Source organism: Prionailurus bengalensis, chromosome B3, assembly GCF_016509475.1.
Source record: "Prionailurus bengalensis isolate Pbe53 chromosome B3, Fcat_Pben_1.1_paternal_pri, whole genome shotgun sequence".
Classification (NCBI taxonomy): Eukaryota; Metazoa; Chordata; class Mammalia; order Carnivora; family Felidae; genus Prionailurus; species Prionailurus bengalensis.
In genome coordinates, this window is record NC_057355.1 from 130,238,539 (window position 1) to 130,310,627 (window position 72,089).

General features: G+C 39.1%; 1 protein-coding gene across 1 annotated transcript; it reads left to right on the forward strand.

The window, feature by feature from the left end:
- Positions 1 to 19,332: 19,332 nt before the first annotated feature.
- FLRT2 (fibronectin leucine rich transmembrane protein 2) lies at positions 19,333 to 32,726 on the forward strand. Its single transcript, XM_043556782.1, has one exon. The coding sequence runs from the start codon at positions 19,681 to 19,683 to the stop codon at positions 21,661 to 21,663; it is 1,983 nt and encodes a 660-aa protein (XP_043412717.1). The 5' UTR covers positions 19,333 to 19,680; the 3' UTR covers positions 21,664 to 32,726.
- Positions 32,727 to 72,089: the final 39,363 nt, after the last annotated feature.

Consider the following 72,089-nt stretch of genomic DNA (forward strand, 5'->3'; position numbering starts at 1 on the left):
ATTGGCATGCCTGTATTTTTTTTTAATGTTTATTTATTTGTGTGAGAGAGAGAGAGCAGGGGAGAGGCAGAGACAGAGGAAAACACAGATTCCAAAGAAGGAGGCTCCAGGCTCTGAGCTGTCAGCACAGAGCCTGACGCGGGCCCGGACTCATGAACTGGGACATCATGACCTGAGCCTAAGTTGGATGCTTAATCGACGGAGCCACCTAGGCGCCCAACTGACATGCCTGTATTATCAGAACATTCGGGAGTAAAATCAGGATCTCAAAAATCTTACCCAAGTCTTCCTTCAGTTATACTTTATTTCACGTTTTCCACCCTGTTCCTCTGTGGCCTGGTAATCTTCTCTAATGTGAATATTTATTTACCCAGCTAAATTTTAAACTTTTCAAGGACTTGGGTCACATCTTTGACTTCTTTTCACCTTGTACAACCAAGCCTGCACTTTTGAACATTATTATTCACATGAGGTCACACTTCAAGGATTAATGATGGCTGTGGGCAGTATTTGTTTGTACAAATTGCTGTGGATGAAGAAATTGAGAGTTGGAAACCTCCACCAAAGGAAAAAAAAAATCAGCAGCAAGATAAATAAGCCTATGGATTGTCTTTAAAACTGAGGACCATTTCTTTTTTGTTCTTATTGTTTTTTTAAAGTGGACTAATGGCAGAGGAAATAAAAAGATGCAGATAAACTAAATCGTTCTAAACTGCTGCAGTTCAGCACACTGCTAGAGAAATACCTTCAAAGAGGGCTTAGAAAATGGGAAAGAAATTAGTCTTTCCTGCTGCCTGTGTGCGCAGAGGGGCGGCCCACGGGGATTAGGAAAGAAAATGGGAAGACCACAGTGGCCCTCCCAGCCTCATCTGGCTGTCAGGGCCCATTAGTGAAGACGGGACGCTTTGACACGGAGGGTTCAGAATCATCACAGGTCACAAAGACACCACTAAGAATTCATAACCCTTTTGGAGCCTAACTGCAGTGCACCTGATAAATAATTCAGGGAGTCAGAAGTGCCTGGGTGCGGAAGACTCTAAGTGTGCTTTTTCATCTTCTTTAATAACATCCAAGACTTTCCATCTATTTGATTAAATTTTCACTCCCTCTTTCTCTCATCTCCCTTCCTCCTTCCCTCCTCTTTCTTTCTTTCTTTCTTTCTTTCTTTCTTTCTTTCTTTCTTTCTTTCTTTCTCTTTCTTTCTTTCTTCCTTTCACCTCCCTCCTCCCTCCTTCCTTCCCTTTCTTCCTTCTTTTCTTTCATCCTTCCTTCCTTCCTTCCTTCCATTCTCTCCCCCCCCATATATGTCTCTCTCTCTCTCTCTCTCTCTCTCTCTCTTTTTATGTCAAGAAATGTCATTTAGGGAGCCTAGTGGTTTCTTTTCTCTTAGCTATAGGTGGAAATAGGGAGCATTATTTCTTTCGGTAATGGTAGCTGTCTCCGTTGGATGGTGCTCCTCAGTTTTGCTTAAGTTTTTGCCTCAGTAAAATAGGTTACGGGTTTCTAGGTATTAGGGCCGATAGAACTGCGAGACACATTTGAAAATGGACATAGTATACAAGTTGTCTATATCAAGTACACTAGGGGAAGTTTAATTAAGTTTAATTAAGAAAGCATTAAAATATTTAATAATAACTTATAGACACACACACACACACACACACAAACATTTAAATGAACAATAATTTGCCAGTCTTTTCATGTAGGGCCCAGGGTTCCATCTGCTTATGGAACTTACTGGATTCCTGTTTTCTTCCCCAAATGCAGCAACTCTGATTTCCAGTTTGCTTTCTTATAGTGCACTTAAAACATTCAGGCACGAGGAGAGTAATCGGAGTGCAAAATCATCACAGAATTTTAAGATTCTGCTCTCTCCATATTTGTCTTCCCTAATGTGCCAGCAACTTTAACTGACTTGCTATTGAATTAAAAAAAAAGCCTGTTTTCATATTCAACCATGTTTTCATATGAGTAACTCCCTTTTTGTACTTCTGTTTTATTGCTTTATAGAATCTTTATTCTCGTGTAACTACAGTACAAAAGCACCCGTAGCATAACATGGTTGGGAACTCTTGGTAGGCATAGAGCTCGAGAGTCAAGAGTGTGTGTATAGATGCTAGACGAACACTGAGCCGCCACTAACATCCCCTGTGCCACTGTCGCAGTCAGTGAGGGTACAAATCATCTTCGGGTATGTTGATAAAATCTCATATTGGTAAGGAACTTTCTGCTACACGTATCCCAGCTACTATATATCTAAGATGCGTAACACTCAGAAAATTAAACGTTTAACGTCTCAATACCTACATCGCTAGAATGGCAATATAATAATAATAGTTATCACATAGGGTTGCCGCGAGAATTAAATGAGTTGACGGATCTCACAGTATGCACTTCACAGTTTTACAAGGCTCTCAGCACATGCTAGCTATTATTATTCTTATTTCCATGCTTGGTATTCTTACTTCCAATCTATGGAAGTATTTCTCAAACTTTTTTTTTTTATTGCCCTCCCCTGAAAAGTTGCCTAGATTTTTTCTTTTCCTGAAGACCCCCTTCCCCCCTGACATTTTAATACTGCAGACATTCAGTATGTCTGTTCGTGTAGTGTGGCCACTGGAAAGCCCATAAACTATCATAATATCTAAGGATTTCTTCTCCTTTTTTCTGAGAACCAGTGTGTACTTGCCTTGGGGATGCTGTCCCCCTTGTCAAGAACGCATGACCTATTGTGTTTCAGGTGATTGTACTCCCCCTCTACCCAAGGCAGTGGGGCGCTGTGTTAGAGTGGGCATGGCTCAGGACATGGCTGAGCAAGTTGACCTGAGAGTCATGCTCACTTCCCCGCTGGATGTTCCCCTCCCTGAGACAGACACTTAGATTTGGGAACTGTTGATACAGACAACCCTGTAAGGAATTGAAGCACATCAATGATTTTTAGAGTCTGAGAGAGCAATTATAGTTAGACAATATACTTTTCTTAATGACCTCTTAGTAGCTTTCATTTTTTTTATTAATGTATTATCATCAAAGGTATGAAGTTGTTATTCATTTGCCTGAAAAGTAGGGGGGTGGATGGATTCTTGAAACTGCTGGGGCTATGACCATGGCACTTGAGAAAAGGTTTTCAGCTCCAACAGTGAGAAATGCTTAAGGCCTAGAAGCTGAGATTAGGTTCAGAAGGAGGTCCAGAGTGGAGGTCCAGAAGGAAGACTTTCCAGCGGTACGCAAACTCAAATCGCTTTGCAGTCCTGCTCTGAGAGTGAGACGTAAGTGAGCTCTTTCTTTCTTTCTTTCTGCTTTCTTTCTTTTCTTTTTTAAACATTTATTTATTTTTGAAAGACAGAGACAGAGTGTGGGGGCGGGGTGCGGAGAGACAGAGAGGGAGACAAAGAATCCAAAGCAGGCTCTAGGCTCCAAGCTTTCATAACAGAGGCCGACTCAAGGCTCAAACTTACAGACCGCGAGATCATGACCTGAGCAGAAGTTGGACGCTTAACTGACTGAGCCACCCAGGCACCCCTAGCGCGCTGTTTCTTAATCACCTCAGTTTACAATAGACTCTGGCATATCTTTCTTTTCTGCTGTGTGGTGAACTACTGTTGTAAGGTATCTCTCTGTTAGTCTACTGGAGCTGCCATAACAAAGTTCCACACACTGGGTGGCTGAAACCGTAGAAATTTCTTTTCTCACAATCCTGGAGGCTGGAGGTCTGAAATCAAGATGTCAGCAGGATTCTAAAGCCCCTCTCTTCAGCTTGTAGGTGGTCATTTTCTCTCTGTGTTCTCACATGGTTCTTCTGTGTGTATCTGTGTCCTGATCGCCTCTTCTTATAAAGACACCAGTCATAAGGGATTAGGGCCACGCTAATGACCTAATTTTAACGTAGGTATATCTTTGGAGTCTCTGTTTCCAGAGGTGGTCACATTCTGTGGTTCATGGGGCTATGACTTTAACACATGAGTTTTGTGGGACACAACTGAGTTCATGATAATCCACTACCTGTCGTATGTGGACATTCAGCAGTGAATTAATGAATGAACGGATGGATGAATGAATGAATGAGTTAATGAATGAATTTTTATTTTATTTTTGGCCATGTTTGAATTAGCAATTCTGTCCGTTCTTGTGAGTTATTAGTAAGTTTCTTAAAATGTTTATATTTTTATCTCTTCCACCCTGAAAGAGATAAAATTCCACGGCGGTGTTTCTGTTTTTTCAGTAGCTGTGCATAGTTGCTCTCTCCATGGTGACATTTCCTCTTGTCACCTGAAGGGCCACTGTCACCAGCAGCACTGCCCTAGACATTTGTGGGGCCCTGTGCAAGAGTTGGAGAGGGAGGCCCACCTCAGATTTAATCCCTTGAAAGTTATAAATATTATTAACAAATTGTTTAAAAAGTGTATACAGTTCTCCTAGGTGACTGGTCTGTCTTTTAGAGTGGCCTGGAAGGCCAGCCAGGTTTGACTTTAGAATTCTCACACTCCACCACATTCTGCATGGAAAATGGAGGTGCAGAGAAAACTGGTAGCAACCCTTTTCTCTTCCCTCAGGGGCTGTATCCTGAGCCCCAAGGGGCCTTGGGCACACACACCAGCTCTGCATTTCCCCCACCGAGACAAATCGGCCTGGAGGTGCCATAACCCTGGGAAGACAGATGCAGCTGAGAAGCCCATCAAGGTTCTGGGAGAAGGTTTCTGCAACCTGGGTACTCAGAGCATAGCCTAGAAAGGGCTATATAGGCTCTGGACGGTCATGGCCTGTAGCCCTGTGCACACCGTGCCCCTAGTGGGAGGGTGCAGGGTGCACGTCTTGAGGGTGATGCTGTGGTCAGTGGTCAGTCTCAGTTCTTTGAGGAACTCGCCTTGGTTTTGAAATTATTGCCATGTTCTGACTTCCCTGAAGAGGGAGCAAGAGAGGGGACAAAACAGTCTGAGGAAACATTAAGGTCAGGGCTTAGCCACATCCAAAGGAGGCTAATGGAGGGGGGTTGTTGCACCTGAGAATCAATCCCTCCATTAAGTCCTGATCATAAATCTCCAGCTTCTGGCCTCACAAGTCCCACGAAAGACGGACTCATTCTTTGTAAAGAGATTTGGGTCTAGAAAGTGTGAGCAGATTTCCAGTGGAAGCTGACAATGCCTGGGTTCCTGCACCCTCACCCTGAGTGGGGTCCACCCTTGCCTGAGGGGAGCAAAGCAGCAACCCCAGCACCCCCTTCAGGTGAGACAGAACAGCCTCCATGGAATGATGCAGCCCCGCCTCACCCTGGACAGCACTGGCAACTTTTTTGTCACTAGGGTCACTAAAAGCCACTTTTTCAAATTATCTAGGGTTATTTGCCTGGCTGTGCTCCTAGCTTCAGAAAACCAAATAAATAAATAAATAAAAAGCCAGTGTTTTTCCTCACCACACAGAATAATTTATAGTAGGGACCAATTTACTTGCTAGGGAACAGCAGGTAGTCTGTGCCTTTCCCAGTGAAGGGGACATTATGCTAAGCAGGGTGGCTGGCTTCAGTGCTGAGGAGAGAAGGGGAGAGACCCTTCTAATTAATTATGTGGCTGTCTTTCCCCAGCATGGGTACCTCACTTTGTCTTTTAAGTTCTTGTTTAGTCAAAGCTGTATTTCTTTTATTTATTTATTATTTATACTTCATCTATTTCCAAAGAGAATTTGAGACAACTGAAAAATGGTGGAGGGGGGGTGGTGGATTTGTCCTGAAGCAGGGCATTTAAAGAGAAACTTCTGACAGAAGAAGTACGGAGTTTACTTTGCCTCACTGAGCCCCTCTTCTCCATCGCATTTTCTGTTCTACTTTATCCCTTCCCCCCAAACTTCTTTCAGCTTTTTGCTGTAGAGATTCAGGTTGTCTCTTTTGATCCTTACCTTCTCTCACTGTACCCTCTCTGTTTTAGTCTATTTAATTGTAGGCTTCCCATTGCCCTGAGAATAAAATCCAAAAGGCTTGCTAAAGCCATGAGACTTTGTGTGACCAGGATCATCAGTGGCCCTCTGTTCACTCCACTCCTCACCAAATGCCAGCCACATTGGTCTTGTAGTTCTGGGAAGAGGTCAGGCTCTTCCTCCATTGATCTTTGCTCCTGCCCTTACTATGCCCAGAGTGTTGTTAGCCTCTCTCTTCTCATGGACTGTCCTCCATTTTCCCAGATGCCCCATTCATTACAACTCTTCATTCTTTGGGAATCCCATTCTGCAAAATGTCATCCATGACCTCCATATCTAAACCTACACCTATCACCCACACTGATATTCTCTGTCACCCTTCTTTCTTTCCTTCATGACATTGCTCACTATCTTAGCATTTATAGTCTCATGTTTATAGTATTTTTTTCTTTTCTTCTTCCTGACCGTATTTTTCATCTTTGTATCACAAAGATCCCACACTGTGCCAGGCACATAGTATGTAACCGCTCAACAATCGTTTGATGAATGAATGAGTGACAAACACTAGCTCTAGGAAAAGGTCAGATATCCTTTACTTGATTTAGAATGTTTGCCAAGAATGTTTGGATTTCTAGAGAGAGTATATTCTAATCCAAAGGAATTGGTTTATATTTATAAAATTTTAAGCATTAGGGACCTGGTGAGGAAAGGTTTTTGAGGAAACCACATCACGTTAAGTGGCTGCCCACTCAAAGAGTGTTTTTCTTTGACCTATTTCTTGAATGTTTTGTCTCAGAGAGCAGACCTGCCATTTAAGATGTAATACTTTAGAAGATAAGCCTTGTTAGAACAATCATAGTATTCCCAAGGGTCTGAGGGGGCATATTTTAGTCAAGAATGAGAGTGTAACTAAGGAAGCAATGAGTAATCTGATCTAATTCCATACATATGATGTGTTGAGACTCATCAGACTCAATGTTTTAAATTTGCTTTATCATCCCAAACATCCTGTTACTCTCTAATACTTGAGTTTGTAATTTTACTTAGAAGTGAAGATTGGAACTCTTTCTTGTACAACTATCAAGTAACTGAGACAAAGATGAAAAAACAGCCCAAACTGTCTTCTCACATGATGTGTGGGTTAGAGTTACTGGGACCATCGTTTAGCTGTGTTGCTTCCCTCTGGTGGCAGCTTTGTGTACGTGGGCTTGGTGGGCAAGCACTGAGTCAGACTGTAGTTTGCTTTTCCTAAAGGAAGGAAGGAAGGAAGGAAGGAAGGAAGGAAGGAAGGAAGGAAGGAAAAGGAAAGGAAAGGAAAGGAAAGGAAGAAATCATCATGTTCTCCTGGTGTCTGTGTGTGTGTGTGTGTGTGTTTGCGGTGGGGAAGGCACTGTTTTTAAACAGAATTAAGTGATTGAAAATGATTGACAGCATGTGATTAAGAAAAGACAAACTTTTCTGCACTTTGGATAAAGTTTGAAGTCTGCAGTGCTCACAAATGAAAGCAGTGCTCTGACTGTGTATAATAAACCTGTAAAAGATCTGCTCATATGTTTTAATTCCCCTTTGTTTGGAAAACATATCTTAAGATTCATTCAAATGAGAAAAGCTGCCAGTGTCGATTTTTTAAAGATAGCTTTTAAAATCTGCTGTGCATTTTTAATATTTTCCTTTGAATTATTCCTTTTCTGCAGTGTGAAACTCACACTGGACACAGTACCAATGGTTCTCATCTGGGGTTTAATTTTAAGTCTTGGAAATCACTTGATTTTATCCCATATCTGATCATGCTGCAGGGGTCGGGGAGGATGCCCTTGAGAAAAGGAGACGGTCAAGGAAAGGAAATAATCATTCTTCTTTTGTTGCTTTTCCCCTCTCATCGCTCAAATCGAGAAATACCCCCCTGAACATAGCCTGACACTTCAGCGTGACAGGTGTTCTGAAGATGAGAAGGTGCAACGTAAAAACTATTTATTCAGTGAGGAAGTTTTGCACCATTTACATTCAGAGCCATCCCTATGATACCGAAATAGGCTTGTGCAATGAATTTTTCATTTTTTAAACTCAAAACCAGATAACTCACCTGCAAATACACACTATGTAATTTCATTTCATGTGCCTAATCAATATCACTGACGGAAATCTGTATTCTCCTTGTGAAGGAGACAAGGTTTTCTGTTTCATTATGCATATTACATATGTGGTGCAATATTTCGGTGGGAAAATGGGTCATGTTTACATTTTTGGATTCAGTTTATTTTTTCATGAGCTTTTTTATAGCTCTCAAAGTTCCCGGCCTATTTTGTATGGATTGTAACTATGAGGAATGGTAAAGGGGTAAGCAATTAAAGCACAGTTGAACTGTCACACTGAAATTTGTGTAAACATTTATAAGCTGTTGGCATTATTTGAGCACAAACATGTATTTTTTTATTTTATTTTATTTTATTTATTTATTTATTTATTTATTTTTTTTTTTTTTGCAGTAGACCATAAGGACTTCCCTGAATTCGGGTCAGAATCATAGAACTTGAAGTATTAGGTATCTAAGGTGATCATCATGCCTTTCATCAAACCAAGTTTGTAATAATGGGCCAGACTGACCCCATTTCAGTTGATAAGAGCACAGAATTTGATATTATGTTACAAAACAAGTATAGTGCTATGATAATTACAGTTACTTTCTAGTTGCATGATTTATGCCTTTTATTAAGGTCGTCTAGTTTCTTTGTATTTGAAGACTATTCATCTGTCTCTCTGTCTGTCCCTCAATCTCTCTGGGTAGGTTAGTATTACTTAAAAACTTTGAAGCCGTTTCTGAAATACTATCTTGGCGATTTCTTATGAGACCTCAGCCTGAAGATGTCAACGAGGTTTTACAGCCTGCCTCTTCAAACAAAGTGATCATCTGAAGGTCGTTCTTTGATTCATCATTTATTCTATAGACCCTTCTTGAATATCTGCCATGTGCTGTTGTAGGTCCTGGGGAAACAAGAGTAAACAAAAGATGTCTGAACTCTGCCTGTGTGAAGCTTACAGGGAGGCAAGACATGGGTTGCTTCTAGCAAGGCTTTGCAACTCATGACTGAGTTCAAACTCTGTCCTTGTCTTCTATCTGCTGATGGGTCTTGGAGAAGCTCCATAACTTGGAGCCCTGTTCCCTCTGTGGGAGTAGTAACAGTACCAAAGTATTGCTTTATTATGAGTCAGTGAATGTAAGTTTCTTAAAAAGTCTGAAATTGCAAATGCTAAGTTAGAAATGCTCTTAAAACACTTAATAGGTAAATCAGGTGGGTGTTTGCTTGTACAGGTCAGGAGCTAAGAAGACAGAAGGTTTTAGACTAGTCTTTTCGATTTACAACCCCAGGGCTGATTGTTGACATCAGTGAGACACGCTTGTGTGAAGGTAGGAGCAGGAAACAGTGTGGAATGTGAAGATGGGTAGGAGGTGAGAAAACAGAGATATCAATTATGGGCTATTCTTTCTAGAGGTTTGGATCAAAGTCAGGAGAGAAATAGGGCAACAGCTGGAGGGAGAATTTGGAGTCAAAGGGATGTTTTTGGTGGAAAATATCAGAAATATGATTGACAGCAGATCCAGTCTGAGACAGAGAGGTTGCATACACAGGGAAGGAGCACATAGAGTTACATTCTAGAGAAGCCTGCAGGGCAAGGGCTCCACAGGAGAGACAGAGTCGTCAACCACTAAGGAAAAGAAAGTGGGTGCAGACACAGATCAGCTCAGATGTTTGGCAACAGAAAGACATGGGAGATCCTGTCTGATGTCTTCTGCTCATCTTCAGATGAAAGTCAGGTTGTCTACTGAAAGGGAGAGAAGTTAGGGAATCTAAAGGAGAGGTGAAGACTGAAGCCTTCTTTGAGAAGAATGAGAGACAAGTTTTCCAGAGAAGTTTAACAGTGTTCCTCGATTTGGTGCAGTCTCACTGTAGGCTGGTGATTTCTTATTTAAGGTAGACCTCATCTGTGCTATTAGGTGACTTTCTCTGGCGAGAACCTGAAACTCGGGCAGGCACAGGGGAGATTGGGCTTGTGATTGGGTGGCTTTGTTTGCTTGATTGGTGCAATGAAAGAACAGAGGGAAAGAGAACTCTGGGTGTTGGCAGAAAGATTTTTGAAGTGCAGATTGTACACCCTAAGCCAATAAGGAGGAGAATATAGTGGGAAGAGCACAAATTTTTTTCTGTTCTTCTTTCTTTCTTTCTTTCTTTCTTTCTTTCTTTCTTTCTTTCTTTCTTTCTTTCTCTCTTTCTTTATCACAGAAACTGAGCTGGGATTCTATGGCTAGGATTTGCTACTATTTGAACTTGAGTAAGCCACAGATTTCTCCAACCTTGTTTCCTCATTTGTAAATTCAGGATAATTATGACTTATTTCTCACCGCTCTGTATTTCACACTACTAGCAGTGGTTAACACTCAGTGGGTATTTGAATAGTTAGCTGAATTTAAACTCAAGTTGGAAATGCACCAAAGCCTAAGACTACATAAAGTGATTATAGTTATTTGCTTATTTCTTCTGTTGAATTACCAGGGACTGTATAAAAACAAGCTCAAATCTCTTGTTCTATCCCAACATAGCTTGCCTCTCAAAAAAAAGGGGGGGGAGGGGAGGAGGGAAGAAAAGAAGATGACTTCTCATTTCCTCCCCCTCCCCCCACTCCAGATGAATGCTGGCAGAGTGCCTTTGGGGATATGACTGGCTGGAAGACAGCTTGGAAAGGGACATAAGTATTCAGAGTGAGCCCTGCATGTTTGGATCATAGGGCAGAAGATACAAGAAATATTTCAAACTTTATTTTTTTAATATATTTTAAGTGTTTATTTATATCTGAGAGAGAGAAATAGAGAGATAGTGCATGAGCAGGGGAGGGGCAGAGAGAGACAGCGACGGAATCTGAAACAGGCTTCAGGCTCTGAGCTGTCAGCGCAGAGCCCAACACAGGGCTCGAACTCATGAGTCCAAGTTGGATGCTTAACCAACTGAGCCACCCAGGCGCCCCAGAAAACTTTCAGAATTTCTGGAGTCAGGTGTTCCAATGGGATTGCTTAGGAACAATCTGTTGCAGGAAAAACAAAAAACAAAAAACAAAAAATGCTGATCTAGCAAGATCTTTCGTAAAATTACTCTATGTTAGATTACTGATCTCACTTTCTACAGATTTTTTTCCCTTAGAATTGAAGGAATTCTTGACACGTATCATCCCGAGTGATTAGTATACATAAGGTGGCCATGTGTTGGGTAGTTAGGGACTAGCTTTATTCCTTCAACAGCTTTTCCCACGGTGGCCCCACATGAAGACCTTTTGAGCTCAAGCTGTAGAATGTGGTGACAGCCAACTTGAGATTCTTTGAGATAAAGTAGGCACGGAAGCTTTGCTGTCTGTTTTGCTACCATCCTATCAGTAGTCATCAAGTCCTTTAGACACCTCCAGTCCTTGGCAACTCGATGCTGCTCATCAGCTGAGCTGCAGCTTGGTTTCCTACTCCTGGAGTCCTGGAGTCACATGGGGAGAACAGACACTGCGTTCCCTGGCATAATTACTCTGTATTTATGCACCAGTCCAGCTTAGAGGTTTCACTCACTTCAGATACCAGGCTACTGATAGCTTTGTATTTTTAAGCAGTGGGAGAGGCTTTAGTTTTTGCACGTTGGCTTTAATACCATCGTAACTAACACCAGTCATCAAATCATACCAGTATCTAGTATTTTCTTATGGAAATTTTATAATACCATCCTCTGTTCATACCATCAATATGGCTTCAACCAAATGACTTCATCTCTGTAGACTTCATTTGAGGTTCATATACATATCTCCTAAGGGTTGTTGTGGGATTACATGAAATGAAACATATTAAAATGCTTTTGGAATTGTAAAGAGCTTCATGCGAAGAGTTATTTGATCTGACATAAACTGATACTCAAACACGGGGCTCTGTCATAGATATATTTCTAGTAACTAGTTCTCTGCCTGGCAGGGAGTGAGGCGCTCCCCACGTGTTTGCTGGGCTGTACTTGGTGCTGATCAGACCACAATGAGTCTTGTCTTCCTTTATGGGCAGCACATACCAAGAAATGGAGGCATCAGCATTGCTAAGATTGTGAAGCAAATGAAAGAAATGAAACATTGACATAGGAAAGATCTGAGAGACCCAGTAAATGTCTCCGCATATTTGCAGTATTGAAACATGGGAAGATGTATGTGTGTATCTCCAAAGGAAAGAACTATGATCAATGAATGAAAAAGGAAAGTGAAATGTCATGGATTCCAAAGAACCAACTCTTTACTCAATTAGGGACAGAAATTCCCAGTTCAGGAGGCTGTGTGTTATGGTTGCTGTTTTCATGTTATTTTATTTTCTTAAGTTTATTTATTTTTGAGAGAGAGGCTGCAGGAGAGGGGCAGAGAGTAGGGGGAGAAAGAATCCCAGGCAGGTTCTGCACCATCAGCATGGAGCCCAACGTGGGACTTAAACCCATGAACTGTGAGGTCATGACCCAAGCCAAAACCAAGAGTCTGACACTTAACTGAATGAGCCACCCCAGCACCTCTATTGCTGTTTTTTAAAGCTAAAAATGAGTGTGTGTTTATATTAGATATTAGATAACACTTGAAATGATTTACAGCTCTACAAAAAGTATGAGAGAGTAAAACTGCCATTTTCTCCATTTGACAAGTGAGTTAACTGGGGCCAAGGGAGGTGAAATGTTGTGCCTGAGTTAGCACAGCTGGCAAGGAAGAAAGCTATCCAGGTCACATATCCCCAGAGCCCAACACAGTTCGTTGAGTGCCTACTTGGGACTCTTAGTTGCTTTATATTCATTATCTCTAGTCTTCCCGACAACATTGTGAGCATGGCTTAATATCCTCTCTTGAGATGTACAGAGTGAGATTGAGAGAGTTCAAGTCAGGTCTCCATCATCATGCTTTTGAAGTGTGGCTGAGCTGAGGTCAAAGCCAAATTCTGACTTATCCCAAACCCTTTGTTCTTGTCATGCCACCACACCTACAGTTCCACCTCTTACAAGCCAATTTGATCCAAAAAAGAGAAAAATCAGTTGTCTCTATGCCTTGAAAACAATTCCCAGTAGTGGTATCTGGGTGGTTGAACTCAAAAGTAAATGATCATCAGATCCACCTGGGGAATATTGACAAAAGACAATGAACATCCTTCTTTGAAGGCCTATTAAACCCCACATCTGCAGGGTGGTACCGGGAAACCCTCTTTTTTCATCATCTTCCCGTAGTGTTTTTGATGGGAAAATCTGGAGCAAATGATGGGGAAAATCCATGTCAGAGATAAAAACATGAAACCAGCTATTTTCTAGGCCTGAAACATGAGGTACTCAGTATATATTTGTTTGACCAAATGAGTGGATGTATGAATGAATGAACACCTCTTTTGGAAATGGATTGAAAAATATATAGATGTGGGTTTTAGAGGGCTCCATCCTTTATGGACCCTACTTCTATCTTTATTGGTACTGTCTCAGTAAAATTCTTCTCTATTAGTGTCTGTTCACCACTGAGTTTAAAAACCATGAAGGCTAGGGGCACCTGGGTGGCTCAGTCAGTTGAGCGTCTGACTTCAGCTCAGGTCATGATCTCATGGCTCATGAGTTGGGACCCACGTCAGGCTTTGTGTTGACAGCTCGGAGCCTGGAGTTGCTTTGGATTCTGTGTCTCCCTCTCTCTGCCCCTTCCCCACTCACACTCTGTCTCTGTCTCTGTCTCTGTCTCTCTCTCTCTCTCTCTCTCAAAAATAACCATTAAAACAAAAACCAAACAAACAAGCAGACAAAAAAACATGGAGGCCAGTCTTACATCCAGACATGCAGATTTTAATGGACCCAAGGAATGGTCAGCAGAAGCTCCCCAGTGGATGAGGAACAGAGAATGGCAGTAATGAATTTGCCCTCAAAGTTTATGTATTTGGGTTTTTAACATTGGTTGTGTGTTCTCAACTTATTATTTGAACCAACTGCATTGGAAACCACATGGGGACAACTCTTCAGATGCATTAGAGAATTTTATGCTTGCTGGGAGAATAGCTCTTTTTTTTTTGGAGGGGGGTCTCCAATTTTAATGTTTTCAATCCTAGACTGACTGGAGCCAGGAAATTGTCTACTGTTTACCTAAAGTGTTTTCTTTCTTTCCTTCCTTCTCTCTTCTCCTCTGTCTCTCCCTCTTCCTTTCTTTCTTTCTCTTTGTTTTAGCAAAGAAAAATATTTGTCTATTGAGAAACTTCAAGGAGCGTGGTTGAGGATCAGTGAAGGAGATGGAAAAATTGTTTCAAGTTAAGGGTGGCTATTGTTTTATTTTCCCCCAAATTCCTCTGCTAATCCCCACATCTTGCCCAGCTAACTATAGCATTCTCCTGACTGTTGTGAGAGCAGTATTTATAACCTATCTTCAGGAATGTGGAAATGTGCACAAGATCTATAAACGGCTTTAGTGTTTCCAGATTGTAACAGAGACATTTGTAGTATAGTTAGGCCTATCGATTCTGCACCTGTGTGTCTGATTTCAAGCACGAATTGCCTAATTCCAGAAGTGCTAAGTCCCCGGTACCCCGGGAAATTTTGCAGAGAATCTCTCTTCAGGTCAGCTTTCTCATTCACACCAGTTCCTTTACTGCACTGTCTTGTCACAATCCAGCCAATGCTGAGACCATTAAGATTTTATTAGGTTTGTCCTGGTGTCACTATATTATGCAATCGGCAGTGCCTATTGACAACTCTTATTTTCTGTACTATGATTTTTATAGTCTGAGTTTATTAAGCGCTCCTGGAATACAGGCTCCTGGAATTAATTAAAAAAAATCTTCCTAGGCAGCACTGGGAGAGAAACACTTTGCTGAAAGCTTTAACATGATTTATGTGCTTTGAGTCTCAGTTCCTATGAAAAGAGTTGAATTAAGGTAAAGTAGCCTAGAATAACTGCTGCTCTTACTGTCAGCTTTACCAGACTGGCAGGGCCAGGGTCTTGATGTCTCCAAAGAGCATTTGTTGCGTGTTGATTTACACTCAGTCTTTTGAAACTGTGTTTGCTACTTTCAGTGAAAATTCTTCTTTTTCCTTAGCACCTTCCACTAAACCGTTCTTCATAATCGCTAGTTTCCTGGAAAGGAAGCATACTCAGTGCATTATTCAAATAAATAGGAAAGGGGGAAAACATTGCCCCCAGTATTTGAAACGCCTCTTGTAAAAGCAAAACCTTTTATTCCTAATATTTAGAGACTTATAGATGGAATAGGCTAAAGACTTGGAAACATGGGCTTGTTTCTTACCTTCTGGAAACTGGACTATCTCAGGGAGAAGTAGGCAGAGTTGGGGAAGGTGCGTTGCCATCCAAGTTTTGTTCCTTCTCTTAGCTGGGCTGAGTTTTACCTCTTGATCCACCTTACAACCTGCTTGGTTCCTTGTGCAGCACTTTTTGAATCTCTTCCCTTTCTTGTAACTTTTAATCCTTCAGATCATTACATAGACAGTCTTTGTCCTGCAACGTTTTTCCTGATACCCCAAGGACTAGGTGAGAGCTCCTTACACAGTACCCTAAGTTTAGAACTCCTTATACAGTACTGTAATTCCCTGCTTGTTCATTTCTCTCCCCTGACTTAATCAAGCTCATGAAATCAAAACCCACATCGCTTCCGCCTAAGAGTGTATCTTCATTCTAATGCCCAGGCCAATAAATATTGGTTGAATAAATGAATGAAAACCATGGGGCATTTTCATGTTTTTTTTTTTTTTTTTTGGTGTCCATGGCAAGAAGAATTTTTAGGTTCTGTTTATTAGAAACCTATGTTTGACTTCTTCTATAAAATTAGAATAATAATGCTAACCTTCTAAGGTACTTGTAAGATGGTGTAGGTCAGTGATTCTCAATTGGGGGTGATTTAGTCACCCCAGGAGACATATATTTGACAAGGCCTGGAGACATTTTTGGATGTTCACAGAAGCTCCACCACAGAATCATCTGGCCCAAAATATCAGTAGTGCTGAGGTTGAGAAATCCTGTAGTATACAAAAATGCATAGAACTTGAAAGGTTCAAAGCGATTTTATTTTGCTCTACACGTTGGAGTTCACCTCTTTGGACAACCTAAATATTAATAATTACACAGAGAATAATAGTTTATATTTATTATGTTCTTGTGGGCATCAGGCAACATAAAAGCTTTTCACGAATACTATCCTATTTAATTCTCTCAAGAATACTATGAGATAAGAACTATTATTACTGTCATTTTTCAGGCGAGGAAAGGAAGGCATAGAGTTTAAGATCCTGCAGCTACTCTGTGTCAGAGGTGGGATGAAAAGTCAGGGGCTATGCTTTTGACCATTATACTGTACTGCCTTCTCTATGGATGGAGTCTCCAGCTTAAGGTCTAAAAGGATTTCTGCCCTCAGTATTCGGTAGGAATTCACACTGAAAATATGGAGGAAATTTTAGCCTATTTAATGAAAAAAAAATGTCATCATTGCCTACATGTTTGTAATTTTACACTTGCACTAATTTGAACAAAGATACAGTATACTGGCTGACATAATATAGGCTGTCGTTGATCCAAGGATTACAACAAATCTATTTGATGTAATTTTGTGGGATTCCGAAGAAGCTCAAAGAAAACCCTGAGAGTTTGTTTTCATTTAGAATTGAACTTGTCATAGCTGATCAGCACATGGTGATCTCGATGGGACTTTTCTCCTCTTAAGGTGGATAAGCAGTGACAGTTTGCCCCATGTAATCCTATTAGGAGATTTCTTCAGGACCACATCCTCTTCTTACGTAATTATAAAAGAACCACTCGTAAGGAGAGTTCAGAGGCCAGAGAGCAAAGCCTGGGGCAAAGGATTGGCTGATGGGGCTTTTACTGTTCTTACGGAAGACACAGTTCAGGCAAGTGGAAAATCTACAATTTGAAAGCATGATAGTGTCCCGGTCTGTACTGAGTACTTTGCTAAGCTCCCAGTGATTATTAACTTTGAGGCTGTTAGCTGAGGAACTTTCCAAATAATTCTGTCATCCTCAAGTATCGGCTAATTGTTTCCAGGGCCTTAAAACTTAAACTGTAAACTCAGTTAAGAAACATCTATTCTCTTTATTTAGGAACTTAGAACCCTGGGGTAGCTGGTTTTCTATCTTAGGAAATTATTGTGTGCTACTATCACATGTTGAAGATACTTGTGGAATGCTAAAAGATGTGTTAGGTTCTATCCTTTGGTCTCACTTTCTTGCCTCCTGTGAAGATCAGATGCTAATAACACCAAACAAATATTTCTTCTTAAATAAATCATGTTTTGTAAAAGTGGGCTCCCCTGATCACAAGTAACTTTGCAAGCCCCTACAGGGCATTAGTGCCTGTCATGCAGACATGCATTTTCAAGGGTCTGTTGGGGCCAAGTAACACATATGGTATAACCATTGCACTACTCCACCTCCAAGATGTCATTTATACATAAGATGTCATTTGAGACTGTCTCCGGGGGACAAAAGTGATGAGTATGCCTTATGCTTTCACTCTTCTTGAAGAGTCATTGGGCATCTTCTTCCATTTATTTTATATTTAATAAATTAAAATATTCAAATGATTAAGTGTTACTGCGTTTAGGGCAATGCCTCTCAAATTTTAACGTGCACACCCAGGTTCTTGCTAACGTGCAGATTCTGCCTTTCAAACAATTTCCCAGCTCAAGCTCATGCTACTGGACCAAGATCACACTTGAATAGCTAGCTATTAGGGAGCATTGAGATGGCTTAAAAATTTGAAATCTGAGCTTAAGGATGATGTCAGGCTGATGGCATTAAACTAATTTTCCCTATACTATCCTTGGCTGTATTATAAATTATTCTTTAAGTTATATAGGGAGATTTTTGCTGGGTTGGAGGGATGGCTCCTGTCTAGTGGCAAAACATATATTTATTTGTACGTTTTAACAAAGTCAATAATGTTTGATTTTTAATAAAGTATCATATCTCAATCTGTTTTGGCGTGGAGAAAACTCCCTGTATCTCCCCTTCCCTTTTTAAGGTTTTTGAACAACAAAACATGAATTTTACTGTTTCAGGTCATCAGTGGCATTTTTTTAGGTGGTTCACAATTTTTTTTTTTAAGTTGTAGAACAAATTTACAATATCCTTGACAGTTAAACAGCATTTGCGGTGTTTTTTTTTTTCTTTTTTAATTATGTTTCTAAAGATAGCTAAGGGAACAATTTCAAAGAGTTCCTCTGTGCTTCCAGATATGAGTTGTTTCAATTTCTGTCTTTTGTTGAGAATGAAGAAACTCATAGCTTGCCATGTCCTGTCATGTTGGCTTATTTTGTAAGGAAATAAAATCTGGCACCTTTCAATTATCTGCTTTACCTCTCTGATCTAAAAACAGATGGAACACATCGTAGAGCAGGGAGGCATGATTACTATCTGTGTATTACCTTGACTTCCCCAACTGGGTCTTCTATTGTTTCAAAGTGTGCTAAAGGTCTTTCTTTAAAGCAGGAAAAAAGGGGTGCCCGGGTGGCTAAATTGATTAAGCATCTAACTCCTGATGTCAGCTCAGGTCTTCATCTCAGAGTCATGAGTTCAAGCCCGGTACTGCTCTCCACTCTGGACGTGGAACCTACAAAAAAAAAAAAAGGTAGAAATAAACACAGATGGGAGGAAGGGGGTGGTGTTGAAAAATACCTTATTCCCAATCATGAGTGTGGCAACTCTCAAATCTGTACCTGGAGGTCCCAAAAGAGGGAATAAATACACATGTATCATGAACTGGAGTTTGGTCCTTCTCCTTAGTACCTTGAGGGTAAGCTGTTTTGATGGAAGACAAAGGTGAGGAGAGACGAAAAATGGGGAAGAAAAAAAATCTCTCTGCCTTCACGCGTGCTTCTGTGCATTGTGTTTATTCCTCTTCCTTACGGCATTAGATCAAAAGGACACATCTTTTTAAATGACCTCAGCAGTGCCTATTTTGCATTTAGAAAAGGCTTCACGTTTCTTCTCTCAAGTGGTGTTAGGTACTCAGTCATTTGTTTCATCTTGAAAGAAGATGTGACCAGTTGGATTTGTAGGTAACCATCATTATTGATTCAGTGGATTCAGCAGTGTGCCTTTTGTGCCCTTTCTATTTGGATATTCAAACAGATATTTAAGAGACGGTACTGATTGGGTTGTTGAAGATAAGGTAATTGAATCGTGTTCCTTTGTTGGATACCTTTTCAACTAAATTATTGTTGCTTAAAACATCATTTAACGCCAACTCTGTGGCCCTGGCTATTTGGTTCTGGCCATAGTGTTCTTAAAAGGCTTCTAGTAACCAGAACTTCATCCATCACTATCCTAAACTGACTTTTTTCTCTCTACTTTCCTCTAACAGAGTGCAGATTGAGCTTAACCAAGAAGTTCATAGTCTGATCAACACTGACCTGATCTACAACATCAGAAGGGAGTTCTGCCTGCCCAGTTGGGCCTCTGTTGACTGCAGATAACTCGGCTTCACTCATTGCCTGTGTGGAAAATTCTCCCTATTGATTTTTTGTGTTTTTTTGTTTTTTTGTTTTTGCACATGGAGGACAGTAACAAAGACGGCAACACAGGCTGATAAGAGCAGAGATCACAGGAGAATTCTTTTCTTACAGGCCCTTGGGACTTTTCCTCTAGTTGGAGTTCTGGACTTTAACAGAGCCCTTTCCAGTCATTTTGGTTTTGTTTCTTGTTACTTTCCCACCACCTTGTATTTTGTTTCCGTACTTCAGAAATGGGCCTACAGACCACACAGTGGCCCAGCCGTGGGGCTTTTTTCCTGAAGTCCTGGCTTCTCATTTCCCTGGGGCTCTACTCACAAATGTCAAAAACCTTGGCGTGCCCTAGCGTGTGCCGCTGCGACAGGAACTTTGTCTACTGTAATGAGCGAAGCTTGACCTCAGTGCCTCTTGGGATCCCGGAGGGCGTAACCGTACTCTACCTCCACAACAACCAAATTAATAATGCTGGATTTCCCGCAGAACTGCACAATGTACGGTCGGTGCACACGGTCTACCTTTATGGCAACCAACTGGATGAATTCCCCATGAACCTTCCCAAGAACGTCAGAGTCCTCCATTTGCAGGAAAACAACATTCAGACCATTTCGCGGGCTGCTCTCGCCCAGCTCTTGAAGCTGGAAGAGCTTCACCTGGATGACAACTCTATATCCACGGTGGGGGTGGAAGATGGGGCCTTCCGGGAGGCTGTGAGCCTCAAACTGTTGTTCCTATCCAAGAATCACCTGAGCAGCGTGCCCGTTGGGCTTCCTGTGGATTTGCAAGAGCTGAGAGTGGATGAAAATCGTATCGCTGTCATATCAGACATGGCCTTTCAGAACCTCACGAGCTTAGAGCGTCTGATCGTGGATGGGAACCTCCTGACTAACAAGGGCATTGCCGAGGGTACCTTCAGTCATCTCACCAAGCTCAAGGAATTTTCCATTGTTCGGAATTCACTCTCCCACCCCCCTCCTGATCTCCCAGGTACACATCTGATCAGGCTCTATCTGCAGGACAACCAGATCAACCACATCCCTTTGACGGCCTTCTCAAATCTTCGCAAGCTGGAACGCCTGGACATATCCAACAATCAACTGCGCGTGTTGACTCAAGGGGTCTTTGATAATCTCTCCAACCTGAAGCAGCTCACTGCTCGGAATAACCCCTGGTTTTGTGACTGCAGTATTAAATGGGTCACAGAATGGCTCAAATACATCCCTTCATCTCTCAACGTGCGAGGTTTCATGTGCCAAGGGCCCGAGCAAGTCCGGGGGATGGCTGTCAGGGAGCTGAATATGAATCTTTTGTCATGCCCCACCACGACCCCTGGGCTGCCCGTCTTTACCCCAGCTCCAAGTACAGCCTCGCCAACGACCCAGCCTTCCACGCTCTCTGTCCCAACCCCTAGCAGAAGCTACATGCCTCTGACTCCCACCACAGCCAAACTTCCCACGATCCCTGACTGGGATGGCAGAGAAAGAGTGACCCCGCCTATTTCTGAACGGATCCAACTCTCTATCCATTTTGTGAATGACACGTCCATCCAAGTCAGCTGGCTCTCTCTCTTTACCGTGATGGCATACAAACTCACGTGGGTGAAAATGGGCCACAGTTTAGTAGGGGGCATTGTTCAGGAACGCATAGTCAGCGGTGAGAAACAGCACTTGAGCCTGGTTAATTTAGAGCCCAGATCCACCTATCGGATTTGTTTAGTGCCACTGGATGCTTTTAACTACCGAGCTGTGGAAGATACCATTTGTTCCGAGGCCACCACCCATGCCTCATATTTGAACAATGGCAGCAACACGGCTTCCAGCCACGAGCAGACGACTTCCCGCAGCATGGGCTCCCCTTTTCTGCTGGCGGGCCTGATCGGGGGCGCGGTGATATTTGTGCTCGTGGTCTTGCTCAGCGTCTTTTGCTGGCACATGCACAAAAAGGGGCGCTACACCTCCCAGAAGTGGAAATACAACCGAGGGCGGCGGAAAGACGACTACTGCGAGGCGGGCACCAAGAAAGACAATTCCATCCTGGAGATGACAGAAACCAGCTTTCAGATCGTCTCCTTAAATAACGATCAGCTCCTTAAAGGAGATTTCAGACTGCAGCCCCTTTATACCCCAAACGGGGGCATTAATTACACGGACTGCCATATCCCCAACAACATGCGATACTGTAACAGCAGTGTGCCAGACCTGGAGCACTGCCACACGTGACAGCCAGAGGTCCAGCGTTATAAAGGCGGACAGTAAGACTCTGGAGAACACACAACACGTGTGTGCACCGAAAGACACACGAATTACATTTGATAAATGTTGCCCAGATGCATTTGTGCATTTGCATACTCTGTAATTTATACGGTGTACTATATAATGGGATTTAAAGAAAAAAGTGCTATCTTTTCTATTTCAAGTTAATGACAAACAGTTTTGTAACTCTTTGCTTTTTAAATCTTAAAAAAAAAAATAGTTGCTGAAGTACTGTACAGGGTTGTACCATGAGAACCCAATGCCAAGGCTAAGGAGTGATTCTTCCTCATGATGCACATTCACCATTTTACTGTTGAAGCTGTCAGAATAAATTCCTTTCTTATGGTTGGTGGTCAGATGAAAAGGCACATGGAAACGGACTCATCAGGGTAGGCTACACAACATGGGGAAAACAAGGAATGGCCCAGATAGATATTTTTATGCTATTTCTATACTTCCTGGTGTGGAAAGAAAGTTAAAAATTTCAAAGTAGAAGAAAGGAGGTAGTTACCCTGATTTGACCCAAAGCAGGAAATCTAGAAAGCATCACGAGGAAGCCCGTTCCTGTAAGATAAGTTAACCGAACCCGGCAGAATCCAGAAAATGATGTGGGCTTTGAAAAGAACTTCAAACCCGGGGGTTGGCTTTCTGACTGGGAGCTTAAAAATCACCCCTCATGCCTCCCTGATCCTATGTGATAACAGAGTTAGAGACTTGAGTCTGATTCCGGCCATCTTCAGGGACAGATAGGATGTTCCAGCAAGAAAACTCCCTTTAAAAGTGTTACTATTCAAATTATATGTCAGGTTGAATCACATTCAACAGAGATATATTCTAGAATACTTTTTTAGAAGAGGCTAATAAAATAACGGGAAGAATTATATTGAATGGAATTATTTTTGATAATGAGAATTATTTGGGTAGATTCACCACAGCTATGTCAACATGATATTTAGACCAACAAGAGATCAGTGTTTGGAATATACTAAACTTGTTATTTAACAACTATTGGTACCATTTAGACAAAAGCAAGTGATCAGTGATTCTCCTACACTTCATCAAACGACTTTGTTAGTATCATGTTGAAATAGCTTGAATTAATACCTTTATCCCCTTGCAAATTTGTCTTCCAGTCACCTCACCTATATTTTCGTAACTAGCCGTTTATGCTAGATTTTTTTCCCCCCACTCTGCTTAAACTTTGAAAGAGAAAATGAGATCCCAGTCTCGGGTCCACAAAATATCCATATATACTTATACACTTTAAAATGTATACTAATTTTCTCTGCTGATAATTCTATAAGGACATATCAAAGCTGGCTGAAATAATGTATTTTTTTAAAGCAATACTGAGTTTCCACCTTGGACCGATGTTCATCCTATTCCATTTTTGAAATTTCATTTATTCCCTCTCAGTCTTGGATGTCCCTCTTCTTTCGGAATTGTGGAGGGATGATCTACCTTACATTAGTAGGATCACATGGAACAAGTCAGAGAGCACAGGCTCCTTCCCCTAATCTTGGCAGAGTGGGCAAAGAGCAGAGGGCATAGAGAAGAGAGGGATGTCTGTGCTTAATTCTAGATATTTTCAAAGCAATGCCCATTTTCACAAAGTATGTATAACTCACTCCTTTTCATCCCGTAGATGTAGAAGGGCTATCGATCACCTACATTAACTAAAAAAACACACCATTGGAAAATTCCTTTTAAAATCAAATTCTGCCCTGTGTTGTGGATTTCCTTTACCACTGGCCATTTTTTAGGGACCTGTGAAATTGATGTCACACTCATTTTGGCTTTCTCTCTCACTCTTTCTCTGTCTCTCACTTTTAACAAAATAGAACTGTGATGTGTCTTCTTTGTAAGAGTTTAGGTATAAAACGCTATGCAAGTTTTTCTTTATAGTAAGAGCTTTATTTTCTTTAATAACGTACCCCCCAACTTATATGTTTTAATCTCCCTTGTCCCTCAGAATAAACAGAACATATAACTGAAGTTATAATGTTGTAGAGGCAAGAATCGAAACGGCAGTCAGTTGAACTGAAATAAGCTGTTAATTAATTTGAATTAATTCTAAAGTGACTTAGGTTTCCTTATGAGTTTATTCGCTAGCAAAATCTGGCTGTTGCTTGTTGAAAGCTAATTCCACACAGCAAAGGGACAAGACAGTCTGTGAAGGTGATCAGTGTTAACAGTAAGCCATTTACCATTCAGGACAATGACATGGGGTTGTGTGTATTTAACTGGATAATTCCCTTCCACTGTTGTCTTCTCCTTGGCTGTGTAGATAAAACTATGTGTTCACATTATGGTACTTTGACTTTTGAGGTTTTTTTTTTCTCTTTTATCCACAAAATAATCATGCTCGTTTATTTATATTGTGTATCTAACCCCCAGCATCATATTTGGCTGCTGAAACATTTTAGTTTCGAGCCAAGACCGATGTTGGAAAGGTTTCTATGATGTCTTGTGGGATTCACAGAATTATTTGGGGCTTGAGTGGTACAATGAAGTCCTAGTCATGTGAAGGGGCCTCTGCTAAAAGACGTTCATGAAGAGATAGAACCTAGTTACAGTCTTTGCTTTGATCTTGCGCACAGTATGACGGAGGCTGCTAAAAATAAGATCAGTGTCTCGTTTGTCATAGCATACCTGGGGCTCTCACGCCAGGATAGGAAGCCCATCACGGAATTTGTAATGTCTTACGTGTCTTAGGAAAACTGCTGAATAACCAACCGTCAGTGTTGGCTTAGGCTTTGATTGGCATCTTCAATAGCGGGAAGTGTGTTTTGCTGAAACATCTACCCTCTAATGGAGCCTCTCTTGCTGCCATTGTTATGTACTTTGAGATTAGGAAGAGTCACAGTTGAAGATGCAGGCCGGGACCATGAACCAACAAGACATACACCCTGGCTTATAGAATTGGATGCTGTTTGACCAAACAAGCTGATTTCAGATAACACACGGCCACTTTCAGAGCTAGGCAACTGTCACCATGCAGAGGAAATTCTAAGAGTGAGAGGTGTAGCCGTGATCACACAGATGTTATTGATCGTTATTCATTCCCAGGGTTGTCATTAATACCTGCTTGTTGTGGGGAGATGTGTTTGAACAGGGAGAGGCTCTGTGCTCCCCTCAAAACTGTCAAATACATTAGCAGTTCATCACAACGGATGGCCACAGGCAGAGACAAAAAGTGTGTTTCCCTGCCCGGTCTCCTTGTATGAGAAGTGGAAAGCATTCTATCCCCTGAGAAATAATGCGATTTCTAATTACCTGGATGTCTGTTGGAAATATATAAGATATGTTCCCCAAGGTTTAAAAAACAAACAGTGTTGCTGTATTGAGACCAGTCTGGCAAAAAATATTAATGAAGTTGCTAATTTTAAGGCTCCGTTTACTACCAGTGCCGATCATAATGGTCTTAGTCACTTCCCAAGATCATAACTTACTTCCCCACGTGGAGAACCAGCTCTGCATGCGGTGAGCAGAACACCCAATGCAAGCAAAAGTTACAGGGAACGGCTGAGGCAGATCACTTTTTGACAGTGAACTGGTTAGTTTTCATCAGTTTCTTTGTTTACAGCATTTTTCTCTACCCTACAACAAGGAGACATTGAGTTTTACGTTAGAACAAGAACAGTTTTGCCCATGATTTACCTTCCCAGCTTCATGGGAGTGCAAAGCAATTTCTTTGTGCTGCAAAGGGCAATACAAATACAAAATAAACAAACAAACAGCTCTCCTAATTCTTACTCTTGTCAAAACTGACCTGATGCTCTTTTTTAAAAAGTCAAAATACTAATGAAGAAAGCTATGGCTTACATCCTTCTCTGATTTCTACATCAGGGCCATAAGACAATTGACCACTGGGGGATGCTTGTCACAGAATGTGGGGAGAAAGTTTTGTCCATGTATGATACTGTTGTTACAACAAACCGATCAGATTCGTTTGCTATAGTTTTCATTTTTCTTTTTCTAGAGGCACATCATCCACCAGAAGAGCACAAAGCAAGGCCATCGTAACAGGCATTTTTAAACTAGTATGCAACACACACGTACGTGCACACACACACACAAACATGTACACTGAGGCATTTATGAAGATGTCCATGGGATATAAGATTTATAGCTTTTTGAGGCAAGGTGAAGGCGTCACCACTGTCTGTCCCTCTAAGACCAGTATATATTCACCAAAAGTTAATCCCAACGGTTTGTTTGAACCACATGTTGATTTCCTTCTGGTTTATGTTTAGTGTGTTCTCATAACAAGGGACTTCAAGGGTCTGGAAGATTCTGCATCACACGTCCTCTGAGACCTACCATGCCGCACACCTTGTTAACTACAAACTTCACTCTACACTATACAGTACCTTGTTGATATATTCAGTAAAGGCTTATTTTAAAAGAAAACCACATTTTGTTTATCTGAGTAAGTTCATTGGGTTATAGCCAACACTTGCATTGTTAATGTGAAAGAGAAATTGTTAATGTGGAAGGCTTCCTGATGATGCATGAGGGTGGCAGGAATAAAGGAGGTGATAGGATTTTTCCTTTTCTCCTACCTTGAAGACAACTTCTGTTTTTAAAGCCATTTAACCTTTTTTGTGTGTGTGAGGGGTTTATATGAAATCTTCATGTTCTTTTCTACTTCCCGACTAACTTGTGTTTGTCCGCATATCTTTTCAGTATACACCATACATCAAGAATATTGTTTTGTATTTGTGAAATCTGTATTGCTTAGGATAGAGATAAATACGAATGTAGTTATCCAATCAGAATAGCCCCCCCCATTTCATAACATACACTATTGGTTTTAAAATGTCAATTTTTCTTAAGAATTCCCATGGTACGTTTCTACTTCAGATTTGTTTATAGCTCATGCACCCATACTTCTAATGAGCACTCATGAAAATGTATCTATTCACGTGTTCCAGTTCAACTCGGATTATTCTCACGATTTTGCCAGACCCCTTTCCTCTAACTCTTTAATAATGTATTTGACAGAGATTAAATCAGGAAACAAAATCACGACACTTCAGTTAACTAGTATTAATTATTTTAGAATCTATGTTGGAAAATTAAGTATGCAAGACAGTGGTCACTGGTGATTTCTATTACACTTGGGAGATTTTGTGTCAAGTAATGTCCATGCAACTTTCAGTTACTTTTACCAAGAATTGCAGACCTTATTCTGTGAAGACCAGACCCTTAGTCAAGGAATAAAATTCGTTAAAAAAAAAAGTTTATTACAAGTCAGCATTTGGCTGACTTCAGAAGTTTTGTAGAAGAATAAAATACAGTCTTAGGCAAGTCAAGCACACCTTCTACTTCCCTGTGTTCCTAAAGAAATCTGTCTGTTCACCCAAAGTATTTATTTTTCATGTACCTTCTACAGAATTCTATGTTAGGTTCTTTGGGGATTCAGAGAAAAATATGACTCTACCACTAAGGAGCTCACAGATTGTGCAAGAAGCTTGTTTTCGAACACATCCCGGAGTCTCAGAGACCATGTAATAATTTTACATTCTCTCAACCTCAAGAGAGTATCTAAGGTGACAAAAGAAATAGACGTACTTCTTGATACATTTGATGATGCATTTGTTGTATATATTAGATGATTTTGGTGTTTAATAGATGACGCAAAGTGATGGTGCGTTGATGAAATTAGAATTGAATTTGAATCAAATTTTCAAACATATACTAAGTAATTGAACATTTAGGAATTGTGTTTGGTAACTAGACATGCAACTTTAAATTTCCGCTGGGCACCAGAATATAAATTAATCTAAAACAATAAATAATGGCACCTGACAATTCTTGAGCACCAATGTAATGCCACATTTAGAATGCTTTGATACATGTGGTCACATTTTGTCTTCAACTATGTAAGGTGTTTCATCTTAGCTTTTCAGCATGTAAAACTTCCCAAGAAGTATAGCGATTCGTCCCTGATCATAAAACCTGTGAATGGCAGAGTCGGGCGTTAACCCCAAACATGATTCTTAGACTCTTAAGTACTTTCTCGCCTCTTAAATTGACTAGCTTTGAGATGGACTAGCCTTCAGGACAACTTCTTTGTCAACGGTTAAAATTTGTGATGATCGACATATCACAACATCACTCTGAGGACACATATATTAATTATTGTTTGTGGCAAATCAAGGAAACATTCTAAAAACCTAAAAATATTTGTCTTTCAAATCCCATTCCTGTTTTTTTTAGAGAAATTCTGTGTTTGTTATTATTGGGTGGCTACACATTTATCTGACTTGAAAGCTTCAGATGGAATCAAGATATGCCTACACCCACGGGGTGAGCTGAAAGAACTATTAAAAGGACTTGAGTGAGGTTATTTTTAGTAATGAGTTTGTTTCTTACTCGAGAGGTTGCTCGAAGTATTTTGTAGATCCTGCTGAAGATGCTCATATGTCAGAATCTATTAGGGCCTTAGCAAACTGGCTCCTGGATTTACAATTTTTTTTGATAGCACAAATAGAAAATGTGCGCTTTAGAGGATATTGTAGGAGCTTTGTTTTTATTAGTTATATGGAAAGTTAAGGATAAAGCATCTGTAATGGTACACTCTAAAAACAGAGGTCTTTTTAGCACACACACACACACACACACACACCAATTGATGAACCCGTTTGCCCATTTTCTTGGTGTGAAGTCTAAACTAAATGAAAAATTCATTACATCCTTAAGGAGATTCTTGTCATTTCTGTGACATAATCAACTTCCATATTGGGTCAATCTATTCCTAACCAAATATCAAATTATGCTGGTTCAGATTCTGCTAAACTCCCTGGTTTGGGTAGGATGGGCCTTTGTTAGTTTAGTTTTGTTTTCATTTAGCAACTATTTGATGAAGCCTGGTAAGTTCTGGTGCTGAATAAGATTGCTTTCCGGGACAGCAAACTTGGCATCATCAGAAATCTTTCCTGAAAGTTATGGTACTCAACACATGGGCCAGGTTTTTCCTGTCTCTTTGCCTCCTTTGAGCACTCGCACTCTTACATTTGAGTAATCATACAGCAGTTCTACTTACAGCACTTACATGCTTTCTCAAATGTTTTTTCTCCTCTCCGTTTCCAACTCTGACATGGTTAAGACCCTTCCTGTATTCTCTAGTCCACTTGCATCTTTCCTACACACCGTGGGACAAAGTATAATAGTCTGTAAATAATGCCTGATTGTGACAAGGCATTACCATGATTTTAAGAGAGAATTCAAGCTCTTTCTATGACATAATGTGTCATATATACATTACTCTCTGGCATTCCTTACTAGTGTGTCCTCCTTATTCATTATGTTCTCTGGACTAGATAGATACTTGAAATCAACCAACAGTCTATCTCTAAGAAATGTCAACTCCTCCATACTGCTATAGTTTTGCTCGACGTTTTTTATCCTATGACATTCACTTTCTCCTTTGCTTGGTGAACTGTTCCTTCTTTAAGATATGACTCAAGTGGCCCCCACCTTTGGGAAGCTTCTCAAATCACATCTGTCAACTATCTGACTCCTTTGTGCAGTTAATATAACTTTAAAATACTTTTCTTTATGGCATCTATATTTTGTGGGTTTTCATGGGTATGTTTCATGCCTATATTTTAACCCCCCGGAGACAGAGGACAGACTCTGGCAATTTTTGTATCTCATCCAGTGATGAGTAAGTACAGTGTCCAGCCCTGGGCAGGTGTCTCGTACATGCTTTTGGGTAAAATGTGAACAGAGCACATGGGACAATGAAGTGATGTCAGGTGTCCCCAAACAGCAGCAGCTCAAATAACAGCTACCCTGTCAACCTCCTACGGCTGGATGACTTTCTTAAAAGCCTCCGAATGATCAGTGGAATTCTGGATATGCAGAATTAGACTTGCTCAGAAGCTACGATATGAATTTTACAAGAAACAAAACATACATTTCCTAAAAAAAATATCTTGTTTACCCATGACTATTTTTAGAGAAATTTTGTTTTCATGATTATTTGTTGATCACACATTTATCTGATTTGAAAACTTTATTATGAAATCAGGATATGTTTATACCTACAAGGAAGGCTGAGAGAACTATTCAAATGATTTGAAGAACATCCTTTTTATATTTTACAGAAAACCCCAAAACTCTGAGCCAACTTGCAAAAAGGCATATGAAGACATACCTTAAAGCATTGTCTTACCAGGTGCCATCATCATGAGAAGTACACAAAGTATGGATAGACATAAAGTCAAAGTAAAACATTTTGACACTTTGCTAGGCATGATGAACTTTTCACGTATAAAAAAGTAGATTAGTTTTTTGTTTGCATCGGCAATATCAAAAGGGACAGTCGATATTCACTGTGTCATATCTTATACCTAAAATATGGCATGTATAATTTAGAGGTCCACATTGTATTATCTTAATTATTTTCTCTACAAATAAATAGTTCTCTTCTAGAAATGATATTCCCATAAAGAATGATGCAGTGGAGGTGGTAGTTATTAAAACCTCAAACTTGAAACAGGCTGACTTATTTTGGAAACCTGTCTCTGCCAGTTGGCTTTGTTAATAACTTATACTTTATGGTCATCAGTTTCCTTTACCTGAAATGGAGACAGTGAAGTCTAACACATATGGGGGTTGCCAGAAGTGCAGGTATGTAGAGCAGTTAACAGTTTGTCAGACTCGGCAAGCATTGAATAAATGGCATTGGACACGATATATTTTCAGACAGACCTCTTTCACAAGCACAGAGTGACATATTGCCCACTTTATATGAAGACACCCAAGTTCATGAGTATTAAGATCAGCATTATACAAGAGTCATGTATTCAAAGGTAATTAGCATCCCAAATTTCACATACTTGTGTACAACCATTATCAATACAGTCCAACAGGGAGTTTTCCATTTTTTCTACTTTTTTTTTTTACTGGAAAAGTTAGGGAAAGTGAGGCGCCATAAGGTAGCACAGAACAATACCAGGTCCTCTGTCTCATGATGGGTGGGACCATTGAGTATCACTGTTGAACGGAAAAAGAACAGACTTCTTTGTAGTGTAGCTAACATATTTCCTCTCTGATCTTCAGAATACACATACATGTGATTATTGCTAAAAATTAGCACAGAAGTATCAATCAAATGTGCTCTGAGAATGAGTGTTCAGAAGACATTGGGAAGTTAAAACTAAAAAAAAAAGCAAGTAATAACTTTCTGCTCAAAAATCTATAATGTTAAATGACATGGTTTTATTTCGTTTTACTATAACCAACCATAGGATCTATACCGGCACTTGGCTGGCAGATAGCGGGGCTGGTAACAACCAAATGGAAGATCATGTTAATGGTTCTGCAGTGTAGATGTGACAGTCTACCATCTGTCACCCAGTTACTTTTTGCAATCAATACCATTCTTCATTTTGTAATCTCGTTGTAATTAAGAGGCATACGTCCTCTTTGAATAGGTCATGTTCTTTTTTCCTTTGGTGCATGGTAATTGATGGTAGTGAAAACAGGCTCAAAACAGGTCACTCATTTGGGCTCTATATTAGCGTTATTTTCCTTTTATCCTGCCTTTCCTTGTTTAATAAAGGCAGAAGGTTAGCCATTCAGATGCTAAGGGAAAAATGCTTTCTCTTCTAGTCCTTGACTGCAGAGTTTAATTGGTTTAGGGGCAGCTATTCGGCAGGGAGAAAGAAGTCAATATTGGCATTCCCCTGGTCTATAGCCAATTTCTCTTCTCTTTGGGCTGGTGTCTGTTTTGATAGCTTGCCTCCCGGCTTTTTCTGTTGTTAACTTTTTACATATTGACTCTTACTAGTTGGAATACAGTGTGCTCCACTAGTGGATCTTGAATAAGAGGGAACCATTTGCTTTGTAATGGAGGTCAATCACCTCTGACAGAAAGCACCAGTTTCTATACAGCCTATTGTATGGGGCTTACTGAACATGATGAACCTCTCTGATTCTGAGTTCGAATCTGTCCAGAGTTTTCCTTGCTCCATTCCATGGGCCTTGAGCGTATTTATGCTTCTATTTCCTCATCGGTCTTTGAGGTAATTACAATAATTACCTCAGCAGCCACAATACAGCAAGGTGCCTGGAACACACTAAAGTGTTCAATCAATGTCAGGCGCTTTCTGAAAATATGGGGAATTAATATCCACAGAGTAGGATTACACACCGTGGATCTCCTTTGGATCATGGGTCAGACCATTCATCTCTCTGGCCTATTTCTTCTTGTTGAGAGCATAAGACTTTGGTTGATTTCTTAAGTTCTTTTGGACTCTCAATTCTGTTTCATTCTTGTCAATTTTCCATGAAGCTTAGCTATAGTGAATTGGGCTGATTTATGCCATGTGTTTTCATGAATTTCAGGAAGATATGTATGGGAGAGAAAACAGGGAGCATGCAAAAATTCCATTTCGTTGACTTTATTACAAAGACTAGCATGTCCCCCATTAGTTACAGCAACAGTAAACTCAATATGTTTGGAAAGCATCATGCACAAGTATGAAAAGAGCCTTGGAATCACAAAGAGCTCCCACTTGATACCTGTGTGTTATTAATGTTCCTAAACCTCATTTTCCTCATATGTGAAATAGGGTAACAGTACTTGTGAAGAGTCAATGAGATAATTTATATCAAGTGTTCGGTGCAGTAACAGATTCATTCAAGCTCATCATGGCTGAAAAATGACAAATGAATAGAAAGAGAAGCAAGTAGAAACAAAGCTCATTCTTATTAACTCAATTATCTTTCCCTCAAAAGAGAGAAATTCAAACTATGTTACTAAGTAGACATATTTATAAAATACTTTATTTCGATAAAAAATTATTAAAGATAGATTTCCCTACAATAAAACTTGTATAAAACAAGATTGTTTCTTAAAATACTGAGTGCATCTTCTATCTTTGTAAGCCTTTTATGTAATAGCTATTAAACTTTAAATATTCAACAGAAAAGAAATTATGATAATACCCAGGAAAATGCTGAATGATAAATGTACTTTATTTTTGATGAAATAGAACAGATTTTAACACTGACTGTGCCACTTCTTATCTTTGAACCCTGAAAAAATATACAATTGTGGTCTTAAAAAATAAAGAAAGAGTTTTTAGAACAATTAGAAAATACTTCTTTCCAGGGCCTTCAATACATTTATAAAGCCATGGCTTACCAGGTAGCAAAGGATGTTAATTTGAAAATATTTACCTTAAAGTGGTTGCCTAAGAATCCAGCCAGTAAGCAATAGCTTTAATTGATCACATCATACATCTGAATTTAATAATGAAACATTGCTTTATTAAGGATGTTTATATAATGCAGACTTTCCAATAATTTATACCATCTAACGATGGATACTTTAAATAAATAGCTTGTAGCTATGTACTTAGAAAGTGATCCTTGGGACTCAGATCGAGGTATCATTATCTGTTCACTTTTTTTACAAGCTCACTTATTCATTATGTCCTTGTTATGGAATTTTTAAAAGTTTGTTACTTCTATGAAAAGAATTTAGTAAAATTCAACCAAGTTAGTACGATAATTATTTTCGAAAGTTAGTTAAGCCTTATGCTACCTCTGTAAAGGACCAAAATCGCATTTTAAAGGAATTTATCAAAGCAAATATGACAAAATTACTTAATAGTATTTTTTTCCAAACATTAAAATTCTGCCTGGCAGTTTAAGAACTTACAAGTAAATCAAAGATGAAGTCATCTGAGGGAAAAGTACGTAATTGTTAATCAATTTTGCACAGTGAAGGAAATTCAAAACTTAGAGATATGTTTTTGAAATAATTTATTTTAACAAAACTTTCATTAATGAAAGAATTAGTACAAAGTGAGTCTATTGTAGTGTAACCTGAAAGCCAGTGCAAGCCAGTGCAACTGGAAAAGTAAACAACAAACAAACCAGCATAGGGAAGAAAGATAGAAAATGTTTACATAAAATTACCATGTTAATGGACAAAAAGCCCCCATCAAAAACAAAATGAAACACACACACACACACAAATGTTTTACAGAGCAGTGATTAAAGTATGGGCAAATAAATTGGGGTGTGAAATGCATTTTTAGGGAAAAACACACAATGTGTTTTGTAGGTACATGAATCAGCACACTTACATATACAAATCATTTGTGGCATGGGTACAAGATAATCAGGTTTAGTTTAGAAAATGTAATAAAAAAGAAACATCGAGACCAAGAAGTTATCAAAAGAATTAACAAGTAGTTTAAAATATTAACCATCCAGGGGCGCCTGGGTGGCTCAGTCGGTTGAGCGTCCAACTTCGGCTCAGGTCATGATCTCGCGGTTCGTGGGTTTGAGCCCCGCGTCAGGCTCTGTGCTGATGGCTTGGAGCCTGAAGCCTACTTCAGACTCTGTGTGTGTGTGTGTGTGTGTGTGTGTGTCTGCCCCTCTCCTGTTTGCACTCTGTCTCTCTCTCAAAAATAAATAAACATTTAGGGGGAAAATATTAACCATTCAAGTACTAGAAATTTGAACTGCTCTTATTAAAAGTTATTTGAGAATCCACAGCATATATGATGGTGGAAATTGCAATGGTTTTAGAGTTCAAATACTGGCTCATTGACTTACCAGCTGTGTCCCTAGCCAAATAATTAACCACTTTAATATTTGGTATCTTATATCTAAAGTGCTATAATAAAAAAACCCCTATCATTGTGTTGGCGTGAGAATTCATTTAAAGTTACCAGCACAGTACCTTGTACCTAGTGAGCGCTCAGCTATGTTAATTCCATCCAACTTCTTTCTGTCATTTCCTGTCTCTTTCCTTTTCTATCACCCCTCATAGAACAAAATGCTGTCTTGTGCTCCTGTAATGAATACAGACACCCCACGGTCTGTTCTTTCATGAGATCCTGAGATAGAGAGAGGTACTATCTCATGCGACCAGGAGTGACACAGCTTTGAGTGTGGATCCACCCATCCACATTTCAACCAGGCATGCTCATGTATTGCTTGATTTAAATTAAGTTTTAAAATGTGGGCATTGCCTTTTGAGCTTCTGTGGGTGTCTGTGGGAGAGCTGATGGGCATGCACTTTTGCAAATTTTTCATGATGTAGTCTCCCCACATTAGCAACAACAGAGTTAACCATACGTACCTATGTAACTGTGCCAAAAAAGAAAACAAAACAAACAAACAAAAAACTTAGGGGAACCTGGGTGGCTCAGTCAGACTCTTCATTTTGGCTCAGGTCGTGACCTCAAGGTTTGTGGGATCAAGCCCCATGTCGGGCTCTGTGCCAACTGCATGGAGCCTGCTTGGGATTCTCTCTCTCCCTCTCTCTCTCTGCCCCTGCCCATCTCACGCACGTGCAAGTGTGCATACTCTCTCTCTCTCTCTCAAAATAAATCAATAAACTTGATTAAAATTTTTTTAAAGCTTAAATTCCCTGTGGCTTTTACTCTTTGCTCTGTCATCCTTCACTTTGTTTGAAATTCCCACCAGTTTCTTCATTCCTCTGATTCCAGGCATCCTCGCCAAATGGGTACAGGTTACCTAGGTTTTCAAGATGTAGAATGTATACTAGCCATTATGATGGGGGCTGGGCATATGTGTCTTACCCAAATATAGCAATTACCAGTAGAGGATGGGACAAAAGACAATGGAGTATGGTTGGAAAAAGGAGAAATGGCAGAGTTTGGAGCACAGGCCACTAGGATGGACAGCCACTGAAAGGGATCCCAAATTTGGGGGCAGCATTAAGGAGGGCAAAGGTCACCTGTATGTTTGGCATTCCATGAAGTGCACTGGTGCTGTTAGTAGAAAGCTTGAGGCTGAAGAGAGCATATTCGCTGAGCTTCTTCCCTCTTTCCATGGCCGCCCACCTTCCCTGATGACTGGTAGGCACCTTGGTTCACAAATGGGCTGCAGGTTCACCCGAGATTTCATCACCAGTTCACCTCTCCCTCTACGCTGTCCTTCCTCTTCACGCATCCCTTTCACTCGTGTCAGTTGAGCGAGCCTTCTCTAATAAGCCTCTTGTACGCTCGTCTGTGTGCAAGTCTGATTCCCTGAGAAACCAACCCACCACGGCCTGCTTCACACTTCTGCTCAAGGCTAAATGTCACCAGAGGTAGGACTATAATCACATGAATGGGTATGACTGAGCCCAAAGGTGTCCCCTATTTATTGAACAATATGAAATAAAATTAACTTCACGTTATAACCTCTGACCATTTAGTTCTGTGAATTTGAATGACGTACATCAACGTGTACTCACGAGGTCCAACTTTGATTGCATGTTTATGGCAAACCTAGTGAGTTGATCAATATTGAACCTTTCTCCATCTCTGATGATTGTCAAATTTCTAAGAAAATAACTCTAATATACCTTAAACATAAAAATTTAAGAAAAGCACACAAGGTACCAAAAAAACCCCAAAAGAACAGTTAACATTCAATTCCTTGAAGCCACATGAAATGAAAGTTTATCAACTCTATATGAAGAGAAAAAGATATTTGGAAAAGGCAATCGAAATGCTTGGTGTGTTAGTCTAGCTAAATCCAACTCTGTCTGCTTGATGCACGGCAGAGGTAATCACTGAGAAATCCCGTGTATGGCAGGAAAGGGTCTATTGGAGAGGTGGCCGGAGAAGGAGACAGGAGGGCAAGCCTGAAACCCACCTCCCAGAAGGAAGAGAGGCAGAGAAATTTAAAGGCAAAGGAAAAAGATGGGGTAAAAATTTGCAGTTGCATTTATTAGTATGCAGCTGAGATCAGTCCCATTGACCCTTTTGTTACTGGTTTCATGAGAACAAGTGTTTTCTGTGGATAGACAAAAACTAAAGTAAACTGAAAAGAATTTCCAGAGTAGGCGGTCTCTACTCTGTAACAAATGTTTTTTCATGATCCAATTTTTTCAACCATACCTGCAAAATCCCAGGAATTTTCTCAGTCATTGGCTGAATGCCGGGAACATGGGTGACTCTCACTCACTTTGGCCCAGTTTCCTTCTTTCAGACATAATGCCACTTGACAAATGCAGCTATCTGGATGGCAAGTTGCTTATGAGCACATCTTCTCCTTATGTGGACAAAATCTTGATGGGAATAAAAAAGTTGAATTCTTTTTGGAGTAGTTTATGGTTTAGAATAAGCAGGGGTTTTTTTAATGTTTATCTGTTTTGAGAGAAGAGAGAGAAGGTGAGAGGTAGAGAGAGGGAATCCCAAGCTGGCTTCACGCTGTCAGCTCAGAGCCCAATGCAGGGCTTGATCCCACGAACTTTGCGATTATGATCTGAACCAAAATCAAGAGTCGGAAGTTTAACCAACTGAGCCACCCAGGTGCCCTGAGAATGAGCAGCTTTTCTTGAAAGCAGTTGCCCACATGGGCAAGCAGAGGATAAGCACTAAGGCTATCAGGTATTCTAGGCTCCAAATTTACGTTCTGTAGGTGCAAGTGGTCTTCTGGGACTCCAGCAGAAATCCTAAGACTTCTGATTTTCCTTTCTGCTACTGACTTTTTTAATATGCCCAAGGAGTGGTAGCAATGAATGATTTGTCTCAACCCTATTGGAGGGCTGCTGAATTTTCTCTTATGATTTTGGCTAGGATTAGAGTGCTTAGCAGAATTTATACTTAGAAACTTTTTTGCTATCCTTATATGCATCTCCCATTTCAGAGATGTCATAACTGAAGCCCCCTGAGAGAATTGGTGACCGTAAGCGATGGAGTCAGCTCTGACGCTTTGAAACACAGGGCTTAGGATTTCAAATCAGGTGTTTCCCCTCATTTCGCTACTTTACTAGTGAGTTTTCTTGCAGTTATTATTATTACCTAATTACCTAACTAGTGCTGATGCTGCGATGAGCCTGTGGTAGGCCATCCTGAGGATTAATCCAAAGAGATCTGGAAATGACCAGTCTGAGCACTTTATTCCCCAAACTGTATATTTTATCAGAACAGCAAGGTAGGCAAGGTAGTCAGTGGATTAATGACCCAACCATCCTGCTGACTACATTTAGAATCATGCAATTACAGATTTTAATGCAGATCATGACCCAGCTTTCCTTGGCAAGTAAAATTGAGTCACCAAAGTATATATACCACATACTAGACATCTTGAGAATTGTTTTGGTATTTTCTTTAATCTTTGGAAAAGCCATTGGGGCCTTCTTTAAGAAGCAAATTAGAAGAGACAGAATTCATTAATAATAATAATAAGGAGACTTAGTTCTCTCACTAAAACCTCTGCCATTACACAACAATTTGCTGCCATAAATTTCCTACTTTTTAATAAATGTGCCTTGTGAATATTACTGTGTCTATATACATGTGCTAGATTCTTACTGGTCTCTCTCTGTCTTTTCTGTTGGAGTCTAGCATCTCTGCAAAGAACTTCAAGCCCCTTGATTAAATGACAGCAAAGTTCTCAAGGAACCTGGTGAACATATCTTGAGAAACCACCTCCTGTTCTCTCTCACATATGGCTTGAGAGAATTAGTGGGGACATTCCTAAAATATAGATCCTACCTTAGCGTTCTCCATAGCATAGCTGAGTACCTGTGTGGAAATCCTGACCTGGGTTTTTACTCACCACGTGACCTTGGGCAAGTTGTTTAAACTGTAGCCATCATTTCCCCATAGATTTGGTATAAGTTCTAAATGAGTTTAAATGCATATAAGGCACATCCTATATCCAGTTCTCCATAATGTGGGTAGCAATATTATAATCCCACCTGTAGTAAACTTGGTCTATGACTTATTTGTAGTGCCTTGCTATCCTGATAATAAAACATTTCTGCTAAAACTAAATAAAGCAAAAGTGAAACTAATGGCAGGGCTTTGCAAAGCATAGTACCCCCCACAGATAAAAAGCAGGGAATGTAGTATATAATGCTGAGGTGCATGGTGTAAGAGTTAACCTTTTTGACAAAGCCCTTAGGTATGGCTGATTGGTATTTGTCATTCCTAATTCCTTTTATATACTTTTTTTTTTCCTGGAAGAAATCTAGCACATGTATAGGACACCCCTGCATGCAGGGTTCTAGATGTCAGTTAGGCTTTGCAAATTACATGCACACGTGTAAAATTTCCAAGACAATCGTGGAGTGGAGGCTATCTGCCTATTAATATGTGGGTTTAGGTATAGAGGCAGTCACACAAGGTAGCTATAATCAGTGTCCCAATGCCTGAGGTCAAGAGCCAATAGCAAGAGAGCCCTGATTTCTAGATAAAGGCTACAGTAAAATGTTATTGCATACAATAGTTTAAGGGGTGGCCCCAGACTTCTCCTCCCTTAGCCATTTCTTGCTCTTCTGGGCTAGTGCCAAACTCTATAAACAATAGATTTTTTTAAGTCACCTTTTAAATAGGAAATAGAAGGAAGAATTTTTGCATGGTGACATGGAAGTAGTTTAAAAATAGTGTGTTTTCCGGATGTTGGTAGATCATGGTTTGTTACAATGAAAGCTTGAGCTGAAGATATTAAAGAAAATAACCGTTAAGCTGTCCAAAAATTATGCACATTTAATATATTGTGCACACCTAATACTTGTATTAAATCCTCTCCTGTTTAAAATACTGGAATCATTTCTATCTCTTGCATTTTATTCTTGTTGGATAAAGTATTTGGAATGCAAACTGGTTGCAAGTCTATTTACTCAAAGATATAAATTTGGTATTGGTTACCTAACCTGGTTGTGAAAGAAGAGACAATTCTATCACTGTGTAATGGAACATTAGCAATTCTTGGCTTGCAGTGGAAAAAAAAATCAGCTACTGAAATTATTACCTGAGGTCACTTAGAATGAAATACCTATTAAAGCCAAAGTTTTGGTGAGCTATGTGATTTCTTCAATAGAATTTTATGATAGGAATATAAATATAATAATTGTGGGGCAGGCTAGCTCCTTATGACTGGACTGAAATGTGTAGAGAAAGAAAACAACAGCTCAGGGTTTTAAATACTTTGCTCAAGGCAAGTCAGAGGCCCAGAAAGCATCCATGACTACTCCCCACAGTCTTTTATATCTTGTAGCTGCAGGGCTGCTGTTGGCAAAAAAAAAAAAAAAAAAAAAAAAAAAAAAAAAAAAAAAAAAAAAAAAAAAAAAAGAAAAAGAAAAAAGAAAAAGAAAGAAAAGGTGCACAGTGTCAGATCTTGTTTATTGCTGAATTATAATGTGGGCTGAATCACAGCTTCACCAGGTCTCCTCTGTAAAAGTTACGGCGTTGATTGGGAAAGACTGAGAACCTGGAAAATTCAGATGGAAATATAAGGTGGATATAGATTAATGTTACTATACTGATTGTCCAAATCCAATGAAATCTCCTTGCCAGTAGAAGCCCATTATCCCTGTTGTAAAAGGTCAGTTTTTCCTGACTTGGGGAACTAACTTGCCTGAGGTAACTCATGTATAAGGAATGCCATTTTTCCTCATTGCTTGTCCTTGCCACTTTACTGCTCTCAGACCTGGAGTTAGAATCAGTTCCCAGGGTGTTAGAAGAGGCCAAAGGGTGAACCAGGAGGAAAAGGCTAAAACATGGGGAAAATGTCGTGTTTTTTTTATTTTTTTTTTTTATTTTTATCAGTTGAAACCTGGGGAATATGTGTGGCAATAGATTTGAAGGGAGTTTCACCAGATGAGAAAGATCATAAACACATTGGTTGAAATTAACCAATATGTGTGCACCCACTAGAATCTGCATCTAATGTGCTTTCCCAAGCAGCTCAGAGTGATTCTGTCTACTGGATTGGTTGCCTAAAACCTGGACTCAATAATGGCTCACACAAACTGAAGGTGAGATGCAAGGAATCTTTGGTATGTGGTAAAATCTGCAACTTGGGGGCATATGAACAGAGGAGTGATTTATCATCTGATTCACTTTACTTCTAATCATGTCTCCTACGAGAGTCCAAAGGATATTTATTTCAATGAGGCATTTAGCAATACATTGATGAAGCTGTCCTATCTTGGACAGAAATGATACTGCCCTTGAAATGGGTTCTATGTTTAAGTGGGAATGATGGAATCCTGGAGTGAGAGAGGTCAAATGACAGAACTTATTACCAGGTATAGGGTGGACATGATTATAATAGGCATCAACAGTAAAGTAGTACAAATATGGCTTACCCATTTTCTAGGAGTGTATATTTATTGTCACTTTATGAATAAAATAGATGTCCAGCCAACTTAACTCATATTACATTGTACAACTGAAGAAATGACCCAGGTATGACAAATGAGAGCCTGGCTTTAATTATGACAATGGAGTGTCATAGCCACTTACCAAGAGTTACCCAGAGTTAAGTTGTAGGGATAGTGATTTCTATGTTATCCCCATTTCACTTGCTTCTTTCACTGAGAAGAGGTTGGCTCTAGTTTGGAGAATGGCAGATCTAAGTTTAATCAAGTGGTGACTTCAGTTGCCACGGTTGTAGACAATGTGGTCTTTATTGGAAAAAATCAGCTGAGCTGTGACATCTTGATTTCAGCTATTAACCTAGAAATGGTTATAAAATACCTTTTTGTTTTATCTCAATAAGCAAAGACACCAAACTGGTTTGCTTTCACCTTAATTAACATTTCTCCTGGTGATATCATGCATTCCTTCCAGGGGCCTTGACTGTTTCACCATACTAGAAGATGTCACACAGGTCTACCATTTAATGACATCGAGTGACTGAAATTGGAGAGCTATGAAAAGATGATATCCTAGCCAACTTTGTAATTTACATACACGCTGAAAGGTAGGAGAAAACACCTCATGGAAATTCAGGATCTACCATCTTTTTCGTATTTCTGAAAATTTGGTGAGACATGTCTGAATATCCCTTCCAAAGAAACAGGCCCACTTCTTGATGGGCTTCTGGATGTTTGAAAGCAAAAATATACTAATTTTGGATCTGCTATTACAATATTTTTACCACGTAATTGCTAAAGCTGTGAATTTCGTTTGTTCCAGAAGAAGAGTAGACTCTCTAGCTCATCCAGGCTACACTGCAAGCTGTTCCCCTATGCCACTTGGTCATAATGATGCAGCAAATTCAATGGTGTCTAAAGTGGTTGAAGCAAATGGCCTTGTAGTTTGGAAAATCTTGCAAATCTGATAGGAGATTAATAATGTAGACCTTTCGGGTATTGAAACAAAATGAGGTTTTTTTCCCGATATTGATTATTAATATCCTTTTGTGAAAAAGAGTCTACTTTGCTAATAGATGCTAAGAGAGGCCAAACACTTGACCATCGGACCCCCAAGTGGCCATGCAACCATAGCTATCATTCCTAAAATGAACTAACCATAAAGTTGAGCTTGGGCAACAAAAAACCTACATGAAATAGAAATGGTATATATAAGATTGGCTCAGTGCTCAAAATTGTTGTTTGAACAATTGTTTACCCTACCCATGGATTATGTGTTTGTGCATTGCCACTTCTTTAACCTATGCTTATTCCCCAGAAAAGCTATAGAGATGAGAAATCTTCCAGGTGGGCAGATCACTGAGTAGTGCATGTGCTTGTTCACTTTGCTTGGAAATGAAGGTTGCCAGAAATATGAATACAATTTGGAAGACTGGTAATAAGGAGATCTAGGAAAGAGGTATGTGGAAGGACCTTTTAGAACTGGTAGAGTCCATGTGGATATCAACGTCCCATAATTCTCTTCTGAAGCCATTCCCAGCTGAAGAACCTCTCAATAATTGTGTGAATACAATGACTCATTATAAGAATGTCAATAAGTTACTTTCAATAGCCACTTCCCCTTGCTTGCTCAGTAGATTCATGAATTAAAAATTAGCAACAGCAAGAATATAGGTGAAAACATAGATTCAACAACATGGCTTATTTGGTTCCGTTCAATATCAGTATCCATGTCAGTATCAATATCCAAGCTGCCAATCGCAGAGACAAATGCTGACACTCTCACATATCACCATTCACTAGGGGGACCAGCAATCTATCGGATAACAGGTAATGTCACTGGACCCCTTCCATTATGGAAAGGGCAAACATTTATCCAGTTTGGAATAGACAATTCTGGATATGGATTTGCCTTTTTTGTGGCCATGCCTCTGTATCTGTTGACTTATTTAATGGGACATTATCAGAGTGACCCACACAATACTGTTTTGGGGAAATGCATTCATTTATGATACGAAGGTTGAAAAAATGGGCTCAAGTCAATAGGATTCACTTGTGTTATCATATGCCACAAGCTGCCTGAAGCAACTGGCTTTTTAAAACAGTATAATGTACTATTGAAGACTCAGTTATAGCATCACTTGGGAGAAGACACCATGGGGGGATGAGGGCACAGTGTTCCAGAATAAGAAATGTGATCTGAATTAGTGACCAATACATGGTACATTTTTATTGTTAAATGTCATGTGGGAATTACCTTAAGCTATCCCAGAGGTCACTGAATACAAAGAGGCTCACAGACTAAACTAAGATGCCCAAATCTTACACGACTAACTCAATTTAAAACACATGACAGGGGTGCATGGGTGGCTCAGTCAGTTGAGCCTCTGACTCTTGATTTTGGCTCAGGTCATGTTCCCAGTGTCGTGGGATCAAGCCCCACATCTGGCTTCACACTCAGTGTGGAGCCTGCTCGGAATTCTCTTTCTTCTCTCTCTCTACCCATCTCCTATTCATGCTTTCTCTCACTCTCTCTCAAAATAAATAAATAAACTTAAAAAAGAACATGACAGAAAGTAAGGGGAAAGAGCTGGGGTCAGTTAACATTATTCTTAAAATAAGGTGCAAGTGAGCTTAAGGTCTAAGGAAGAGTCTCTAATAGAAGTACTTTGGGACTAACTTACCCTACCCAAGAAGCACAGGGCCATGCTTAACTGGCAAAAGCTGTAGACCGCCAATTGTTGCACTAACAGCTATGTATTTTATTTGCGTTTATGAGAGACAGGACACATTGGTTCAGGATGAGTTTCACAAATGTGTGGCTAATCCTCAACCCCATACATTTGAGTACCTCATACGCTTTATATACTTTTAGTATGTCAGGAGTATTTTGTGCCTCAGGTACCTCATGTATATTTAGCATATTATGAATATTAGGTGGATTTTGGTCTTCCCATATCTTTATATCTATGTTCAGCACACAGAAGACATACTTGTTTATCGATATTTAACATGGCTAACATAGCTCATAGGTTACTAACTTTATAACACATCTTATGAGTTTTTTGTGTGTGTGTCAGTAATAGCAGAATTGAATGATTTCTAACAATAGAACATATATAAATCATGCAAAGCATATGTCTGGAAACCAAGCTATGGAACTGAGAGAGGAGACATTAATATTTCATCTAGAGACGACTCAGAATATTTACCTTTCTATTCACATGACCTTGAGCTGCAATAGTTTCAAGATCTTTGCACTCAAAGGAAGACTGCTTCTCTTCCAAGAAGACACACACCAGTGATTCCTGTGAATTCTAAGATTACCATTGGATAATTTGGTCTTCCCATGCCACTTAACCAATAGTTGGAGAAGTTAACTCCATTGGCTGGCACAACTGATCCTGATTATCAAGGAAAAATAGACTTGTTTCTACACAGATAAGGAGATGTATATTGGAGCCTAGGAAATTCTATAGGATCACATTTTTAGTCAAAATTTAAATGGAAGAGAAACTTAACAGAAACCCATGGGAGAGGGGAAGGAAAAAAAAAAAGAGGTTAGAGTGGGAGAGAGCCAAAGCATAAGAGACTCTTAAAAACTGAGAACAAACTGAGGGTTGATGGAGGGTGGGAGGGAGGGAGGGTGGGTGATGGGTATTGAGGAGGGCACCTGTTGGGATGAGCACTGGGTGTTGTATGGAAACCAATTTGACAATAAATTTCATATATTGAAAAAATAAATAAATAAAAATAAATGGAAGACCATACCAACCCAGTAGAGGCAGAACCATCAACAATAAAGACCACTCAAGAACAAGGATTCCATTCCCTTATCCAGCAAAACAAACAAACAAACAAACAAACAAACAAAAACACCTGACCAATTTCAGTACTGGGAGAGGTACTCAAAAGTAAAGGTAATGGGATTAGGATAAAAGCTGTCATCAACAACATCTGTGATCTTGTGACCAGTTGCGGAATAAGGAATTCATAATCCTTCCTCTTTTCTTCCTTGCCCTGTTATGTATGTACTGACTTTCCTTTTTACCTCTTTCTTTTCCCTCTACAATTTTATATACACTATGATGTTTGTAATTTGGTCCTCCAGTTACAGACTATCAGGTTAGGATTAAGACTGGAGCTGAAGGATGACAACAGCCCAGCTATGGCCACAGTGACAAATACATTTGGGGAGAAATACAAATATTTCTATTTGTATAAAAAATGCTGGCTATATATTAGGCAGGTGCATATTGAACTCCCCCCCTCCGCCCTTTTTTAAAGTAGAAGTTGCAGGTCTTGAGTTGCCAAAGAGCGTATAGGATACAGTCAATTGGCACTCAACTTCCGTTCTCACATCCTTCTGGGTGTTGTCCTGTATTAAAGAAGCTGCAGGCCTAAAAAGGCATTTCCAACACCCCTGTTGCTAGTAGTGTAGATGGAAATTAGGTAACACCATCAGATGTACCTTTTTGAAAGGCACATCTTATGCTGCTTATGCTGCTTATGCTGCTGTTTCAGTTAGCAAGTTCACTGAGACCTGAGTGCAAAGAGCAGCTGAGATGGGATAGTTGCAGGACTGAGCAGAAGTTTTCCTAATTCCCAGAGAACAATCACTCAGATGTGTTCTAGAACTTACTGTGATTACTTGCATTGGAGGTCCCCTTTTTCTGCTCCTTCAATTCTCCCTACAATTTTCCATCTACCTATTTTTTTTTTTTTTTGCCTAAATACCTAGGGTAAGTTTTATTTATTGAGCTGTATCTCTGAGTAGATATTGGTATTCAGTTGTGAATACCCTTGGAACTTACTTACCCCTGGAACTGCATCAAGGACACCAGCTTCAGTGGTCATCTGTGTGATTGTGGGTTTCATGACTATCTCCTGTTTCATCACAAGATCCATGAAAGTAGAGACAACAGTTGTTTTGGTCAGAACTTAGCACAATGCTTCGCACTGTAAGCAGAACCAGAAAAGGCAGACAGACAACAGTGAAAGTGGTGAAAACAGATTTTATTTAGAAACTATTGCAACCAGGGAAAAGAGAGCTCAGTGTAGAAGTGGCTTCAACTGTGAACACAGCAAGGACGGGGCGGGGGAATTTATAGGGGGTGGATTCATAGCCAAGGAGTGAAGTGAGTTGTCAGTAATGGACAGCTAACTATGAGGAAATGTCAAGGGCAGGGGGAGTCTTGTTTAACAGAGTCAGGATTCTTCCTTTCCACAGGCCAAGGTCATCACATATCAAATGTGGAAAATTCTCACAACATGACCTAGCAGGACACTTGCTACAAGTGGGCTAGGCAGGCTCGAGGCTGAGGCCTCATTGAAACGAGGGCTCAGAAGAAACTGTCTGAAGTTTAGTCAAGGAGAGAGACTATCACACGTAGTGGGACTTAAAAAACAACAACTTTGAATGCATAGATTTGAAACCATGTGTAAGCTGGTACAAAGTTTGTAGATTTTTTTCTTTTTTTTTTTTCAAGTTTTAAAAAAGTTAATTCCAGAATAGATAGAAAGTTAGCATACAGTGTTATATTAGTTTCAGGTGTACAAAACAGTGACTCAACAATTCCATACGCTACTCCGTGCTCGTCATGATGAGTGTACCCTTTAATCGGCATTGCCTAATTCACCCATTCCCCACCCACCAGTAATTTACCCACACCCATGTAGAGTATTTTGCCACAGACAGTGCTCCAGAACTAATGTGGGCAGATATTCCATATCTCTGGGGAATTTTGATACTGTCCCCCGTCATTATGCCAGTACCTCAATGTGACTTAAGATTGTCTTGAAGTCTGGCTCCAGGATCAGAGCTCTAAATGTATTCATTTTAAACATGATGTTAAGAATCTGAAAATGTACTAATTATTAATTTTCTATTCTACAGTTTCCTCCAGAAAGCTCCGAAGTATTTATTTTGGGTAACAATTTATTTGAGCAGAAATCACTTGACCCAAATTTTGATGATTTAATAGCTCATTGAAAGAACTAGCCTGAAGCAGATAACAAAATCTGTTGCAGATGCGCTAACTCCTATTCGCATCCGTTGGTCTTTTGGTTTATGTGCTTTAATAATTTGAAAAACAAGAGGATAATCAGGAGTCAAGATAGATATGTGTGTCTCAAGGCAGAACTTAATTCAAAATTGTACAAAATATTTTGTCAGATGAACTCCTTAACCACATTTGTTATCAGTGGCACAAAATACATTGGATTAAGTTTTTGAATAATGTGCAAGGATGGTGTCACATTGATCCTAACAAACAAGCAGCTCAGGATCGCAACCAGAGCTCTGTTTCTATCACACTAATTTTAGGTAAAAGATTGTAAGATGAATTCTTTCAAAATGGAGTATCTGAATGTATCTGCACTTTTCATCATTATAAAATTTAATGAACTTAATATCGCTGACATGTTGGGGTCATCTTTGTAGTCTTCAATTATCTTTATTTGAATTTTGTCAATAATTTCTGAGAAGAAACCATTATTTGGGCAAAGGCAATGAGTTCCTGCTCTTAATATACATCTATACACATAGAGAATGCTTTCTCATATTCTGAGGAAGAGTGTAGAGTTTCTGTCCTAGTTGATTGTACAACTTATTGCTTTGTTATCTTTTTTGTGTACTATTTTATATTTTTTATGGGGAAATCACTATTATTTACCCACACAGAAAAATAAAGAGAGCAATAAGAAGAACATTCATATACCCACCAACTACTGTTGTCTGATCTTAATATTATTCTACATTTACTTCAGGTCTTGCGTTTATTTAAAAAATATATACAAATATAGTTGAAGCCTTTGTGTCTCTTATCTATCACACTAGTCCCTTTTACTTTCTCAAATATTTACTATGTTCACATGAATCAATAAACAGTATATAGTGTTGTTTTACATGTTTTAAATATAAACCTAAATGGTTTCAATGTCTATGAATCATTCTCTATCTTGCTTTTTTGTACTCAGTATCATGTTTGTGAAATGTACCTATATTGTTTTAACCCATTCATTCTCAATACAGTATAATATTTTATCATATAAATATATCATTTTACAAATAATATAATATGAGAATTTAACTTTTACGTTAGCATGCTGATGAACATTTAAGTCATTTTACGTTTTACATTTTAGGATCACAGAATCTTCACTGAACATACTTTTAATAGCTTATATATGAGAGTTCTTGATCATATATATCTAGGATTTGAATTGCTAGATTGAAAATTCAATTTTCATTTGTAGCTCTACCTGATATTACCAAATTGTTCTCCAAAGTGTTTGTACAAATTTTAATTATCACCAGTTATACATGAGAGTTCTCATTTCCACACCTTTGCTATTTCCTATTGTAAAACATGTAAATGTTTGTCTATTTTAGGAAAGGAAACAGCATTGTTCTGATTTGAATTTGCATTTCCCTGATTCTTCTGGTGTTTAAGCTTCTTTTCATTTATTTATTTATTTTATCCATTTGGAAATTTGGTTAATTTTTCCCTTATCGGTTCAAGTCCTCTATATATGCTAAATAGTAATTGTTAGCTTGTTATATTGTCTGCAATCATTTTAAAATTTATTTTTCTTTTTAAAAATTTTTTTTTCAACGTTTATTTATTTTTGGGACAGAGACAGAGCATGAACGGGGGAGGGGCAGAGAGAGAGGGAGACACAGAATCGGAAACAGGCTCCAGGCTCTGAGCCATCAGCCCAGAGCCTGATGCGGGGCTCGAACTCACGGACCGCGAGATCGTGACCTGGCTGAAGTCGGACGCTTAACCGACTGCGCCACCCAGGCACCCCTAAAATTTATTTTTCTTAATACAAGACTACAAATTTTTCTCTGAGTTTCACCATCTCTCTCAACTTTTCGTGTGTAAGTTTAACATTCAGCTCTAGAATCTAGTTCTGATTCAACTGATGTAACTTCTTTGATCCATAAATTATTTGGAATGTCTCCAGGATTTGTTTATTTGTTTTATAGATATATATCTTTAATTACTTATTCCTGGTTATTTTCATTTAAGTTGAGAATATGGCCTGAAAATATCCATTCTTTGGTATTATGATTTGTTTTATGGCTTAGTAGAATTTGGTCATTGCTTGAAACGAGTGTTTTTCCCCTAATTGTTATTTATGGAATTCTATGTAACATTAGATTGAGCTAAGATTACCTCATTTTATCTTTTCAACTTTTTGTTTTTACCTGCTTGTTTGATGAATTATTGAGGTACATTTTTAAATGATTGTGCATGTGGCAATTTGTCAATTGTGTCATGTGTTGACTCTATGTTATTAAATGGGTAGATTTTAAACTAGTTCTATGTTTTTGTTAAGTTATTCCTTGTATAAATATGTCTGACCCATTTCATTTCTCAGAGGGACATTTCACTTTATTGCCTTATACTCTATTTTGTTGTTATCATGGTTACACTAACTTTATTTAGGCTGATATTTTCTTGTTGTGGTTTTTTTCCCCCTTATTTTTAGCCTCTGTCCTTATCCTTAAACTGTCTCTTAAGAGGAAGTTCCCTCCCGCAACTGATTTGGAAGATGCATATTCTATTTTTATTTTTTTAAAAAGTGGTTTCCTGACAATCACAGCAAGCTTGTTTGAGTTAAAGTCCAAATGAGTCAATGGTTTCTTATTTCTCCTGAATAATGAGAGGACTTTCAAACATGTTACTGTCCTTCATCCGTGCCTATTTACATATGCTGGGAGCTCACATATGCATACATCTGAAAAAAGACTTTTCTATTAAATAGGGGCTTCAAAACAACACCAAGAAAATCATCTAGATTATATAAGTCTCATTAAATGAACTGTTTAAAAGTAAAGCAATGAACAAAGAACATCCAATATTTCTTAGGAAGGAAAATAAAGTATTATTAGAAGTATGTTTCATGTTGCTGAAGATTCTTTCATAAACATTATTTAAAGTCACTAGAGTTATGTTTTTAGCACAGAATACATTTTTAGCACAGAAGATATTTTAATGATTTGTGCTAATATATTGTTTGGAGAATCTCTAAATAACACTGCTAGTTTTTTGTTGTTGTTGTTTTGTTTTGTTTTGTTTGTTTGTTTGTTTGTTTGATATGCAGTAGCATTTACACTAAGGAGCATTTTTTTTTTTATAACTGTTTAGGAAAGACTTCTGTTCCCTGACGTGCTTCCTCTTCACTGAAGAATACCCAAGATAACAAGTTTTATTTCTTTTTTTTTTTTTTTTTACATTTTTTAACGTTTTTTTATTTAATTTTTTGAGGGACAGGGGCAGAGCACGAGCGGGAGAGGGGCAGAGAGAAAGGGAGACACAGAATCCAAAGCAGGCTCCAGGTTCGGAGCTCTCAGCACAGAACCCAATACAGGCTCGAACCCATGGACTGTGAGATCAAGACCTGAGCCGAAGTCAGACACTCAGAGCCTGGAGCCACTCACACACCCTGCAAGGTTTCTTTGAGAAGCAATGTGCATTTTCCACCTTGGGGTGGGTTTTAATTTTTTTTTTTTAGTTACAGAAAATATTTTCTGAGAATTTTATTCTTGAGTTGAGTTTTTCATTTGATAAGCAAACAAAAAAGACATCTTTATTTTTAGACGAATTATCCCTTATGAAAATATAAAACTTTCAGACAATCGAAAAAAAAAATGAGTGTGTCTTTTATTAGGCTACAACTTAAACATAATCTTCCTCTATTAGTGAGCCAATTGCACAATTTGAACCTCTGGCTTTTTGTTTATGTTAAGTTATATCAAATGAAGTTGCTCAAAATGAGTATATCACAACTAATAAGTATAAAAATACTGTTAGTGATTTACAAAAGCGTAGAAGTTATCAGCGAATTTGCTTTATTTGAACAGTTTTTGGTTTTCAAATTTCCCCCACTCCTTTTAATAAAGGAAAGAAAAGAATCTAAGTTTCAGTCATTAATCCACATAATAATATCCTAAAATCATTTCACTCTGAGTTGTAGAACTTTGATCCCTTTGATTTGTTCTGCTTGAGGAATGTCTTATTCCATGCTGTGAATGGAAGTTCCCTTTAACCACATGAGAACTAGGAGAAAGTCAAGGTTTGAACCCAAGTCAGCTAATACACAATGGCTGGGATGATGGTCATTACCTACAACAAGGAAGGCAGCAAGTAAGTTCCAGACATTTACAATGATGCATCAGAACTCAAAACACATTTAAAAACAAAACCAAAAACGAACAAGAACCAAAAAAAAAAAAAAATCAACTGGTGATCCATTTGAGGGTTTATGTAATTAGGCTAAAGCTTTCCAGTCACATATTACAAATGAAATGTTTTAAGCAAAGTCAAAAAAGAAAGAAAAAAACACTTTAAAAAGCAACCCTAGACACAGAATAGTTTTTTCTAAGGAACAGATGTAACTTGGAAAGATACCAACTTCGTCATCCTAGATGACAAATCTTCTGGTGGCATCAATGGGGTGCCATTTGGCTAGTCAGCCCTGGGTGAAGAATATCCGGAGGTTCTATGTTGAGCCACTAAGGATGCTCCATTAAGTCATTTAAGCCAAACTTCCAAGCGAGTGATCTCCAGAATCTCAATTTAACTGTATCTTTTAGCGGTTTAAGGGAAATCTCTGGCAAAGCTAAAACTGCTTCTGCTAGGGGACCTATTAGTATTCTCCACAGTGCTACTCAAACTCACTGCCTTTTCCTAGAAGCACATGAAAGAAACTCAGATCGAGTATACTGTATTCCCCTCACCAAAGCCACCTTGGAGAGAACGTGCCCTGAGATCCGGAGACGTGGACTCTATTAAGAGCTCAGCCACAGAGTTACTTTGATTGACTAACTTAACCTTTGTCCTCATCTAAGTGCCACCTACTCCTGGCCTGTGTTGCAGGGACATTTTGAGAAGAAGTCCATGTGTATGAACTTTTTGCTGGGTGTCGGTATTAGAGAGACATCGTCAGGACAAAACTGAGTAGCCGCCTGAGAAATGAATGAAGAAAACAGAAAAAATGATGCCCATTTTTCTTTTAAAGTAAATTACAAAGAAGCTGTACCTTTGTTTTTCATGATGCTAAGAATGTGCGATTTTACGGTTTTATCACCTATCAGTGTCATTTTACATGAACTGACTTAGTGTTACTTATCTTGTTTTTCGAAGTTATCGGATGACAATCAGAATAATTTCTCTTAATCTGAGAGATGTTAAAAGAAAAACTGGTTGGCAAAAGGACTTTGACATTCATGCCTGTGCCAAATATTGTCTGGTTCAGTTTCTGGGGGAATGATTGTAATGAAGAGACCAGCCTTCTTGCCTGTGATCTTTCTGTGAATAACAGCACAGATTTGAGATGGCTATGAAAATGTCATGTATTAATTTGTAAATAACTTTCTCTATGTAATTGCAATACATATTAATTGTGGAAAATCTAAGAAGACACATGAAATATAAAATAAAAATTACTCATATATTCTCATCGCCCAGAGCTACCAAATGTCACCATTTTCATTATCTGTACGTGTATTCTTCTTTAAAAAAATAAAATCCAGATAATCCAATCTAAACAGATCTGAATCCTACTTAAGCAATTTATATTTATAAATTTACTTTTTGAATATACTATTCCATCTTATTGAGGCACTAACCTTTATTTAACCAGTGGTCCAATGAAGAAGGATACTCAGATTAATTTTTTTCAGTAATATATTTAAAGTAACATGAACATCTTCGTGCTTGTACACTTTGAATAATTGGGAAAATTAGGCAAAGGTCTGAATACGTTTAAGCTTTTATTTCATATAATCACCTTCTTTCAATAGTTTGTACCAAGTTACAGATTTACCTGCAGTGTATAAAGACCCCCGTTTTATGCTAGCCCCGCTAACACATTGCTAATGTAACAAGGTTGGAGCCATTGCTGATGTCTTCTTGGTAAAATCATAAAACAGACTCCAACCAGATGTTGAAATAACACCTGGCTATTAACAACAGTTAAACAAATTGAAGAAGCATCTTTAAATTCAATCCTGAAAGCTCTTCCTCAACATTTGAAAAGCTTGAGGCAACAGAAGAAGAAAGAATGCATTAATTTGAACCTAGGGGTCCATATGCTGTCTACAAATCAGACCCATTAGCTTTGCTTACCTTATGGTTTGGCTATCACGTGGAAACCATCTTTGCTGCCAAGGAGAGATAAAAGTGTACATTAAAAATACATTGCACCTTATCTCACGGAAGCGGGTGAAGAGGCTTTCATTCTTTAAGCAGACTGACTCTGCCTTTTTGTTGCATGTGTTTAACGAGAACTCAACATAAATGCTAGCAACATGCAATCTGAGCATGCTGTTCCAGGAGCAGTGTCTGCCATCTGCTTGGGCTAAATGGAACTGCCCAGCCTTTGCCTCCCTGCCCTTGAAACTCGACTATTGGAATTTAATTACATGATTGTATGATTAAATCAAAGAGATTGAAAGGTTAAAGCTAACGTCCCTAGAGGTGAAGCAGGCCCCAGGCTTCTGAAACAGCTGGCATGGGGGAGAAAGGTCCCTCCTGGCATGTCAGAGAAGGAAAGGTAATGAGCTTTTCTGGGGGTGACACTGATTTTGTTTTATTAGATGTGGTGCTGATTGGGAAGGAATTTTAAGTTACAAGGTCCAGAAAATGACTTTGAAAGCTTTCTTCTTTTCTTTTTCTTAAGTCAAAGTACTCAAGAATTTTTATCCCCCTTGATTTAGCCCTTCGATTCCTTTGGCTCTTTAGAGTAATTTTGAGAGTCTGGAACATATTGTCTGAAAGTGAAGGAATTAGGAAGGCAAAAGAGAATCTGGGACTTATTTCCAATAGATGTGTTGCCTCAAACTTACCTCCAACAAATCAGTGTTATGCTGGTGTCAGCATCAAGATAGATATTTTCTGATGGACTTTGGCCTTGCGAGTCCTTTTGGAAGACCCATCAGATATCAGCCAATGAGGGGAGTTAATCAGTTGCAAACAATCACCTGAATTTTACGCATACTGCGCACTGAGCATAGCAGGAGGTGATACAGCCCAGACTCAGGATAATAAGATTTGTAGTGGGGAGCAGAACCTGTCTCTATCACTTACTGGCATTGGAAAATTACTTAACCTGTACTTGATTCAATTTTCTCATCTGGGAAATGGACTAATAATGACACCTACCTTGTGGAATTGTTAATCAGGATTAAACTGGCTAGTTACTGCCAGGTACCTGGAATGGGGCCATTGTAAAGATGAGTTCTTACGGCTGTTAGATCAAATGAGGGGGATATCCGATTTCTCTTTCATTTGATTGTTCACATACTTGGAAAGTATTCCTTTCAGAGAAGTCTACACGTGCTACTTCTATGTTTCTTTGACAAATTCCTCTGGGCATGCAGAGTGTGCCGTGAGAATTATCACACAGATTGATGACAGTATCATATGGCCTGATGGCTGCAACTGTAGAGTTTGCGGCATGATTTGGTGATGAAAATTATTCTGGCGGGGAGAAGAGTAATAGAAATGGAGGCTGTGTTACTCAGAGGACTTTCAAATCCTCAGTAGCAAAGTCCATCTCTCATCCCACCTTGTACTTCCCTTAGTTTAGCTTCCTTGCATCCTGTCATCTTGAAGCATTCCACATTGGTTACTTTTGTTTATGAAAAGCTTATCCATCAAGGATAGGACAAAGCGTTGCTTGCACCTGGAAAGCAGTGATATTACCAAATCAACAGTTACTTGCACAGGTTTATGAGAGAGACAATGTCTGGCCTGCAACTCAGCTCTTAACTAGTGACTGCAGAGATCAGAGGAAAGATAGACTTTAAATGCAGAATGACACGGGCATGGTGGGAGTGGGTAAAAATTTTCCACTAGTGAGTATGGTGAATATTTGAAACAGTGTGTATTCCTTTGTCCTATATGTTTTGTTGCTATAATTATAACAATACTTGTCTACATTTCCACACCTGGAAAGGAATGACACCTGGTTTGTACTTAGCTCTTGGCAATCTCAAAGCCCTTATTCTTGACCAGGATGCCATATTGTACTGTGTAGAGCAATACAAGTGCCATAATAATAATTACCCAACATTTATGGAACTTTTCTATGGACTGGGCTCTTCTAAAGAACTTTAAAGTGCATCCTCATATCAAAAACACAATGATAATTAGCTCTACTTTACAGATGAAGAAAATAAAGTTTGGCATCTAATGAGGCCAGACTTACATTCAGGTCCTGCAAGTCACATCCCATCCTTTTCTTAATTGTATCATATTAAAATATAAGTTTAGTCTAGAGTTTGGGAGAAAAACAAATAGCTACATATGTGAAGCATTAGGAAGCAATAAAAAACGATGAAAAGAGTTTGTGTATAAGGATGTGGAAACCCAAGTTCATGGCTCTGATCTGCCACAACTCTCTGTATCAACTTGGATAAACAAGTTAAACATTCCATACAATGAGAGAATTTGATGAATTACTATTGCACATCCTTCCAGATGACCACTCTGAATATAAGCACCAGATTATTGATACAGATCATAAAAATAAAGGTGATTAAAAGGAGAGAGACCTCATTCTGAAAAGTATGGACTACATCTGATGTTCTCACTTTATTCATTTTCTTTCACTTGTCTTTCCTTTTTTTAAAAGTTTATTTATTTTTGAGAGTGAGAAAGAGAGAGACAGAGCATGAGCAGGGGAGGGGCAGAAAGAGAAGTAGACACAAAAACCAAAGCAGTCTCCAGGCTCTGAGCTTTCAGCACAGAGCCTGATGCAGGGCTTGAACCCACCACCAGAGAGATCATGCCTTGAACCAAAGTCGGACATCCAACTGACTAAGGTATCTAGGTGCCTCTAATTTTCTTTCACTTCTCAACACATTTTTGCAATAGGTTTCTTTTATCCCAAACATAGAACTACTTTGACAATGGTCTCCAATGACTTTCCATTTCTTATTTTTAGTTGTTTTAACTATTATTATATCAGTTAAAGAATCTTTTTGTGCCATGAAATTTGATTCATTGAGACTCTGATGAAAGCTATAAGATCTTTCACTAGAAAAGCATGCTAATGCATAAAAACACATTTCTACATGTGGTCTCAAGTGACCCACAGTGCCAAATACTGCATTCTGTTCAAGAAGAGGAGGTCTAAGGAAAATCCTGTGAATTTGTCAAGGACTTTGTAACTCTCAGCTGTTAAAGGTTGGGCAAAACTCAGAAATGATTGTAGAGGGAAGAATTTGAATCAATGAATCCACTGGAAGTTTGTGGAATTTCTTTTTGAAAAAAGGACTATATAAAGAAACAGCGTTAATCCTGGGAGCATTAGAAATGATCTTATTTAAAGTCTTTCTTTTATAAATCAGGCAAATTATCTATAAGAATGGAAAGCAAACTTTGACATTATAAAATTACTTGACTAGATCCTCTTTATGTCTCCCCTTCCCCCAGCCCCAACCTAGGGCCAAGGGCAAAGGAAGTTGTCAACATCAGAGATATGTTACAAATTATTTCTTTTTGAGTATGTATGTGGGATTTCCATTTCTTTCCATTTTCATTTCCCAATGAGAAGGGTCTTACAATCTGTTTTGGCTTGAATTTCATGCTACTGTCTATCCATGAGCTTGTAGGGGTAATGGAGAACAGAACTAAGTGGCATGTTGCTGTGCACAGAGGAGAAAGAAACGATAAGATAATTAGATAAGCAAAGTGATAAATAGCTTGGGTGACAAACACATGCTGACTACTGCTCTTTTCTCCTGATTTGAATCAGAGGTGACATCCCCTGCTACTTCCTTTTACTATTTTTCTAGCAGTGCCAAGGATGGGCAGTATGAAGTGAACCCATATGAATGTTGCTTTAGCCACTGAATGAATGACTATGAGCAAGTCGTGCAATGACTCCAGACCTCATTTCCTCATCATCTGCAAGTTTGTTGACAGGTTAATTTGTGTGTGTGTGTGTGTGTGTGTGTGAAGATCCTAGTGAAATTTCTAGCACAAACAAAAAATCAAAAAGAAAAACAAAAAAAAAGTAAAGGAAAATAGTTATACAAAATCATAATGAGCATTCAGTTTTCCATTTTGAAAAAAAAGGGAAAAATATATTCTCTAGGTGTCCTCCACCAGTGCTATATGAGAAGCTCATGTTTACACGACTGTGTATGTATGTACATATAGGCTCTCTCTATATATAGATACACCTATCTGTATCTATATTTCTCTATAGCTATCTCTACATCTATCTATCTATCTAGAGATTTATTGTAAGGTATTGGCTTCCACAGTTATGAAAGCTCTAAAGGCCCAAGATCTACTGTCGACAAGCTGGAGCTCCAAGAGATGCAATGGTGTAGATCCAGTTCAAGTCAAAAGACATGAGAACCAGGAGAACTGATGGGGTAAGTTCCAGTTGACATGCCAGCAGATTTGAGGTCCAGCAAGAGCCAGTGTTTCAGCTCAAGTCTGAAGACAAAAAAGCAACCAATGCCCCAGCCCAACATTAAGACAAAAGGAGCTGAGTCTTTTGGTTGTATTATCAATTGATTGGACGAGGTCTACACACATTCAGGCGAATAACCTACTCTGCTCAGTTAACCTCCTTCAGAAACACCTCATAGATATATTCAGAATAATGTGTGGCCATATGTCTAGACACCCCATGGCTCAGTTAAGTTGACATGTTAAATTAATCATCACACCAGAGAATTGTAGATGCTCCGAATTTGAGGAAGATGGAATTTGGCTGACTCTGTATGAATTGGATGTTCCTTGTGACTTGTTTTTTTGTAATCAGAAGCCTGCTATAAGGAGAGACAGAGCAAACTGGAAAAGACTACAGTCCCAACACTCTGAGCAAACCATAATAGGTATGACCTATTCTTGAGTGTGAAGTCAGACACAGCCTACTGAGCTTTGCTGTCCCTAAATCTGATCACTATTGTCAATATGGGTTAAATTCCCTTGTCTAGCCCATTGGAGTTATAACAGTAAACACTCATCTTGAAACTTTGCTTTGCCTTTCTTGAATAGGGACATAAGATCAAATCTCATAGACAAAATGGAATTTGATCATGAGAGGTACAATGTCCCAGGCAGAAAGTCTATCATAATGACTGTAAGGTTTCACCTGCATTCACCTGAACATTCTCCAATATCATCCCTAAACGTAATTATGCATATCCCCTTACCTTGCTTATGACCCATCTTTGCTTCCAACAGATCTTAAAAGGGCTGTGCCAGCCATTTTGAAATCTGGCCACTCTCATGAAAAAAGTGGTACCTTGGTTTCCATGAACCAGTCAATTCTTAGTATAGTTTATGAGCATGACAGGAGACAGATGTCAACACCTAACACAAAAGCTGCTTTTGGTTTAATTTGGAAAACTATCCACTGGACAATAGATCTCACAGAATCTACTTAGTGTGATTATCAAAGTGTAATAAATTTCATTGAAGAAGAGCTTTGAATGCAGTTAAATGAACACCTTTGACACAAAATGTTTTGTAGTCTATTTTCTGTCACCAGTAATATCCAGTGAACTCACTGCCTCTCTTTTCCTTATAGCGCTTTTACTTCAAAAAGTAGCTATTTTCTTTGTTTTCTTTCTTTTCTTGGCAAGCAGAGGAGTTGTGATATCCAGGGTACCAAGGCTTCAGCTCTGGTTTGTCATCTGGGGATGCTATCACATCTAATTTTTAAAGGGGAAGATTGCACTGGTGCCCACAGGCCATAGAAATGTCAAAACTACTAAAGAGTTTGATCCTCCCAATGGGTTGGGAAAGCTCTCTGAAAATCCCATGGATGTAACAAAAGAGCAGGAGAGAGAGAAGAGAGAAAGAGAAAGGGAAAAAGTAAAGCGGTATTTATTTCCCCTAAACTGATGCAGCAATCAACTTTGCAATTACCAAGATCCATTTCACTGGACTTTATAACTGGAAATGAAATGAGTGAGAAATGAGAATCTCTAATGAAGGCTCAGGTCCCCACCCATTGCGTTATCATCACATTCCACCAATTCCAACATTCACTCGCCAGCTTTGTAATTTGCAGCTTATTTTCTCACGGCTCGCCAAGCGATTCGCATTCATTGACATTATTGCCGTTTAACACGCAGACGAGTAGAAATATGGTTTCAGATCTGATGGGCTAGGCATTTTTTTTGTCTAGTTGAGTTTGTTTTGCTGCCTAAAACAAATGTCTCTGGAGCTCTGTTTAATTTAGCATGTCAAACTGCTTCCTTCAAAGGCGATTTGGAAATGCTTTATATATACGATAGACACAAAAAGCCAGAAAAAACGGAGCGGGGAGTGATGCTTAAATGAGCAACCATGAAAACACAAGCAGGGCTGTCTATCAGCGTGGATGCGATTTCCATTTCTGTTAGATGAACACTGTGCGCTCCGGAATTGAAACTGAAAAGAAGGGCACAAGGCATTTCACAATTATGAGCTATAAAGAAGACGTTTCTTACACAATTCCTTCGCCTCTTCTTTTAATTTTTTAATTGCTTTTAACTATAACCTAGCAGCGGCAACTCAGTATTTGTCTAGAGACCCAAGCAGACATTTTCCAGGGGTCTCTAGCTCTTAGGGAACTCACATGTTCTTGATACTAGATCCTTATCAGATGTATGATTTGCAATGATATTCTTTCATTCTTGGGGTGCCTTTTCACTCTCATGGTAATGGCTTTTGATGAAAAAACATTTTTAATTTTGATAAAGTCCACTCTATCTTTTTTTGCTTTCATACCACCTGATTACCAGGTCTCCCACAGTGCCCAGTGCCCAGTGCATTCGGATATTTTAAAAATGTTCTTTAAAAATGAATCAGCCTTGGGGCTCCTGGGTGGCTCAGTGAGTTAAGCCTCTGACTTTTGCACAGGTCACTATCTCATGGTTGGTGGGTTTGAGCCCCACATCGGGTTCTCAGCTGTCCGCTCTGAGCTCATTTTGGATTCTCCATCTCCCTCTATCTCTGCACAGCCACCCTCCCCCGCCCCGCCACGATCGCATGCACATGTGTGCTCTCTCTCTCTCTCTCAAAAATAAATAAACATTAAAAAAATGTAATCTGGGATGCCTGGGTGGCTCAGTCGGTTAAGCGTCCGACTTCAGCTCAGGTCACGATTTCACAGTCTGTGAGTTCGAGCCCCGCGTCGGGCTCTGTGCTGACAGCTCAGAGCCTGGAGCCTGCTTCAAATTCTGTGTCTCCCTCTCTCTCTGCCCCTTCCCCGCTCATGCTCTGTCTCTCTCTGTCTCAAAAAAAAATAAATAAAAACATTTAAAAATAAAAAAAAAATGTAATCTGCCTGGGTTTTCCAAGAACGAATGGCATCTGATATTGAAATTATGGAAATATAAGCTGATGATTTCTCATCACTGTTTCCCAAATCTGAAAAGTTATTGAGAGGAACAGTTTTTATAATTCAGGTGTGAGTTAAACCTGTCCTAAACTGTCATGAAGCTAGAGTTAGTCTTTTTGTTAATCCCACTTAGTGGGAAGATCTGTCCATTTTGCTTTTGGAAGTATTAATATGCTTAGTAATGAGATGCTATCCCAGACTCCACTAACTCTCATAATTGGCGTATATACTGAATTACTCTTTTTTTGCCCTGGGATCCCAATAAGCTTCATTTTTTAAGGTGTACAATGTGATGGTTTAATACACAAATAAGTTGTGAAACGATTACCACAATCAAGTTAACATATCCATCACCAGACATAGTTTCCTGTGTGTGTGTGTGTGTGTGTGTGCGCGCGCACACGTATGATGAGAATACTTGAGATCTCTCCTCTTAGTAAATTTCAGCTGAATTATTTTTTAAAAATCTAAGATATTCTGAATTTTGAAGAACTTCTGGAAGGGGTTATGAACCTGCAATGATACTAGCAGCTAACAAGGGTGTAATGCCTTTTAGTTTCTAATGGGTTTTCCTGTATTAACACACTTGAACCTTACCAAAGATGTTTATAGAGTGTGTTAGACCTATTTTACAAGTAAAAAATACTGATGCTCAGAGAGATGAGGTCTGTTAATGAAAATCAGAGCAGGATAGAAGGGGAGGCAGTGAGGATACATTTTATTTTTTTTTAAAGTTACTGCAATAAGGAAAAACAGACTGTAAGGTTATATTCCAAATCCAGCATGGACCAATGGGAATTACAGCCAAAAAATAAGGTGGGGTGTAAATGAATATGAAATTACTAGGAAGGAATCTTCAGGGTAACAGGAGATTCTGGATAAGCTGACTTGATAAGATTATACTGAAGGCAGGTCAGTGTGATCAGATACCAAGGGCCATAAATAGGGGATTTTGTTAGATATTGAGGGTGATAAGATATTGAGGGCTATTCGGAAGCCTTGCTAAAAGTGGATTCTACAAAGAAGAACATGGAGCCCCAGAATTGAAGCCTAGGCAGAAAGAGAGCTTAAAAGAGCCTGAAAAATTTTGGTGAAGGATAGAGTCTTTGTCAAATGACTTTCCCAAAAGTGATTAAGTGTCAGAACTGAGAGGTTAGTTCTCATGGCTTCTGGCTCCGAATTCCAGTGGGCAGCATAGTGTCTGTTTCTCAAGCACATAGGACAAGATTTACTAAACGAATTCACCCATATACAAAGTTTGGCCAAAACTGTGTCTAAGTGATGCTAAAAAAAAGCAGGTGATTTATTGAGAGAGTGGGCAAGAGCAAGACTGAAAGAGAGAGAGAGAGAGAGAGAGAGAGAGAGAGAGAGAGAGAGTCAGTATATACCAGACTCTCTCTGGACTTGACAGACAGTTGTAATTTTCTATTACTGTAGGCCTGGAGACCTGAAGCCAGGGAGTGGGGTTGGTAGAACCAAGAAGATAAACAAGACTGTGGATGTAAGGTGCTCTACACCTCTCTTCCATGGGATACTTCCTAACAAATGTATAGAAGAGGCATATCAGCTAGATAAGATTTTAGGGGTAGAGAGAATTTTGGGACACTTTCCCCTGACTCTTTTCTATCTGTCAGCTCACATAGGCACTCTGACAGATTTAACTGGTTTTATTCCTGATTCATTAAAGGATGAAAATTCATACCAAGAGAAACACATGAAAATGTTTCCATCTCTATGCTTTAGTATTAATAATATTTTTTATATCCTTCTCTGAAAGCATAAGGACTCTGAATTTGAGATGGAGGAGGGAAGGGGCATCAAAGACCCCTGCCAACGGTTCTTAAAATTTTGGGAGTTCCAGCTCACATACCTTCTTATAGGATGTTACTTGCTGACTGCATGTCTTTGGAGAAGAGTTGTTAGCCTCTCTGAGCCTTCTTTTTTTCTTTTCCTCGGGGAAGCAATACATTTGGCCAGACTTTCAATATCTGTAAGGCTCTATCTTGCTGGCAAATAATTTGGAGGCTAAGAAATCACTTTGTACACCTGCCAGCATTTGGGAGGAGGGTGCCATTGGGGGGTGGGTGGCCATAGCGAGTGAATAGTTAGTTGCTTACATAGTCCTGAGCTTATTTCTAATGAAGACTCCATTTGGAAGTCGTGAAGGTACTTTTTAAGTCAGGACACCCATGATTGTGTTTGACTTCATTCAACCAAACCAAGGTAGGCATTGACAGTGAGCGGTACTCTGAATCATCCCCTGCCTCCTCTTCTTTCTACTTCTACGTATTGCTGAAGCAAAAAATTGGAAAATTTACCACAATCCAGCATTTAGAAGATTTTTTCTTTTTTTTTTTAATGTTTATTTATTTTTGAGACAGAGAGAGACAGAGCATGAGCAGGGGAGGGGCAGAGAGAGGGAGACACAGAATCCGAAGCAGGCTCCAGGCTCCGAGCTGTCAGCACAGAGCCCGACGCGGGGCTCGAACTCACGGACTGTGAGATCATGACCAGAGCCGAAGTCAGATGCTTAACCGACGGAGCCACCCAGGCGCCCCTAGAAGAATTTTTCCTTTAAAAACATGTTTACGATTCTTCCAAGTTACTAATTAGCTTAGCCCTCAAACACACGGATAGGTTGCCAGGGCAGGGAAGGGGGTGGAATGAAGTCTGAGTGGAACCTTTCTTATTTTGTTTGATTCAAGAAAAATAAGCAGTTTTCATAAGCACACCACCAATCTTTCCTATAAATCCCTTTCCTCTGGAATTCAGTTGAGATACAGGAGCCTGAAGGTGCCTCTATATAAGGACTGTACAATGCACATATTGCAGTGGCTCAAGTCAGCTATCTCCCCCACACACCCTAGCTTTTTTAACAAAACCATCTTTACTACCAAGGTTAGGAGTATAAATTACCAGCTACAATCCTTTTTTTTTCTTTTTTTTTCCATAAAATAATTCTGCTGAAACTAATCCTGTCATATTAAGGTAGGTAGGTTAAGTAATGTTTAAGAAATTTCCCAGCTTCTATTACTTTTGGGGTGTCAAGATAGTAATTCTTACAAAAAAAAAAAAAGCACATTCTTTTTTTTTTTTCCCTGCTTCTGTGGCTCTTATGATTCTATTATTTGTAGTGGCCCCACCACCCTGATGTAGACTCATTTCTTCTCTCCCTTGGGCTGTTAAAGCCAGGACAGGAAGCATTTTGTGACGGGCAGGATAGATTTCCAGAACTCCCTGGTGCTTCTAAATCTCCTGTTTTGGCTGGGGGAAATTGCCCAGCACAATTTGTAATATCAGACAGCAGTATAAGAAGAGGCTAAATGTCAGGGCTGGGGAAGCAGAATGATGAGGGATAAATGTGATTGCCCAAAGCAGGGCTGAAATGATCTCATTAATCTTCCATTTTACGGGCACTGGTTCCTAAGACAGACAGCAGGGACATGAATAGAAGAGGTGTGCTCTGGGCAGCTTATGGGACAAAACCTTCCCAGACTGGCCCAGTTGGAATGTTACATGGCCCGGCTAATGCCAACATATGAAGGATTCTGATGTTCCTGGTGCTGCCTCAATGATCTCATTAGAAGAATATAGATGGACATTCCTTGAATCTCTGTGGAAAACATTCACAGTTTGCAGGCCATTGGAGAATTTGGGGGGTTTTGTTTTTTAAACAAATCAACCTTGTTTTAGATCTTGATAATTAAGAATAACTTATGGTAGGGGCGCTAGGGTGGCTCGGTCAGTTAAGCGTCCAACTTTTGATTTCGGCTCAGGTCATAATTTCGTGGTCCATGAGACTGAGCCCCGGATCAGGCTCTGTGCTGACATTGCGGAGCCTGCTTGGGGTACTCTCTTTCTCTCTGCCCCTTACCCCCTCTCTTTCTCAAATTAAGTCAATAAAAATAAAAATAAAAAGTTCTAAGAATAACTCATGGAAGCATGGTAATTTCTATCATTATTGTTGCTGATTACATCTGGACCCCAATGATTCAATGCCATAATTGCTATATCAAAGCCCATCTACATCTGAGTAAGCAATTTCCCATGAAATCAGGTTAGGTCACAATCAAATCATCATTTTACTTATCTCATGTCACTGGTTCTGAAGAGCCCATCCTAATCCTGGATTTACAAGTCGAATTGTTTATTTACATATTTATCGAAATAGGGTCCCGGACTAGGTGCTCTTGTAAGGTGATCAGCGTCCAGTGTGGAAGGACACTGCATGGAAAATTACAGTGAGATGCGACAGTTCCTATCCCAGAAGCAACAATGGAATGAACCATGGAAGAATGTGTGCTCATGTCTGCTAGGGAAGTGAAGAAAGTCTTCTTGGAGGAGGTGCCGTTGGCACTGATACTTGAAAAAGTGGAAGTTTGCCATATGTATAATTCAGGGGGAACTTTTCTAAGGAGAGGAAATATCACACAAACGATACATATAAATTGAGTATTCCGATAGATAGACTATTTCATCTAGAGTGCCTGGCTGGCTCAGTAAGTAGAGCGTGCAACTCTTGATCCCGGGTATGTGAGTTCAAGTCTCACGTTAGGTGTAGAGATGACTTAAACATACAAAATCTTGACTGTACTAACTTGTAAATAGCCCTGTTTCATAAAAATAATTTAATAATTGTGTTCTGTCAGAACTGAAGATGTGTAAGTTCTTTCACATATTGTGCTTCTTCAAGTAAATAAATTACCCAACAATCAGATTCTCTGTGGTGCGAATTGTGTGATTAGTCATTATGAATATTATCTGAGAATATCTCATATCCCACACTGTAATATATAATTGATCTCTTTGCATGTGTATAATGCACTGAAAACTTCTCTTCATAACAATAATTCTGGTAAATTACAAAATTATGCAGTGATTGCTGACATACTGGGAAATATACGAATTATGCCATGTAGTTTTAGTGTCGTGGACTTTCAAATATATTTTCCTAGCTTTTTAAAAGAAAGATTTTAGGTTTTGATAGTATTTGTGTACTACTAAACAGCAAAGACTACATCTTCCCACACTTGAGTTTTCCTGTGCATTCTGTACAGCAATTGCTCTGAGTATACACCTCTCAAATTATATTAGTGTTGTAATCCTGTTTAGTAGAATAGCTGAACGACACAAATTATTTCCTAACTCTGTTAGGGAATCTGGTTTCATGTGATCAGTTGTGATAACAAATTTTTTCATAAACTTTTTCAACTTTCATTTTGAAATAATGTCAAATTTTAAAAAGTGGCAACAACAGTACAAAGAATTCACAGATGCCATCTCTCCAGCCTTTAAAAATGATAGCATATTTACATAACTACAGTTTTATAATAACCCAAACTAGGAAATTAACAATAACATAGTACTATTAGGTAATCAGTAGAACTGCACAAATTTTACCAATTGTCCAACCAATGTATTCTTTACTGGTCCAATATTTAATCCATAATCCCACGTTGCAATCAGCCATCATGTGTCCTTAATCTCCTCCAAATTGGGAAGGATCTTTGTCTTTCATGACTCTATCCTTTTGAAGAGGATTGGACATTTACCTTGGAGAATGTCTCTCCTTTTGGGTTTGTATGATGTTTCCTCATGGTCAAATTCAAGTTTGCATTTTTGACAAGAGGACCAAAAAGGCATTATGCCCTTTTGACTGCATCATATCAGGAAGTACATCTTGCTGCTAAGTCTATTTACTGGTTTTGTTAATTTTTATAACTTTGGGGTGCCTGGGGGGCTCAGTCAGTTAAGGATCCTGCTCTTGGTTTTGGCTCAGGTAATGATCTCACAGTTAATGAGTTCAAGCCCTGTGTGGGACTCTGCACTGCTTGGAATTATCTTTCTCTCCCTCACTCTCTGCCTCTCAATCTCTCTCTCTCTCTCTTTCTCTCTCTCTCTCTCTCAAAATAATTAAATAAAAAGTTTTAAAAAATTAATCACTTTGAAGTTTGACTACAAGAGACCAAACTTGAGTTTATTCTTTTTTTATTGAAACTAGACCAACTTCAGTTCCCAACCTCACATTCAAACTTCAATTTTGGAAATAGTGTTGTTCAGATAAGGGTGTATGAGTTTTAGTTGGAAACAAGATTGTTATTATCTTTTTAATTCCATGATTTAGCTTAAGGAAACCAAAACACAGGTCTAAACTTTTTGTGTAACTTAAAGGAATCAGCATATGCAAGTTCAGTCTCTCTTATTAGACTCCTTTCCTATCTTGGCCAAAACCCACAAAGATAGCAGGACTCTACTATCCACTGTCTATACTTTACTAGAAATGGAGCAAAATGTATCACATATCCCCACCAAAAACCCTTTATCTATACTTGCAATTCTTTCATTTTCAATCCTTTAGTATAATAGTCAACAAAATACTTTTTTTCTTACCGAGTGATCTCTCGTTGACCTTAATTTCCCTTTTACCATTAAAAGATATTATAAGGTCAGTATATGTAAAGAAAAATAAGACCAACAGCCTAGTTCTTAGTGGCAGGAAGGCAGGAGAGATAAAAAAATTTTTTAAAAGTCTAAGAGTCGCAGGAAAAATTACCAAGAGAGTTTAACTGCATTATGTCTTTGTTTGGGAAAGATTAGTCAAACGAGACTCATCCCTCTCCAGGTCAGAAATTCAGTTGGAATGGGAAGAATAGCCAACATCATGCAAATGGTATAGAGCCAAATATGGAAGAAAGGCCAACAGTATGCAACTGTTAAAGAGCCATATATGGAAGTCCGTGTGAAATTAAACTCTCCAGGTCCCTCATTATATAAAAGTTGTGCTACCAAGAGTGCCAACAGGTTAATATCCTACTTATGTGAACCTAAACAGAGTTGATGAGATTATTTTAGTAAGACTCTCTGACCACTCTAACCAACTAATCATGAAAAGCAAAGAATGCTGTTGCTATGTGATGATCCAAGTACTGTGTATTATCAAGTCAGAAAATAATAAAAATGTGTGGTCTTCATGTGTGGTTAAATGTGTTCATGGACTCAAACAGGATTTATCCCTGATGAAGCATAGTAAATACGCAGTTTGGAACATGAAAGCACAACTGTCTATAGTTTCTCTATTTTGGAAAAGTGCATGACATCAGGGGAGAGAGATCTCTTTTTTAGTAGGTCTAGGATTCAGATAATTTAGGTGGGAATCTCCACCTCACCACCACTGTATAGAATGGAGCTGGTCACCCATTCCCAACATCTGGTCCCCTACATTCCTCATCATACAGATCCTCGGGGGACAGAATGAAAGTGTTCGAGTCCAAGTGCTCTAGATTATCTAGAGATCTCAGCTGTTATAAGTGTTCTCTTTTAAGTTCAGTCAGTCTTAGCTTTTTACATCAACAACAACAACAAATGTTCACTTGACAACAGACATTCATAACTACTCTATAGTCCATCTTTCCTGACAACACCATTCAATTATTAACCTGTCTTTTCTGAAAATGATGCCATAGAATTAAATTCATGAGCTGCTTTCCCTGCTGCATTTTTTCATTTTTAAAGAGCAAAACAATCTCTGTAGTTATTTAATACTTCCAAAAAGGAGAACATTTTTTAGCTACTTCATGATTAACTATTGAAATATGTAAGCCTAGGAATTTAGCAGGTCTGCAAAAGCCAAACACCTTCTAAATCTGACTTCCATTTGAAAAATTAGAGGACCATTTAACTCTTATTATAACTGCCTGTTGCTTAAGAGATCAGACTGAATACCGAAGAGAAGTAAATAGATCCAATGAAAGGAATTTCTGTGGCTGGCTGCTTGGGTTTGTTCTGTGTAAAACACACCTTTTTATTTAAATTAGACAAATGGCAGTGTTTCCTGCCTAATGAGACTGCTTGGACTGTGGTTTGGAAATGTCACCTCCATTCTTTATCAGATAATCATAATTAGGCTGAATGAACCAACCAGGGAAGTGGGAAGCAAGTCAAAAAGTGTACTGAATGGAAACAGAAAAGACCTCCAACAGGCAGACCACCAGGAGGAAATCAGAAGGAAACATCTACAGAGCAAACACAGCCCTGGAAAAGTTGCTGGGCACCAAAGATGTGACTGCTGAATTATAGTTCACAGCAAGCTTGAATCTTGACTGTCCAGATGGTCTACCCAGTCCTTTTTGAATTGTGTTCACTCTCTCAAATCAGCCCCCAAAACACTTAACGTGTTTCTTTCTCTCTCTTTCACTGTGCATCAAAACAGTTCGTGATAGATTTAAAATGCATTAGTCCTTATACTTACTTGTGGTGTTTTTCTGCTCCAATTTTAGAAGTCTTTCAACAACATTGGTATTTATCTGCCTTGGAACCCATACACAGAAATCTTTTGAACCATAAATGTACCCCTTTGGATGCATTGTAGAATCCATATCAGACAGTAATAATTGCTATAAGGCCCATGTAAAATTCAGTTTTTACAGTTTCAGGACTGCTAAATGCCCTTTTCTTTCAGGAAGATTCCTGAAGGAAATTTCTAGATCTAACCAAGACCAGGCCCTGAACTTCGATTAAATACAAAAGGCATAGTAGTTACCACAGGGATAGATGAGGTCAAGGCCAGGTTATTTTTCAAAATGGTGGAAAGACAGAAATAAGAGAACCATGTAAATAATTTGAAGGAAACATAGAAGTAAATTTTGGAAGCCTGGTGACTCAAGAAAATGGAAAGTAGCAAATAAATTCCAGATTAGTGACTTTCAGACATTGGAATAACACAAGTATATTACCAGACCTCATTCTCCATGAATTCTCATTCAGTAAGTCAAAGGTGGGGCACAAAGATCTGCATGTTTTAGATGTACAGATAATTCTGATTCACCTTGTCATCACCAAGAACACTTTTGAGGAACACTGTGCTAATACATGATTGAACTCTTTTTTGTGGCAAGGGACATAAGCTCATCTCAATTTTATTTAAGCAAAAGTAGTAGGAACATATTGATTCAAGTGCTCAAAATGTTCAAGAGCAGATCCTTAAGGTTAAGATGAACGTGGCCCCAGGTGCTGACAAGAAATCATCTGGAAACTTTTTCTGTCTTCTGGCTTTGCTTTTATACTTGCTGGCTTCATTGTCAGGGAGGCTTTGACTGGGAATGGTTTTAATGTGGTACTAACAAATTTGGCTTAAATATACTGGCTTAGCAAACCTATTAGAGAAATGACTTCTATTTTAAATGAGTTCAACAAATTTACTTTGATTTAATTATATTGAATTAATTTATTGAATTAATTAAATTAATCTATGGAATTAATGTAGTCTACTGAAATAAGTCCAGTGGACAGGAGGACGGAACATGCTAATTAACTACCTTTGTCTTCTCCCGTGGGTTTTGGGATAGGGTTTTCACACACAAACCAAATGCACTGAAGATGAGTGAGGGTTAGAATGTGATACTGGATTTCCAAAGGAAACTGTATCCTACTCTCAGAAGAGAAAATGAATGCTGAGAAAGAATAAACAATGTTATATCCTCTACCCATGCACTCGGATAAAGTAAACAGACTCCTGAACCTGAATTCAATGAGTCTAGGTAATGGCCAGCAACTCGGCGAAGAAAGTTAGCTTATGCAGTGGTGGTCCTTTATTCTAGAGTAAGAATGTATTTTCTTTGCACAGAATGTGTACTCTCTGCGTTGAAGAAGTAACTAGGAGTATGTTCAACAGGTAATGGGAAAGCTGAATTCACAGAAATAACAGAGTTATTTGAGGGATTTTGATGGATGGGTGTAGAAATCTGAATGCAAAGTCTTCAGTAAGAGACTATCAAAGAACTTCGTTATAGAAAATGATCCCTTAGGCTGATTTACCTCTAATCAGAAGCTCTGAGAAAGTTCAAAGGTTTATTATTGGGTGATGGTTAGATTTAACTTCAATATAGCGTTCAGGACAATTAGGAGAAGATATACCAATTACATTTGATAAATAAAAAAGACCATAACAATGTATGATCGAAAAGTTATATGTTGATGTGAAAGGTAATAGGTACATTGTTGGTTTGTTTATTAGCTGTCAATTTAAGGTCATTGATATTCAGCAGATGTAGCATGGTATTAAACTATAATATACATATGTACATATACACATTGTATGTATGTATACATATATACATAATACATGCAAAACATATATATGTATGTATATAAAGTATATATACTTTTTAAGATTTTAATAAAATAATTATAACTTAAAATGTACCATTTTAACCATTTAAGTGTACAGTTTGGTGGAATCAAATACATTCACAAAGTTGTACAACTATTATCACTGTCTGCAAAACTTTTTCACTATCACAAACTATAACTGTGTATCCACCAACAATTAACTCTATTCCTCCCTGGTAGCCATTGGAAACCACTGGTCAACTTTCTGTCTCTAAATATTTAATGACTTACATACTGCAGCTAACTTAAATAATATAATATTTGTCTTTGTTTTTAATTTTAAAATTTTGTTTTGTTTTCTTTTGTTGAGAGAGAGACAGAGCCAGAGACAGAGAGACAGAGCATGAACGGGGCAGGGGTAGAGAGAGAGGGAGACACAGAGTCTGAAGTAAGCTCCAGGCTCCAAGTTGTCAGCACCGAGCCTAAGGTGGGGCTTGAACTCACTCATGAACCTTGAGATTATGCCCTGAGCCCAAGTCAGACACTTAACCGACTGAGCCACCCAGGCGCCCTATGTATTGTTTTTTAATTAAACAGGAAAGTCTGCAAATGTATGGTTTTTAGTTGGTGAATATCTAACTTTTGTATTTCAGATTATAGCTGTCATCAGCATAAAAATCTTATAACTTATAAAATAATTTTATTTTAAAACAAGTGAGTGCTTGAGGCATCTGGGTGGCTCAGTCTTTTAAGTGTCAAGCTCTTGAATTTGGCTCCGGTCATGATCTCAGGGTTGATGAGCCTAGCAGCACAGAGCCCGCTTGGTATTTTCTCTCTCCCTCTCTCTCTTCCTCTCCTCTGCTTTCTCTCTCTCAAAACAAAACAAAACAAAACAAAACAAAACAAAACAACAAGTGAATGTTTGAAGCACTTATAACACAATTGAAAAGATATAGGATCTCCTGGGTGGCTCAGTCAGTTGAGTGTCCGACTCTTGGTTTCGGCTCAGGTCACGATCTCACGGTTTCATGGGTTTGAGCTCCCCCACCCCCATTAGGCTCTGTGTTGGCAGTGTGGCGCCTGCTTGGGGTTCTCTCTCTCTGCCCCTCTCCTACTCACACTGTCTCTGTGTATCTCAAAAACAAATACATAAAACTTAAAAAAAAAAAGGGGCACCTGGGTGGCTCAGTAGGTTGAGTATCTGACTTCAGCTCAGGTCATGATCTCACAGCTCGTGGGTTCTAGCCCCGTGTCGGGCTTTGTGCTGACAGCTCAGGGCCTGGAGTCTCCTTCGGATTCTGTGTCTCCCTCTCTCTCTCCCCCTCCTCCACTTGCACTCTGTCTGTCTCTCTCTCAAAAATAAATAAACATTAAAAAGATTTTTTAAAAAAGATACATAGAAGATTAACTTGCCCCCCCCCAAACAAGGATGATATGCAAATTTGGGAAGCATTCCTTTATTTATTTATTTATTTATTTATTTATGAGAGAGAGAGAGAGAGAGAGAGAGGCAGAGCACGAGAGAATAAGTGGGGGGCTGGGAGAGAATCCCAAGCAGGTTCTGCACTGTCAGTGCAGAGCCTGACATGGGGCTCACACCCACGTACCATGATCATGACATGAGTCAATGTTAGATGCTCAACCAATTGTGGCCCTAGTGTGCCATTATTTAGAATCCAAACAAACAGAAAACGAGTGAATTAAGTGAAGGTGGAAAGCCCAACCCTCTGCTGCATTTCACATTGTTCCTCCAGTGTTTTTCATCGTGTGTGATACCTATAGTATTGAAGTAAGTGTAAGTGGCATCTGGACCAACTTA

Bases quoted from the DNA above. Each gene is read 5' to 3' on its own strand.
- FLRT2 (XM_043556782.1), top strand. From the start codon at position 19,681: ATGGGCCTACAGACCACACAGTGGCCCAGCCGTGGGGCTTTTTTCCTG.